The 51,055-nt window shown below is 45.8% G+C and overlaps 3 protein-coding genes and 1 long non-coding RNA gene across 10 annotated transcripts; 1 reads left to right on the top strand and 3 right to left on the bottom strand.

Moving 5' to 3' along the window:
• Positions 1-2,168: 2,168 nt before the first annotated feature.
• ACRBP (acrosin binding protein) lies at positions 2,169-20,851 on the bottom strand. 3 transcript variants are annotated; one of them, XM_083719047.1, is made up of 9 exons: positions 20,739-20,851; positions 17,639-17,851; positions 15,674-15,768; positions 10,180-10,979; positions 6,854-6,986; positions 5,289-5,468; positions 5,021-5,185; positions 4,845-4,931; positions 2,169-2,689 (listed from the first exon to the last, which is right to left on the bottom strand). In XM_083719047.1, exons 1-9 carry the CDS (start codon positions 20,776-20,778, stop codon positions 2,567-2,569), a joined length of 1,836 nt encoding a protein of 611 aa, XP_083575173.1. In that variant the 5' UTR covers positions 20,779-20,851; the 3' UTR covers positions 2,169-2,566. The 3 variants fall into 3 exon arrangements, with proteins under 3 accessions (XP_083575173.1, XP_083575172.1, XP_083575174.1); XM_083719046.1 differs by having other exon boundaries at positions 20,743-20,826; XM_083719048.1 differs by lacking the exon at positions 17,639-17,851 and having other exon boundaries at positions 20,739-20,833.
• Positions 20,852-22,691: 1,840 nt separating this feature from the next.
• Positions 22,692-25,959, top strand: LOC310835312. Its single transcript, XR_014559538.1, has 3 exons — positions 22,692-23,005; positions 23,281-25,107; positions 25,740-25,959. It is a non-coding gene; the product is annotated as an uncharacterized lncRNA (long non-coding RNA).
• On the bottom strand, positions 23,454-34,251 carry ING4 (inhibitor of growth family member 4). 5 transcript variants are annotated; one of them, XM_083719842.1, is made up of 8 exons: positions 34,113-34,251; positions 32,960-33,031; positions 32,639-32,805; positions 32,330-32,444; positions 29,831-29,939; positions 28,978-29,125; positions 25,982-26,043; positions 23,454-24,179 (listed from the first exon to the last, which is right to left on the bottom strand). In XM_083719842.1, exons 1-8 carry the CDS (start codon positions 34,147-34,149, stop codon positions 24,140-24,142), a joined length of 750 nt encoding a protein of 249 aa, XP_083575968.1. In that variant the 5' UTR covers positions 34,150-34,251; the 3' UTR covers positions 23,454-24,139. The 5 variants fall into 5 exon arrangements, with proteins under 5 accessions (XP_083575968.1, XP_083575970.1, XP_083575971.1 ...); XM_083719844.1 differs by having other exon boundaries at positions 29,831-29,936; XM_083719845.1 differs by having other exon boundaries at positions 28,978-29,122; positions 29,831-29,936.
• A 1,786-nt stretch (positions 34,252-36,037) lies between these two features.
• Positions 36,038-45,795, bottom strand: LOC310835149 (transcription factor HES-7.1-like). Its single transcript, XM_083719938.1, has 4 exons — positions 43,013-45,795; positions 41,657-41,758; positions 38,779-38,857; positions 36,038-36,624 (listed from the first exon to the last, which is right to left on the bottom strand). Exons 1-4 carry the CDS (start codon positions 43,124-43,126, stop codon positions 36,326-36,328), a joined length of 594 nt encoding a protein of 197 aa, XP_083576064.1. The 5' UTR covers positions 43,127-45,795; the 3' UTR covers positions 36,038-36,325.
• Between the last annotated feature and the right edge of the window lie 5,260 nt (positions 45,796-51,055).

The raw sequence follows: 51,055 nt of genomic DNA, 5'->3' as shown, positions 1-51,055 counted from the left end.
CGATTCTTCAAACAGCTCTTGTTTATTCACAGGCCAGAACAGAACTGAACTGAAGGGTTCAGCCAGCCTGCTTAAATAGAGCTCCACTAGAACGCAACAGTAGCCATTTTCTGTAACTATCCAATCACTGAACGTCACTTTCAATCCCTTATTTGCATATGTAGACCTGAACTATCTACAGTATCCCCCTGCTGGCCCAGGGTGAGAACTTCAGCACATAACAGCAACCATTCTCTGATCCAGGAGAGGCAGGCTCCCTCATGGTATTATTTCAAATCTGGCAGGGAAAATCCCCCTCTTTCTTTTATATTTATTCATAATTTGTGCTTAATCCTGGGTGTGTCCCCCCCCCCCGCCAAATGAATCTAGAGATGTCTCGTTGCCATTCTTTGAAGCAGCCCAATCCCCCTATCATCAGAATTGATTGGGGGGGGGAAAGCATTTTGGAAGTACATTTATTTTTATGGTGGATATTCTTCCCCAGAATGATCATTTTAACCTACTCCAAATCTCCAGGTTCCTTTTGATTTTTCCCCATGTTTTTATATCGTTATCTTGGAATAGACTGATATTTTTTGCCATTAGCCATATTCCTAGGTATTTTACTTTATTACAGATTGTCAGTTTCGAAGTTCTTTCTAGTTCCTCTCTTTCTTAGACTCCCATATTCTTAACCAATAATATCATTTTGCTCCTGTTTGAAGCCCGTCACCTGATTGTTTCCGACACTTTTAATAAGCTTTCCTTTGGATTTTCTGTCATGATTATAAGGTCATCAGCAAAGGCTTTTAATTTGTATGACTTCTCCCCTACTACAATTCCTCTTATGTTTGTACAGTATATTCTCTTATTTAGCAGTTCCAATACTAGTATAAATAACAATGGAGATAATGGACACTCTTGCCTTGTCCCTTTGCCTTGTCCCTCTTGCCAGGATATGTTGTCAAAGGCTTTCTCTGCATCTACTAGCATTAGTGCTGCTGGTTTATCATTCCTGCTTTCTAAATATTCCAAAATATCAATCACATTTCCAATATTATTTTGCATCTTCCTTACCAGAAGAAAGCCCGCTTGATCTTCATGAATGATCTCTTTCAGCGTCTTTTTAAGTCAAAAGTTCTTTTGAAACTGATTTCCCCCTTTAAAAAGACTTAAAAAGGGAAATCAATTTCAAAAGAACTCTCTTTTTTTTTTTTGATGTTGCAATCACCAGCTGGCTTCTTCTGCAAATTGGTGAAAGTGGTTTTTTCTCTCTGAGATTAATCCTGGAGAGGGAATTGTATGTTTGTGTACAACATGGTGAGCGTATTGCCACAGCAGCTTGATTGCTAAAATACCATATGTCTGTATTCATTCATAAGCATACTAACAGGAGCCATACCATTAATTCACACAGGCAGGGGTGAAACAGAATGCTGTGTACAGCATCGCTGTCAGATAAGGTTGTGTGGAGTCTAAGGTCCACTTATAGCTCAGCCCAGAATTCCTACATCCCAGAACTAGTCATTGTGAAAAAAGGAACAATAAGGTGGTACCTCGGGTCACATACGCTTCAGGTCACATACGCTTCAGGTTACAGACTCCACTAACCCAGAAATAGTACCTCAGGTTAAGAACTTTGCTTCACGATGAGAACAGAAATCGTGCTCTGGCGGCGCGGCGGCAACGGGAGGCCCCATTAGCTAAAGTGGTGCTTCAGGTTAAGAACAGTTTCAGGTTAAGAACGGACCTCCAGAACGAATTAAGTACTTAACCTGAGGTACCACTGTACTTCATTGTTTAGAATTCTGCTTAAATGAAAGAACATGGTACTTGAGGCAGACCCTGGGAGAGTCCATGGAAAAGAGACTATTTTGCTTTAAAACTTAAGGAAGTGAAGGCAGGTTTTGCCAAACTTTTGAAAAACTAAAAGCGATTTGAGTAGGGTTGCCCAAATCTGGTCTGAAACTAGAAAGAAATCAAATTCTGGACAAAGGAAGCGAAGTGACAGATTGGGTAACGCATGTCAAGCCTGTCTAATGCTAAATTCTGAACATAGAATTTACTTTCTGGTCATGAGACTTGGGCTTGTTAAGGGGAAACATCTGCACTCTCACGCAGGCTGTGATCTGATAAAAATAAGTCACCAAAATGTTCACCAGAAATGAAGACACCACACCAAGCAGCCCTACAGAGCTGAAGAGATGGTCTTTTATGTATTAGAATACAAAGCATATGGCCTAGCAATAGTGTTGGGATTTGAATTCACTGATGGAGATATGGGTAAGGATCACTGGGGTTAAATGGCTATGCTGCGCTATCTGCCTTCTTGCGGATTCTGCTCTAGGTTGCAGAGTCCCGGATGAGCCTGAAGGATTTGGGTGAAGATGGTGGTGCTATAGAGACACATTTTAGCTGTACAGTGAGAATATCCACAGTGACATCACAAGCAAAGACAGAAGAGACCAGCAGAGACTGTGCCCTGCCGAATGCCTTGTATCAGATGAGCGTCACACACTGCGCATGCGTTCGTCTCTGTGTGCTGCATCTTCTCTGCCTTACTGCCACGCTATTGGAGCCACTGCTTTCACTCTCTCCCCTCTCCGTTACTGAGAAAGAATTTCTTGTTCCAAAGCACCACTTCCTCTTCCCCTTCCTCCCTACTTAGCACTCGGTAAGTCTGGTGTTTTTGGCAAGGCTTCCGCATCACCTGAGGGGTGAAAGAAGAAGAACAGAATGTTAGAGCTGACTTCTCCGCTTCAGACGAAGGATCAAATCACCTTGCCCCAAACTAACCACAGGGTTAGGGTAAAGCCACCAGTTCGGTCGCACTGGGCGCTGAGCTGCAGGGGGCACAATAACAGTGCTGTAGAATGGAGTGTGTGGGACGCGGGTGGCGCTGTGGGTAAAACCTCAGTGCCTAGGACTTGCCGATCATATGGTCAGCGGTTCGAATCCCTGCGGCGGGGTGAGCTCCCGTCTTTGGTCCCAGCTCCTGCCCACCTAGCAGTCCGAAAGCACCCCTAAGTGCAAGTAGATAAATAGGTACCGCTTTCTAGCTGGAAGGTAAACGGCGTTCCGTGTGCTGCGCTGGCTTGCCAGATGCAGCTTGTCACGCTGGCCATGTGACCCGGAAGTGTCTGTGGACAGCGCTGGCTCCCGGCCTCTAGAGTAAGATGAGCGCACAACCCTAGAGTCTGGCAAGACTGGCCCGTACGGGCAGGGGTACCTTTACCTTTAGAATGGAGAATGAAGAGGCAGGGGAGGGCACCAGGTTTTAGCATCGCACAGGGTGCCGCTGAAATTTGAGAGACCAAAGTTTGCCACTACTAGCCAAGTGGAACTTGGCATCCTTTAGAATCGGTGTGGGGAACCCTTGGTCCTCCAGATGTTGCTAGACTACAGCAACATCTGGAGGGCTAAAGTTGCCCTGCAGATTGGACAGGCCTCTGGAACGGATCCCGTTCGCAACCAGAGATACCACTCTGTACTCTGCAAAGACTGAACCAAGATAGGGAACATTGCTGCTGGCTAGTTGGAAATAACTTGCAAAAGAGCAGCTAAGGGCTCCTCCAGATTTCTTGTTGCACCACACTTTCCAGGCACAGGTCTGAGCTTTAAAGCTCCATGTCCACGTGGTTTTTGTTTTCCCGGGGAAAGCCTGCATTTTACCACTGAATTGGAGCAAGCAGCAATCCATGGGAAATCACATTGATTCAGCAGCAAAAAAAGACTCCCCCCAGGTGCAAGCCTGGGCAGTGTGCATGGAAATCCTGGGCTGTCTGGATGACAAGACGCCATTCTCGGTCTCTCTGGTGTGCTCCAGAGGAAAGCGGAGCAATACGTTTGGCACCAGCTTGGCTATAGGACTTGCCAGAAGGAGACGTACAAGGTGCCATCCAACTGTCTTAGGGATGCCACACCAGATTTGTGTAGGGTTTGTTGTTGTTGTTTAGTCATCTAGTCGTGTCCGACTCTTCATGACCCCCTGGACCAGAGCACGCCAGGCACTCCTGTCTTCCACTGCCTCCCGCAGCATGATGTCAAACTCATGCTGGTAGCTTCGAGAACACTGTCCAACCATCTCGTCCTCCGTCGTCCCCTTCTCCTTGTGCCCTCCATCTTTCCCAACATCAGGGTCTTTTCCAGGGAGTCTTCTCTTCTCATGAGGTGGCCAGAGTATTGGCGCCTCAGCTTCAGGATCTGTCCTTCCAGTGAGCACTCAGGGCTGATTTCCTTCAGAATGGAGAGGTTTGATCTTCTTGCAGTCCATGGGACTCTCAAGAGTCTCCTCCAGCACCATCATTCAAAAGCATCAATTCTTTGGCCATCAGCCTTCTTTATGGTCCAGCTCTCACTTCCATACATCACTACTGGGAAAACGATAGCTTTTATTATATGGACCTTTGTTGGCAAGGTGATGTCTCTGCTTTTTACTCCTGAGTTTTTTCTTCTCCCAAAGATATGCTGCAAGGTTTAGGAGCAGAGATTTCCTTCTCCCAGATGGGCTACCTTCCCAGGCTGACAAGCCCCACCTGCCCCTATCACTGCACCTTTTCTTCTCAGTAAAACGCAGGTGTTCCTGGGGAAATCGCCATGACAAAAACAAGCAAATGCTCGGGCATGGTGCTTGAAAATGCAGACATGTGCCCAGAAACATGGCACAAAAGGAAGTATGGGTGAGCCCTCAATTCATGATCCAACTAAACAAAGACAGCCTTGTTGCTTTCTACCTTTTTTCTTTTTAGTTGAAAGGAACAGAACGAGGATAAGTTTTGCCTTTCCGTAATGAGGGAGCACTCAAGAAACAACTGATTTCTTATACTTAAGCTTCAAGAAGGGAACTTGAAGGTGTCATCTCCCACCTTCTCTCCAGCATAGCTGTCTTTCAGACACTGCTTGCTCTTGAAAGCGCAGTAGGTGGGGTGTTGAACTCCTGTCGAGTCGCAGATCTGGAAAGAAGGAAATGACAAGGTGGCAGGGGCGACAGGAACAAACCAACATGATAGGGGCAAGGGACAGATATTCCATTAATACTCACTTCTTTTGGGAGATCTCCTTTTTGGAAGGAGGAATACTCTGTCTTCAACCACAGAGACACCCGATAATCATCACAGCCATGAGCAGCCAAGCGACCACACCAATAGTCTGCTTTCAAACCTGCATATGTCTCAACCCCAAAATACTCCTCTACCCCTGTGGGGACCTGGTGGTAAAAAATGAGGAGGAGGGAAAGGGGCGGAATCAATGGAACTTGCCCGCAAGTGAAGCTGTCTCTAATATCTGGGCAACCTAAACGTTTGGCTTACCCTGGAATGCATAGCCTGGTGTTGAGCCAAGATCCCCGGGTTGATGTAGGATGTGAATATGCCACCAACACAGTGGGTACGCTTCAGATTGGAGCCCCCTTGGCACTGCTCTGTCTTCAGGGAGCAGAAAGCACACTCAGAGCACATGTCGGCATGGCGTCGGCCAAGGCTATCACACACCTAGGGAGTGATGGAGCAATGAGAAGGACCAAAACATAGCCGCGCCTGCTGGAACTATCTACCTCTTTGTCTTGAAGCATGTGGCAAACCACTGTTGCGGGCGCAGTCCTTCCCAACATGCCGGTCCTTCTGTTCAGAGTGCGGCCCCTTGCCTACCCTGCAACATTCCTCAGATGAAAATAGGGACAAATGTCTGGCGGCTTCTCCTTCTCCTCACCCACTCTCCAGCAGCCACTAGGAGCTGCCCAAGAGAGGAGGCCAGCAGTGGAGCCATAGAGAGCCCATGGGATTCTCCTTCACAGCTGCCACTGCTGTTGCTTGGGACATGCTCTGGCTCATCCTTCTCTCCGAGCTCAGTGGCAGCACCATGGGCAGGGGAAACAGGGACATTTCGGAATCAAGTCAAAAGCCAGGATGGCTTTCGTAATTCCAGGACTGTCCCTGGAAAAAAGGGGTGCTTGGAGGGTATGCCCTTGTAACTGAGGTAAAGGTAAAGGGATCCCTGACCATTAGGTCCAGTCGTGACCGATTCTGGGGTTGCGGCGCTCATGTCACTTTATTGGCCAAGGGAGCCAGCGTACAGCTTCCAGGTCATGTGGCCAGCATGACTAAGCCACTTCTGGTGAACCAGAGCAGCACACGGAAATGCCATTTACCTTCCCGCCGGAGCGGTACCTATTTATCTACTTGCACTTTGACATGCTTTCGAACTGCTAGGTTGGCAGGAGAAGGGACCGAGCAATGGGAGCTCACCCCATCGTGGGGATTCGAACTGCCGACCTTCTGATTGGCAAGTCCTAGGCTCTGTGGTTTAACTGGATCCAAAAATTGATTTGCTGCTAGGCCAGGTTCAAGGTACTTGTGTGAATTCTCAAAGGCCTAAATAACTTGGGCGCCAGTTGTCTGATTCCTGTGTTCCACTTCAGTCACTGAGATCTTCTGATGGGACACTTCTGGTGGTGTCGCAGGCCCCTGAGGCCTGGTTGACCATCACTAGAGACTGATCCTTTAATGTGCTGAGCCCTGCCCTGTGGAACTGTTTATTCTTCCCTCAGAAGTTTTTTTGAAATCTCTGTATAGATAAGCATTTACCATATGAATGTTCTTTTTGTTGTTATGTTTTGTATGGACGGTCTATTTTTTATTTTATTTTTATATGTTGCATTCCGCCTTGCTGCATTCTTTTTAAAACGAAAGTGAGGATTATAAATTCACAAATAAAGTTCTGTTCAACCAAACGGCCTCCCCATCTCCTCTTATCAGGACCTCTTACTGGCTCAGAAGGGGGCACCGAAATTGAAGGTGGGCTTGGAGATCTCCCCATTTATCAACTGCTGGGCTCTGCTGTGAGAAGGTATGAAACTGGCATCCAGCACGGAGCTTACCAAATCCCCAAAGCCAAAGGTTTTTGACTCCATTTGTTTCCAGGCCTTGCTAACAGCTGAGGATATGCAAATGTCTTGCAGCACTGCATAGCAGAGAATCACCAGAGCTTCTTCCTTGTCAAGAGCTAAGAGGCTAAGGCAACAAAGGAGAAACGGAGAGAAGGAAATTGTGAGAAGGAGGGCGGCCATTTTGATCTCCCAACCCCCTCACAATATCTCTTAGAGGCAGCTCCGATACCTGGGTGCTCATCAGCCCGAGAAGAAACCGCTGAAAATGGCAGCCTTCTATGTCAATCCCTGCCCCCTTCTCATTGTAACCAATTAAGGAAACATGGGACTAAGATGACTCATGTGTGGGGAAATGCATGCTGCGCTATCTAAGTAGATAGAGGAAGGGGAAGTTGATATCCAACTGCCATTTTCAGTGGCAAACCTGTATCTACTCTCATGCCTTGTTTGAGCCTCAGAAGAGGTCCTTATTTACCGTATTTTTCACTCTATAAGATGCACCAGACCACAAGACGCACCTAGTTTTTGGAGGAGGAAAACAAGAAAAAAAATATTCTGAATCTCAGAAGCCAGAACAGCAAGAGGGATCGCTGCGCAGTGAAAGCAGCAATCCCTCTTGCTGTTCTGGCTTCTGGGATAGCTGCGCAGCCTGCAATCGCTCCATAAGACGCACACACATTTCCCCTTACTTTTTAGGAGGGAAAAAGTGAGTCTTATAGAGCAAAAAATGAGGTAAATCCACAGGACAAGTGCCCCTATGGCGTAATGCAGAGTCTCACAAAATAGTCTTCCTTGGGTCCCATAAAGGAGGAAACCTATGCTTTGGAGGAACCCATAAATGGTTATCCACAGAGAGTCCTATTACCATACCACCACATTGATGGGCCGTCAGAATATGTGCATGTTTTTTTCAATTACAGACAAGTAATCAAGTGACGCCTTGTTTGAGTGAATGGGCCATCGTGGATGCTGATTGGCAAAAAGAGAGAAATGCCCATGCAATTGGAAAATTAGCAAAAGAAGTTGACAATTTCAAAATGGATCTTACATGTGATTGAATATGCAGTTGTTTAGGTTAATAAATAACTGATGCTAACATATAGGGCTGGATTTTACTAACCCGGACTAAGGATTCCTACTAGCACAATGGGGATTTCCTCCCTTTGCCCCCTCTCTGAAATCCACTCTGAAATCTGTCTGGAGAATGCTGCAGAACAGTGTGCGGGATGTGGAGACGAGAGAACATCCCATTTGGCAAGCAGAAATCTTTGCCCTGATAGAATGATCGTCTTAGTGCAATACTGAATGCCAACCACAGACGTTGCTTTTGAAAAATTCGCAACATGCTCCTTTAAGCTCTACCTACAGCTGCCAGAAAATCTAATTGTGCGCTATGGTTTTGCAATGCATTATCTGAAAGTGTGGAACTGCCAAAGGCTTGGGATACGTTAACACTCTAGCAGGATACACCAGCGAACTCTTGGGTCCCAATAAATGTGCAGATATGAAACCCTGAAAAAGTCTTTGTTTTTTTTGTTTTTTTAAGGAGAAATGTATGACTGGGGGAAAGGAGGAGGAGGGGTTCTGGAGTAAAGACGAGGCAGGTGAGGAGAACATTAGTCCCCTGTCTTAGTTCCAGATCCGGGGTTTGGAGGACCCTTGGGTAACATGTCCCCCATCTTTGTGGGTCTCCCTTCTCCTCACCATGGCACCACAACCTTGTTCTTCTGGGCCCAATCCTTACAACTCCCAGGGTAGCAGGAAGGCAGGAGGGAAGTGGAGACTACTGCTCTTCACTTTGCTCTTCTCATCGCTTGCATTTTTTGAAAAGGTAGCTGAACAGGTGACAATAGTGAACAGGATGTTTGCCCCCTGTAGGGCTGTGAGCATCAACTAGCGCCCGACAACACCTACAAGTACCGATTCCTTTCTCCCCATCGCTCCTTTGCTCAACATCACCTGAGAATGTGCTCCCCCCCCCCCGTTTCTTTATTTGAAACTTCGCTCAACCTATTATTCGTTCATTCAAACCACATTTCTTTCCACATTCATGGCTTCTTGTCTGCGTTTCAACTTTTTGTCGTCGCTGCTGCTGCTTCCCGGGTCGGCGGCAGCAGAGCTGATTTGGGGAAGCTGCCATTATAATTTCCCAGAATGCTCTGAGAATTGCATCATTGTGGGACATTTCAGGGGGGAGGGTAGTGGAAAAGGCAAGTTCCATTCGCACCAACCCCTTCTCTCCAAATGACACGATGTTCAAAGAAGTCTACGAAAAAGAAGTGGAAGTCCCCAAAATGAGCTGCTGCCACTCATAGGGAAAGATAACGTTCCAGCCTTCAAATGGGTATAAATGGGATGACAATGAACCCATTTGTACCTATTAATTGCTCAGGACAAGTAATTCCATTACGTCTAAAATGTCAACCAAAGTTTAATTCTTTGCTCATTATGAAACAGATACGCACCCTTAGAATCCACTCTTTCCTGAAGTAGCTGCTCTTTCTCTCCTTTTAAAAGGGAGTGGATTTGGTCTTCCTTGTTTTTTACTTAGTTTTAGAGTGTGTGGGCTTGTGGCTGTTTGTAACATGGCCGTGACAATGGATAAATAACTGAGGAACTGCTAGACTGGCCCAAACTGGGAGCTGAAGCGTTGCATCATCGATGTCAATAATTTTGTATACCTTTGGGTAAGTTGTTTTTAAAGGAGTAAGGATATGGAGAGCCAACAATTTCCCTCATAAAACAAAGCAATGCAGCTGTCGCTCATCCACACACTGATTTAGCACTCATAGGGTGCTAGGCCCTGTACAACAAAAAGCCTGTATGCAAATCCTGACGGGAAAGCACCTGACAATCAACAATTAAGAGGAACATGGATTGATGATGTAGGAGATCTGGGGAGGAGGCAGCACAGAGTAAAGTGAGAGCAGAGCAATGATGGGGGTGACTCAGTTGCTTTGCAGTGTGCCAGAATATCCAAACCCTGTACGTTGTCTGTTGGGGTGCCTGTGTTGACAGAGTTGAAGAAGCAAGTCTTGAAAATAAACTTTAGGACTTTCCACATTATTTGTCCTCAATGCACTTTTTATTTTCTACTTATAACTTTAGTCCACACAAGCATTTTGGAAATATAGAAACATATATTTAGTCAATATAATGAGGGGAAACGAAAGGGAGGAGCCAGTGGGAGCTGACAACAAAGGTGTCCCATCGCTAGGCATCTTCCTCTAGGCCCTGCCGCCTGTGCTTTGGGGGGGGGGCCTGTTTTCCTCAGCAAATGCTACTACTTTTGGCCTGGGAGCAAGACTTGCCCTTACCTCCCCTTGGAACCGGACCCTTCCTGGCTAGTCAGCATATTCAGGTCTCCTTCTTTGCCTCCTTCTCTTGATCCTTTGTAAGGCTGCGCGTTCTCGGCATTCAGGGACTGCTCCAGGGAGAAGGCCATGCCGATCAGGCGGTGAATGCTCTTGTGGAGCTGCTGGTTCGAGAGCGCCTTGGTGACTGACGGCTCTTCAGTTTCGGAGGCGGCCGTTTCGGTGGTGGACACGGCTTCTGCAGTGGCCGCGACGAGCACGGCGCTCACGTAGTCCGGCGTGCTGGAGGGAGTTGAGAAGGAGCGTTCCCTGGCCACGGGCTCCTGGCCTGAGACGGCAAAGGAATATTTCAAAATGGCGTCGATGTTGGAGCGGAGGCGGGCATCGCGGGAGGGTGTGGCACTATGGTCTATTGGCGCCATGTTACGCAACTGACTTGGGGATGGAGAAACAGCATTGACTTCATCTTGATCCTCGTACTCGTCTTCATGTCTGTGCATGTGTTCGTACTCGTCTTCATGCTCATGCTCAAGTTCATGCCCGTGTTCATGTTTGTGCTCATGCTCAAGTTCATGCCCGTGTTCATGCTCATGCTCATGCTCAAGTTCATGCCCGTGTTCATGTTCGTGCTCATGCTCAAGTTCATGCCCGTGTTCATGTTCGTGCTCATGCTCCTGCCCTTGCTCATGCTCATGTTCGTGCTCATGTTCATGTTCGTGAACCTCATGTTCGTGAACTTCATGTTCGTGAACCTCGTGTTCGTGTTCATCCTCATCCACTTCAAACTCTGGGCACAGTATCCGCTATCCAGGGTGGGGGTGGAGGAAGGAGAAAATTTGGGGAAACGTGACCAAGTTGTCTTGGGTGAAGAATCCTCTCTCCCACTCCCCCATGTAAAAGAGGACTGTCTCCTTTTCTCATCAAACCTAGTTCATTACCTGGTGTTAGTATTAGTACAGTGGTACCTCAGGTTAAGAACTTAATTCATTCTGGAAGTCCATTCTTAACCTGAAACTGTTCTTAACCTGAGGGACCACTTTAGCTAATGGGGCCTCCTGCTGCTGCCACACTGCCACCGCCGCGCGATTTCTGTTCTCATCCTGAAGCAAAGTTCTTAACCCGAGGTACTATTTCTGGGTTAGCAGAGTCTGTGACCTGAAGCGTCTGTAACCCGAGGTACTACCGTATTCGTATTCGTATTCGTATTAGTATTCTAGGCCGCCAGTCTGACTGGGCGGCTTCCAACAAATTAAAACATCAAACACAGTAAAATATCAAACATTAAAAACTTCCCTAAACAAGGCTGCCTTCAGATGTCTTCTAAAAGACAGATAGTTGTTTTTTCCCCCCTTGACATCTGACTGGAGGGTGTTCCACAGGGCAGGAGCCACTACAGAAAAGGCCCTCTGACTGGTTCCTTGTGGATTCATGTTTTGCATGAGGGAACTAGAATCGAGATAGACTTGTAACCATTCAAGCAACAACCATACTAAGGTGCCATGTGCAAAACAAAACCTGGAGATACTGTAAACATGGAGTGGATAAATGTACAACTGTATCTTAACAAGTTACATGTCGAGGAAAAATTATACAGACTGGATAAATGAACCGTTCAACAAGTAGCGTAAGTCCAATCACAGAATGGCAACCCCGTGCCGCCACAATGGCAAGGGTAGCACCCTGGAGAATATGAAAAAGTTTTTCAAAGCTGTTTTTCAAAGATTGAACTGGATGAGATGTTCTTCAATGGGTCTTGAGTTGGAAACACAAAGCCGTATGCATGGATCAATCACAGGAAGGCAATTCAAAGCCACCACCCTGGTGAGAATAGCGCAAGTGGGCAAAAGGAGACCTGTTCTCCGGATATATTACAGGTTTCGCTGCACGCTTCATCAGTCTGAAATGCCGGTCATACAAAAAGGTTTATAACGTTTATTGCACATGTAACTTGTTAAGATGCAGTTGTACATTTATCCACTCCATGTTTACAGTATCGGTGTTATGTAGTGAAGTTTCACCCTGGGCCAGCAGGGGGATACTGTATATAGTTTTCACTCAGGTCTGTAGATAGTTTTCCCTCAGGTCCGCGTCAGTTATTTTAGGCGGGAACTCTGGGCTGTTGTTGTTACAATGTTGACAGCCGGCTGCCTATAAAAGCAGGCCGGCTGAGCTGTTTGCAGTCAGTTCTATTCCAGCTTACGAAATAAAGAGCTATTTGGAGAAATCGCTGGTCGTCGGCTATGTCAACCCACAATTTAACAATCTCCAGGCTTTGTTTTGCACATGGCACCTTAGTATGTTTGTTGCTTCTTGAATGGTTACAAGTCTATCTCTATTCTAGCTATTATTCTAGTAAACTTGGTTTTATAGTTATAAGCCAGTTTGTTGTTTTGTTGCATTATTATTACTGTCACCACATTTGATACTTTGTGCATATACAACACTGGATTGCACAATAGGTTCTCACCCCTCCCCCTCTCCACAGGCACCCCCTGAAATTGGCTGACAGGGTTGTCAGGAGCCCCAGAACAGTGTGCAAGGGGATGTGGGGAAAGCATCACGTCTGATAAGCTGGAATGCTCTGAACCACCAGTTTGGCGTGATGTGGAATTCCTCGTATTATTTTAAAGAGAGGCTTGAAAGAGGCATCGCTTCCCCTGGCATGCAGTCCTATTTGTTTTGTCGCCTCTTCTAAAAGAATTCCAGCAGTGTTATGTACTGAGTTGAATAGGATCCAAAATGCAGCGGTCTGATTGGTCCTAGAACAATAGGATGCAAAATGCAGCAGTCTGATTGGTCTTAGAACAATAGGATTCAGAATGCAGCAGTCTGATTGGTCCTAGAACAATGCAGCAGTATGATTGGTCCACAGGAGCCACCCAATCCAGCTCCAGGTGGAAGTGAATCCACAACCTGATTGGCCTACAGGAGAATCCCAGAATTAGCCAATCACGGGCAGCCCATTGTGTAAATAATGTATATAAAGCAGATATTGTGGGGGAACTTCCATTCCTCCTCACCACTATGAGCTGAATAAAGAGCATGAAATCCACTCTCGATTCTATATTTCAGGCAGGTTTTCCAAATAATATTAAATCTTCAAAACCGGATTACCGGGGGCAAAAGGAAAGGGAGAACATGCACACAAACAGCAATGTTCTGTCTTGAAACAACCCTAGTTTAATACATTATCTGAAAAAAAAAGGTATCACCCATCTCCTGCTTGAAAGCAGATCAACCCCTCCTAAGGAAGATGAGGCAGGGCCAGGAATAAAAAAGCATTGGGAAGCTACATTCCCTGTTGTTTCTCTGGGCACGCAGGTTTTGCAAGTTTTGGAAGCACCACAAAAGAAACTGCAAAACCTGCTGGGCCAAGAGGCCACGGTGAAATGATCCTATCCGCCATAGGCAGTGGAATTAGGGATGTCTGGTTGTGTTAACAGCACAATCCCTTCTCTGCATTTGTTCCTCAGTCCTTCCAGCCTGGAGCCAAGGCAATATTAAAGTCCTGCTTGCTGCAGCAGCAGATATAAAGGACCGGAAAAAGAAAAGGCAGGAAAGTGTAGCGATTGCATAATCCCCCTATAAATTAAAATTTCAGCAGCTGGTAAGAGCATGAGTAGTTCAGGGATTTATTTTTTTTTAATTATAAGTTGTGTGCCCTTGCTTCTCAGTTTGAACCTTCTACATGGCTTTGTATGTTTTGTGGTATTTTATGCATTGTGACTTGCCATTATCTTTACCGATTGCAGTTTAGTGATTCTTTATTGTAATTGTTAAGTGTAATTTTTATTTGCTGATATTTCATTTTACTGTTTACTCTTACATTCTGGTGAATTATTGAATATTGCTTTACAGTTGTACCTTGGAAGTCAAACAGTATCCGTTCCAGAAGTCCGTTTGACTTCCAAAACATTCGCAAACCAAAGCACGACTTCTGATTGGCTGCAGGAAGCTCCTGCAGCCAATCAGAAGCTGCAGAAGCCCCATTGGACACTTGGCTTCCAAAAATAGTTCGCAAACCGGAACAGCCACTTCCGAGTTTGCAATGTTTGGGAGCCAAAACGTTCGACTCACAAGGCGTTCGAAAACCAAGGTACGACTGTATTTGATATAAGTTGTTTATTTTAAAGTTGTGTTTTTATTATGACTTTTTTGTATTGGATCAGATTGTTAATAGGTGTGCGATCTTTGCTGTCTATTTTGTTGTTTCTTTGGGTTGTAAACTCCCTGTAGATCTTAATATAGAAAGGTGGTACAGTATACAAATTAAAAGTGGGGGGGGGGGGGGAATGAGTGAAATATCCCTGCCCATCCAAACATTTGCCCTAAGATCTGAGCAAAGGCAAGGGACTCGTAAGAAAATACACCTTCTATAATGTAACAAACTCCTGACAGCCATGATTTCTGAATAGCGTATGTCAATTTAAGGCAGAAGTTTCTTGGCCTGGGCACTGGGTGCCCCTTGTTGTCAAGGCTGCAAAATGGAGGAAGACTGATACAGTGGTACCTCGGTCCTTGTACTTAATCCGTTCCGGGAATCCGTTCGACTCCCAAAGCGGTTCAAAAACCAAGGCGCAGCGTCTGATTGGCTGCAAGAGCTTCCTGCACTCAATCTGAAGCCGCATTGGGCGTTCGGCTTCTGAAAAACGTTTGCAAACCAGAGCACTCACTTCTGGGTTTGCGGTGTTCGGGAGCGGATTTGTTCGGGAGCCAAGCCATTTGAGTACCAAAGTACAGAGGTTGTTGTTGTTGTTTAGTCATGCCAGCCTCTTCGTGACCCCCTGGACCAGAGCACGCCAGGCACTCCTGTCTTCCACTGCCTCCCGCAGTTTAGTCAGACTCATGCTGGTAGCTTCGAGAACAGTGGTACCTCGGGTTAAGTACTTAATTCGTTCTGGAGGTCTGTTCTTAACCTGAAACTGTTCTTAACCTGAAGCACCACAATGGGGCTCCTGCTGCCGCTGCGCTGCCGAGGCACGATTTCCGTTCTGATCCTGAAGCAAAGTTCTTAACCCGAGGTAATATTTCTGGGTTAGCGGAGTCTGTGACCTGAAGTGTATGTAACCTGAAGCGTATGTAACCCGAGGTACCACTGTACCACTATATAGCATTGTGCTATCAGGTCTCAGTGTATCTCCACCTCTCAAGGGAAGCTGCTGGGTCCTTGCGAAAACATCAGTAAGACTGTGGCCTGGTTTGTGTGGCACCCTGCCTCGCCCCAGCCATCTCGGCTTGTCCGTCCACTCTCAGTCTGCATTTTTGTTCCAGATCTGCTCTGGGCATCTTCCCATGTAGGACCTCTATCTGTGCCTCTGCACTAACCCTCCTGAAATCCTCCAGTTATGTGAGAGGGTGAAGGGTAACTTATTAAGGGACCTTAACAATATCCACATGCCTCAACCTTCTGCTTTTTAGCCAAATCACTCAGAATTTCGTATTCTTCTAAAAACAGGAGCTCTATTGAAGCGGGCAGACATACTTCCCTCCTCCTCACCTTGACGTAGAATCTCCGGTTTGAACACCGAAACTGTGCAAATAGACAAAAAGTCTCAAAACGTATGACGTGAGGAAGATCCGCACAGATGGGACCTGGAAGCAGAAGGCGAAAAGTCTTACCAGGGGAAGGAAGAACGAAAAGTACCATATCCTTCAGCATTGCACAGAAGTAAACAAAGCACCAGTTGTTGAACTGAGCTATACACTTATGTTCTGTATTGACTGAGGGGCCTGTGGAAGTATATTGCCAAACAACGAACTACCATTGGCCAATTTCTTTTCCCCTGATTCCCTTAAAGCCGGGAGGAGAATTTTTACATTGTTTTGCTTCCAGAGCACAAGACGTTAAGAATTGGATCGAATTATCGTTGCAGACTAATGAAAGCCCGTTCCCCTTCCCATGTAAATCCAGATTAATAGTTACAGTTGTGGTTTGGGGAATCAAAGCGGGGAAAGGGCACAATCCACTCTGAGGTACTCCTGGGCAAGCCTTGCACAGCTCTGTTTCCAGGTGAATTGTGTCCTTCCTGAACAGAACGGCAGTAAAGGCGAGCCGATGAAAACGCCTCTTCTGCTTCTCCTCTTAGGCCTTCATCTAGTAGGCTGAGAGTGGATCCACAACTGGGTCTTGGCCCGACCTAAGGGGGGTGGATTCCCTGGCAAAGCCACCATTGTATTTAAATTTCTGAAGAGAAATAGAAAAATAAGAAGAGTATGGAGAGAGAAGGAAAGAGAGATGGGGCATGTCTAGCAATATACCGTATTTTTCGCTCTATAGGACGCACCCGACCATAGGACGCACCTTGTTTTAGAGGGGGAGAACAAGAAAAAAAAAATCTCCCCCTCTCTGCTCAGCGCCCCTTCAGTGAAGCAGCAGGAGAAACGGAGCCCCTTCCATTTCTCCTCCCGCTTGGCTGAAGGGGCGCTGCACAGCTCTCCCTCTCTGCTGAAGCCAGGAGACTCTTGCTCTCCTGGCTACAGCAAAAGGAACCCAAAGCCTTCGGAGCGCAGCGCAAGTTCCCGCTGTGCTCCGGAGGCTTCAGGTGGCTATCCCTGAAGCCTGGAGAGCGAGAGGGGTCGGTGCACAGAGGGAGCGCTCCCTCTGTGCTTCAGAGGCTTTGCGTTGCTATCACTGAAGCCAAGGAGCCTGCATTTGCTGCATAGGACGCACACACATTTCCCCTTAATTTTTGGAGGGGGAAAAGTGCGTCCTATAGAGTGAAAAATACAGTATATCTTTTGCTTGTTCTATATTCGCTGATTGCGATAGCTATGCTCCTTTTGTGAACTGTAGTTTGCTAGATAATAATAATAATAATAATAATAATAATAATAATAATAATAATAATAATAATTTTATTATTTATACCTTGCCCATCTGGCTGGGTTTCCCCAGCCACTCTGGGCAGCTCCCAATAGAATATTAAAAACACAATAAAACATCAAACATTAAAGACTTCCCGAAACAGGACTGCCCTTCAGATATCTTCTAAAAGTCAGATAGTTGTTTATTTCCTTGACATCTGCAGATACTAAAAAGTATTTTTGCTACAGATACTAAAAAGTATTTATTAGCCACCTCTCTGCCCCATCCTGACAGAACTGCAATTCCAAGGGTTCCCCGGGGTTAAGAAATACTGTAAACCCTGCATTTCGCCAGTGTAGATATGCCTTGTGAAAGAAGAAATTTTAAAGTTTTGTTTAAAAAAAACAATTCAAAAGTTGGTTCTATGCTGAAAATTGGTTTTAGAGGTTGGTCTGAAGTCTGAAAAAGTTGAAGATGGTTGCCATAGGACCCGCACAGACATTTACAGGCCATATTTAGAGAGATCTGTAGATTTACAGACTGCAGAAAAGGCTGTTGTTGGCGGGAATCATATATTGAAGAAAATGCAACCAGAGTCTCTCACCACAAAAGGGTTCTGGTGGGAATCTGAAGCCTGAACCAGTGATCTGCACATACCATCTGGGATCTCGCCATGGTTCTCATACTGATCCAGCTGTAGGATTTTAGGATCCTGGCAACCTTTGCTACGTCGGATCTGACACACCACGCTTGCCTTCCACTTGGGCCTCATGGACGCAAAAAAGTCCAGGTACTCGTCAGTCGTGAGGGGGCTGCCTGGCTGGTAGGACAAAGTCCTCGGGATCAACTGTGCCAAGAAGATTAGGAACCCTGAAGGAGAAGTTATCCGTCTGTCAGATTTTTATCGCTTATAGCCAGTGGCTGTTGCACCACATATTACAAAACAAAACGCATGTTAGAAAATGTCCGAGAGGAAATTAATTTACTACAAAGAAAAGGAGTACAAGGAGATGTTTTAAGAATTTTACGGTCTCAAATATAGAATAGATATTCATAAATGCACATATATCTAAATATATGAACCATGTGTCTGAAATAGTACAGGAGAGCAATACTGGAGCCATTTTGACTCTCCTAATGACCTCAAATATTCCTCTGCAGTAAGGGCGACAAATGGGAAAATCCTTCCCATTGTCTTTCTGCTTGCAAATCGTGTCTTTAAGGGCGTATTTGTGCATGAATAGGGTGAGCCTTTGACCTGGATTCAAGAACCCATCACAAAAGAATAGCCAGGCTGCCCAGGTAATGCAATCAGTGACCATTATCAGGTATCCTGGAAGACAGGATTTCTGCTGTAGACCACCTCCTTCTGTGATGTATGTATGGGGGGTGGTCTTGAGCTACAGGGTGGGCAATTTAAAAAGTCTATATAAGGGCTTGAGCACCATTGTTCAGGGTTCTCCTCCCTCTTGTGTGTGGTGAGTGGGGACTCTGTTGCAACAGTTTCTTTAATAAAGATCAGGCTTACTAGCCGCTTTGTTTCTCAATATTCTCTGGTTGGCCACTATTATTTTCTCCTACCGATAGGGAACCCACTTAAGGACTCTCTACGGGCTCTGGAATACCCCATAAGGGAAAGGGAGAAGGTTTTCTTATAAAAAGTCCAAAAGGAAATTAAGTTACTACAAAGATAAGGAGTAAAGGTAAAGGGACCCCTGACCATTAGGTCCAGTCGTGGTCGACTCTGTGGTTGCGGCACTCTTCTCACTTTTCTTGCCGAGGGAGCCGGCGTACAGCTTCCGGGTCATGTGGTCATCATGAATAAGCCGCTTCTGGCGAACCAGAGCAGCGCATGGAAATGCCGTTTACCTTCCCGCCAGAGTGGTACCTATTTATCTACTTGCACTTTGATGTGCTTCTGAACTGCTAGGTTGGCAGGAGCAGGGACCGAGCAACAGGAGCTCACCCCATCGCGGGGATTCGAACCGCCGACCTTCTGATCAGCAAGTCCTAGGCTCTGTGGTTTAACCCACAGCGCCACCCGCGTCCCTTTTAAAAGATAAGGAGTACAAGGAGACAAAAACAACACATGATCAGGCTATTCTGTGACCCCCTCAACTGCACTCAGATCAATGGGTTCTTTGTAAAGCATTAACTGCCAATACCACAGCAAAAATGACAGCCTCTAAAATACTTCCACACAATAAAAAAACAAAACAAAACAAAGCCACCCTTCTGCTGTTGAAAGGCCAAGCGAGAAGCACAATAAGTCATCCGTCTGACTTTCAGGCTAAATCTTATGCACATTTTCACTGTTGAACACAGTGAAACGTACACCTGAGTAAAAATACATAAGATTACACTGTCATGCACTTGTTATAAAAGATGGTGTTCCTTCACCCAATATTGAATACAGACACTTCTACGTAGATTCCCTCACAATAGCACAGGCCGCAGTAGTTCATTACTGAGCAACCAGAAAGTAGAAGAGGGCCACCTATTGTCCAAAACAGATATGCAAAATTTCCTGAACTTTTCTCTGCCACCAGAGCTTGTGCAGGCAATAAAGAAAATCTGTTTCTGTAATCGTTGATGGTCTCCAATTTTTTTTACATTGCTTTTATTGCCTATGGATGCTGTTGTTGCAAGCTTTTTTTCTGGTGTTTTTTAAACATGTAGATGCATATAAATATTTTTTGTAAATAAAATTACTGAATGTTACTGAACCACTGCACCTAAAGCTTGTTAAATACAGCGGAATCTCGGTTTTCGAACAGAATCCGTTCCGGAAGACTGTTCGACCTCCGAAATGTTCAAAAACCGAGGATCAATGGGCTGGCTGCAAAGTTACTGGGAAACAATGAAAAACACACCTTGGAAGCCATACAACTCCTGAGGCGGATTCAAAAACGGAAGCAATTACTTCCGGGTTTTCGGTGTTCAGATTCTGAATTGTTCTGCTTCCGAGACACTCGAAAACTGAGGTTCTACTGACTGACTTATCAAACCTAAACTTTTTATTTACCAATGAATATCTCTTAGGAAGGAGGGATGCGGGTGGCGCTGTGGGTTAAACCACAGAGCCTAGGACTTGCCGATCAGAAGGTCGGTGGTTTGAATCCCCACAACGGAATGAGCTCCCATTTCTCGGTCCCTGCTCCTGCCAACCTAGCAGTTCAAAAGCACCTCAAAGTGAAAGTAGATAAATAGGTACCGCTCTGGCAGGAAGGTAAACCGCATTTCCGTGCTCTGCTCTGGTTCGCCGGAAGCGGCTTAGTCATGCTGGCCACATGACCCGGAAGCTGTACGCCGGCTCCCTCGGCCAGTAAAGTGAGATGAGCGCCGCAACCCCCGAGTCATCCGTGACTGGACCTAATGGTCAGGGGTCCCTTTACCTTTACCTCTTAAGAAACAACCACAGCAACACCCAGTTTCACAATTCATTGCAAAGGAATAGTTCCTAAGAGACTTCTTAACTCACCCACCCACCCCAAATGTCCATTTTCTTCGAATCCAGACCAGGCAGAATAAGTTAAAATCACAGTGGGATCAGATCGATGGACTAAGGCCCATGTTGACTTTTATGTCTGACTTCCACATGTTAATAGGAACTGTCAGAAAAAGAGCACCGGCCAGAATATACAACCATGCCAGTCAGGAGCAATGGCAGTTATAGGCCATAAGGAGCCAAAGATGACCACAAGCCAGAAATCCAGCCAGACTTCCTCTTGGATAAACGGAGAGGTCGCTCACTCACCCACCAGACAGGCCCATCGTAGCAACTTGAGCCTCAACATTGCCGTTCTGCATCAGGCTCACCCCATTTCAAAGGCCAACAAGGCCAGAAGCTGTTGGAATGAGAACACAATGACCTCACAGTTGAAGCCATTGCAGGATAAAGAATCTAGGTGGACTAAGGAGGGTTGGGCAGGGGATGGGGAAGACAGGAAAGTGATTTTACATGTGGCGGCCCAGATATGAGGCAAGATAACACACCAGGTTCCATCTGTCATTGAAAGCAGTCGAGTGGGAAGCAAACATCTGAATGTTCTTGCTGTTTAGTCATGTCTGACTCTTCGTGACCCCCTGGACCAGAGCACGCCAGGCACTCCTGTCTTCCACTGCCTCCCGCAGTTTGGTCAAACTCATGCTGGTAGCTTCAAGAACACTGTCCCACCATCTCGTCCTCTGTCGTCCCCTTCTCCTTGCGCCCTCCATCTTTCCCAACATCAGGGTCTTTTCCAGGGAGCCTTCTCTTCTCATGAGGTGGCCAAAGTCTTGGAGCCTCAGCTTCACGATCTGTCCTTCCAGTGAGCACTCAGGGCTGATTTCCTTCAAAATGGAGAGGTTTGATCTTCTTGCCGTCCATGGGACTCTCAAGAGTCTCCTCCAGCACCAAAACATCTGAATAATGGGCCACAATTCGATAGAAAAATGAATGGGAGCAGATGATGAACATAGAGATGTTCTTCAAGTCTGGTTCATTCAAGTGGGGTTTACGCAGGAGATGCTTGTGGACGTTAATTAATTTGAGATAGCGCCACTTGTGCATTTTTCTCCTCGGATACCGACATTTCTGTGTCGCCAGCAAGAGAAACTGAGAAAGCTGGAGAAAAAGGACATTGTGGGACGGTGTGGGTGGTTGAGCAGGGACAGGTTTTATCACTGCAGGATTTTTGTTTCCAAGATAGCGCAGTCCAACCACACTGAGTTTCTTGCAGCGATGCTCTTTCCTTCACTAGGGCTCAACATGAACATAGCTCTCTCACGGTGACATGCAAAATGATTCCGGGTGCCTCGCACTGGCCAACTCCCATGTATACATTAAAAATGAAAATAAGTAGGTGGGCACCAAAATGAAGCAGCACCAGTCCAGATTAAAATGATAATTTAAAGATGGTAGTGAAATGGATGTAAGTATCTATACAAATAGCACTCTCTCTCTCTGGCTTTTTGGGTACTCATTGAGACAGTTACCGTATTTGTTTGTGTATAAGACTAATTCCCCTCCCCCAATAAATAATGTCACAAATTAGGGGGCATCTTATACACGGCTACATCTCCCATTTTCTAAAATCTGAGTCCCCCAAAATGGGGGCATCTTATATATAGAAAAATACGGTATATTGTAATATGCCTATGTTCATTCTTGCCTCCATTTACTTTGTCCCAACTACAGTAAACCTGAAATGACTTTATTTGGTTATGGCAGCGTTAAGCAGAATAGCTAGAAAACACAAAATGGCAATAAATAAATAAACTCCCCCCCCCAAAAAAGAGCACATGAAGCAGAACATGGGCTTTAATAAATTTGTGGGAGTTAACTGGACCATCAACATAAATGAAAGTAGCAACCAGGAGAACAAGATGGTAGAAAGGCGGCCAGGACAGGAAGTGGAGGAAAAGGCCAATTCAAAGTCACAGTGTTAACCTATAAGGCCCTACATGGTTGGGAGATCCAGACCTTGGGGGGTAGCCTGTTGGGGGCTGCATTGTGGAGCCAGTCAAAAGTGGGCAGGACCAAAGCCAAAATCAGGTGGCGCCACTGCGGACGTTTGCCTTATGCATCAGGCTCATCCTTATAATCACGAAATGCACTTTTTCGGCCACGACACCCCATTGTAAAAATCCCTCTCCTGGGATGTTTGTCTGGTGCCCAATTTATCTTTTAGGTATCTACCAAATACTTAAAAAAACAAAAAAAAAACAGGTTTTTAAAAGCACTTTTGTGAACTCTGTCTCCTGTTGCTATAACCAGTTGAATTCCCCATCGTTAATTACAGTATTAGCTTTTTGCATTGTTAAAATGCAACTTTTAGAAGACATCAGCAGGCAGCAAAGTTGTACACACAAGTTTTTAATTTTTGATATTTTATTATGCTTTTATATTTGCTGGAAGCCACCCAGAGTGGTTGGGGAAACTAAGATAGGTGAGGTACTAATAAAATAATAACAGCAGCAGCAACCGTGCTCCGCCCTTATTTCAGACATTGTGCTATATCAGCATATCACGATGTTTAGCTGGTGATAATAATAATTTATTATTTGTACCCCGCCCATCTGGCTGGGTTTCCCCAGCCACTCTGGGCGGCTTCCACAAAGACCAAAAATATACTAAAATGTCACACATTAAAAACTTCCCTGAACAGGACTGCCTTAAGATGTCTTCTGAATGTCAGGCAGTTGTTTATCGCTTTGACATCTGTTGGGAGGGCGTTCCACAGGGCAGGCGCCACTACCGAGAAGGCCCTCTGCCTGGTTCCCTGTAGCTTTGCTTCTCGCAATGAGGGAACCGCCAGAAGGTATATCACAATATTGAAAACCAGTTATCAGAAACAACCACTGCAGGTAAGACGGGCAAGTTAGAGCTCTTAAGTGCAGAAGCTGCCTCTTCTTCCATCAATGACTTGCCTGCTGACCATCAGCTCTGTGAATCCCACCCCTCTACTCACAACCGAGAATCACTACAAAGTTTGTTGAATTGACTTTATTTAATGCCATATTTTACAACAGGGGTTTCCCCCAATACAAGCACCACCGAGAGAGGAGTGAATTCTGGATGGCCTCCGTTTAAAAATCCACAAAACACTTCATTCAGCAGGCAGGGGGGCGCTCCTCCTCATGAAGAAAACGAGACCCATTCCAGTTGGCTCTAAATGGTTCCACTCCCTTTGAGAAATGGAATGTCGTGGGGGGGAAGGGGAGGCATGAGAGGCCCATCTTCTTACCCAGCTTACTGAACAAGGGGCTTGACTTGGTTGCCCCTCTTCTGGGACACAAATGAGAAATTTTTGGAGGAAATGTTTCATTTCTTCTGTTATTCAGGTGTCACTCCTTCTTCCACCAACAAGTCTGGGTTCCTCCGAGCTAATGCAAGCTTTGGAACCTATTCAGGGTAAAAGGTTGTAAGAAGGAAGAAGGCTTACGCCATCTTCCCCCTCAAGGGTTGCCGCCACAGAGGAACTGGGAAGCAGTGAATGTTTCAGTACACGCAGGAACCATCATATGGATACAAACCATTCACAGGTGGCTCTGCTCACCCAGGATGAGTCCCACCCCCTAACTATGAAACCCCAGGAACTGGGAGAAGGGTGCTGAAGCCCAGGAGCAGGGGTGGGTGTTCTGGTAACCACATCTGGACCTCAGAACACGCAGGTTTTATTTCTTCTTCCTCTCCTGGGAGCAGCGAGGGCAGAACCTGTAGCAGGGAGACAAGGCAAAAGCAGCAATCACAAAACAAATGGTGTCTGAGAATGAAAAGGCATCTAGAATTGCATATTAAGAAATTCCCAATTCTGCAAGCAGAAAAGAAAACAAAATAATAGGTGCTGTGCAAACTGAGTAAATTGGTATACAAAAATTGCATTATCAGGAGGCAGGGTAGGAAAACCATTTGGATTCTGTGTGCCACTAAAAGTAGGAGACAGTATTGTCTGACCTACAGGGTACAATCCACCATGCATTTATTCAGATGCTCCTGTTCCTTTAAGGCAGTGCTTCCCAAACTTGGGTCTCCAGCTGTTTTGGACTACAATTCCCATCACCCATTTGACTACAATTCCCATTACCAGTGGTAAGGGATGATGGGAATTGTAGTAAGTTGGGGGAAAACATTGTTTTAAGGAAAGCCAGTGAAAGAAAACTTTCCAGTAGAGCATAATTTATGTTAATTAGTGATGTCACCTGGATTTTTCATCTCAGATTTTCCATCTTGTCATAGGATGGCCCTATTCATACATTTCCTTCAATGCTGTGCCTAGGTTTCAAAAATATGTAAAGGTGTTTTTTAGAATTTGGATTTCAGCAGACTGCCAGCACTTCATGGAGCATTTGGAAGAAAATGGTTTTTCCACAAAAGATAAGTACAACTAAAGGTTGGATACGGTGCCTCTTTTCAACAAAAACAACCCTCTCTCTGGTTCTGAGCTTTTGCAAGTCACTGCGAATAACCCTTAAAGTATTTGTGTGTGTTTTTTTCTTGGGGGGGGGAGAATGAATTCCTATGCCCCACAAATAACCCAGAGATGCATTTTAAATAAAAGCAAACATTCTACTCATGTAAAAACACGCTGATTGGGCCGGATCTGGCCACCGGGCCTTAGTTTGCCTACCCATTGAAGGAATAGGTTTCCCAAACCCCAAAACTGACTGTGCAGGCAGTTTTTAAACTGCACCAAAATCCCCATTTCTCCTTAGCTAAAATGCATAAACTTTAGCCGTTGAGCAAATGCAAAACAAGAACACAGCTCTCTCCCTTATCAGTTTGATGGCAAGACTGGCCTTGACTTTACCAGTAGAACAGACACAGACATATGTCCTGACCACAAGTGACGCAGAGACCCTAGTCTGGGACTAACGCCAGAGCATGTTCTCGGAAGTAGTGACCTCTTGCTCCAAGATAGGAGTAGGAACAGGAATATCCTTTTATGGTCAGAAGTACAGGAAGGAAGATCCTTTTGTGGTTGAGAGTACCAGAGCAGGAACATATGTGATGTCAACCTGTGTACGTACGCCGACGTGCTTGGGCTCCTAGGGGAGGAGTGAGAGGGTGCCTGGAGGATATATAAACTGCATGAAACCTGTCATTTCTTTGTACTTGCTGTGGACTCACCACGCAGGTTCCTTCTGCTATCCGGAGAGCAGAATAAACTCTTTCTTTGAAACAACCTCGGTGTCATTTTGACTTCCTTCCTCCTGTCCTGGAGCAACGCAGACCCAATCGGTGAACTCCAATAAGGCTACACCATGAACTATACAGTGGAACCTTGAGTTGTGGACACAATCCGTCCTGGACGCACATCCGCAACTCGAAGAGTTCGCATCCAGAAGTGTCGTGTTTGTGTGCGGCGGGATTTAGCACTTCTGCACATGCGCGAGCGGTGAAACCCAGAAGTAACCCGTTCCGGTACTTCCGGGTTGTTGTGCGACGTCACACGAAAAGGCGCAACGTGAAGCAGACGCAACACGAGGTACGACTGTAGAAAGCAAATAGCCACTCACCATTTCCCTCTTGGCTTTGTTGTTAAGCCCACACAAGCGAAATGGAACCATTCAATGGAGCACTGGGGAAAGGTATAAAGAGCACAAAAGCTTAAAGTTAGTGACCCCCCGTCTCTTCTCCATGTTATAACTGTTTGGGGTTTCTCAGAGCCTCACTTTCAAGCCCTTTCCCTCCCTCTTATGGTTTGCCATCACTGTCTTTGTAAAGGGTCAGTACGTAATTCTACTCCATAATGAACAATCCCTTCTCCCTTGCTCCTGGCTCTCCCAAAGCTTCTTAACCATCCATCTATCTATCTCTATGGGGCTCATCTGCCCCTGTACTCTGAAGCTATGTTACACACACACCCCATTAGAAATATACACACAAGTGGAATGGTCACTGCTGAAGAATCCGTCAACCAGTTCAGCGAGTGCAGCTTCTATGTCCTAACAAAGAATTGACACTGTCTCAGCGAGGCCATTTAGCCAATTGCAACCAACCATCTTTGCTGCAAGTCCTGCAAAGCACTCTTGGGGTGGAGTATTATTTAGGTGTTGTTGTTTTTGTTGGGGGTCAAGATTTTATTTTGGTGATACATAAATTTTGCTGTTATTGGGGGTGGGTTTGTATCTTTATTGTTAAACCTTATGATTTATTTGGGGATTGTTTATTTTTCTGTATGCTTACAGAGATACTTTTATTTATGCTCATGACTACTTTTGTTATATTGCTGTAATTATGTACACAGCTTTCATGTTGCAAGCTTTCTTCAGCATAGTTAACTTTGGAAAGGCAGAATACAAACGATGATGATTGAAATAAGGCCACAACAACGTCCTGAGTTTTAAACTGTATAGTTGTGTAATTTTAAAATTTGAATTGAATTTTAATATTTTATCTGTTAAGGGGTGTTGTATGTATTCTGTACATTTGCACGCAAATAACTGGTGTTTTAATTCAGTTTAATAATTTTCTCTGACACACTACACAAATTGCAAAGGCCAGTAGCTAACACAACTAAGTACATATCTACCTGAAGAACTGATGAGTCCTGTGCAGACACAACTTGCCGGGAATGAAGACTGAAGAATTAAAGCTATACATTGATCCTGCTCACTTACCCTTCACGGCCTAGGACCCTCGTACCTACGGGACCGCCTCTCCTGGTATGCCCCACGGAGGACCTTAAGGTCCATAAATAGCAACACCCTAGAGGTCCTGGGCCCTAAGGAAGTTAAATTAGCCTCAACCAGAGCCAGGGCCTTTTCAACACTGGCCCCGGCTTGGTGGAATGCTCTCTCTAATGAGACCAGGGCCCTGCGGGATCTGATTTTTTTCTGCAGGGCCTGTAAGACAGAGTTGTTCCGCCTGGCCTTTGGCTTAGAATCAGTTTGATTCCCTCCCCCTTTATTTTTCCTTTCTCCTCCTGTGAAGAGGCTGCATCCTAATGTTTTAATGTTGTATCTTAATCTTTTAAATTGTATTTTAATCAACTTGTTTTTATTATTGATTGTTCGCTGCCCTGAGCCCGGTCTTGGCTGGGGAGGGCGGGGTATAAATAAATTACTACTACTACTACTACTACTACTACTACACAAAAGCCTTAACACACATGCTCATTTGGACTTATTTTTTAAAACTGATTAATAGATGAAGACCCAGGAAATGTGTGGAAATAAATGAATATTAAAACAGGAAAACATTTAGAAGGCTGGAAGTAGGTCTGTTATCACCAAATGGCCTGTCTGTGATAAATTAAGACAAAAAACTCAAATGGAGACAGGGCAGGGCTCCAATCCAGTATCCTCTTCCCAGATTCTTCTCCTACCACTTGTTACACATATGCAATCTTTCACTGAGCAGATGGAACCTGTGAACCCAGAGCTTCTCAATTTGGGGGCGTGAGTGCTGCAAAGTTTGGGAAGTATAACACAGACAACACTGCTGGGGATGGCTCAGAGAGCAAGTGCCTTGGTGTTTTAAGGGACACTGCAGCTGCAAAGCCTAAAGGAACACTGTCGGGTTGGGCAGTGACTGCAGGTGCCAGGTCACTAGAAGCCATTTCCATTTAGTGCTCCCTCCATGTGCAGCTCCTTTAGGGAGGGAAGGAGGGGAGCTGAAGGACTGGCTGAAGAAGTGCTAAAGAATGCAGAGATAATGTGGCAACAGTCCAGGAAAACTTTTTTATAGGAAGAGGCAAGTGAGGCACATTGTGCTGCTCAGACATCATGCACTCCTTATCCACCATGCAGTGGCAAGAGAGAACTTCAGCTAAAACTGCACTATTGCATGAGGCCTGGCAAGAGTCCTGAGGGAAAGAATACATAAGGTAAAGGTAAAGGGACCCCTGACCATTAGGTCTAGTCGTGACCAACTCTGGGGTTGCGCGCTCATCTCGCTCGATAGGCCGAGGGAGCAGGCGTTTGTCCGCAGACAGCTTCCGGGTCATGTGGCCAGCATGACTAAGGCGCTTCTAGCAAACCAGAGCAGCACACGGAAACGCCGTTTCCCTTCCCGCCGGAGCGGTACCTATTTATCTACTTGCACTTTGACGTGCTTTCGAACTGCTAGGTTGGCAGGAGCAGGGACCGAACAACGGGAGCTCACCCCGTCACAGGGATTCGAACCGCCGACCTTCTGATCGGCAAGTCCTAGGCTCTGTGGTTTAACCCACAGCGCCACCCGCGTCCCTCAAAGAATACATAAACACACAGTAAACAACTGTCCCATATCCATAGCTTTTTCATAGGCATTCACTTCTTAAAAAAGAAGAAACAAGGCAAGGTGAACAGCAAGCCAAAGGGTGGTTTGCTAATTCAGGAACATTTTATGTTTTAAACAATGTTACCAATCTGTACTACGGTCATAAACAAAAATATTCTAGTTTCAGAATCCTGACTTCCACAATGATGTCATGAGGCCCTTCAGATTCCCCGCATCTGCAGCTGTTCACATTGCCCCAGATCTGAGCCCCCCTCACCCCGCACCCTCAACTCCCAAGAGAGTCTCTTACATCAGGGTTGTCACAACCAATCATCTCCCCATAGGAGACTTGGTGGCAGAGGCAGTAGGTGGGCTCATTGGGGTCCACAGGCATGTCCAGCACATCGGAGGGGTGAACATTTCCAAAGGTAACCGAAGGCATCCCGTACTCTGTGCTGCTTCAGGGCGGAAAACAGAGTTAGTAAGCCATCAGTGGAGACTTCTCTCAGACCCCTGCAATCAGAAAACGTTCCCTTCACCCCCACCTCACTCTGGAATAAACTAGGTAAAAGGTAAAGGACCCCTGGACGGTGAACTCCAGTCAAAGGTGACTATGGGATTGCGGCGCTCGTCTCGCTTTCAGGCCGAGGGAGACGGTGTTTGTCCACAGACAGCTTTCTGGGTCATGTGGCAATAATGACTAAACCGCTTCTGGCGCAATGAAATACCATGATGGAAGCCAGAGCGCACGGAAGCACCATTTACCTTCCCACCACAGCGGTACCTATTTATCTACTTGCACTGGTGTACTTTCGTACTGCTAGGTTGGCAGGAGCTGGAACAGAGCAACAGGAGCTCACTCCATGGCGGGGATTCAAACCGTCGACCTTCTGATCAGCAAGCCTAAGAGGCTCAGTGGTTTAGACCACAGCTCCACCCATGTCCCTTGGAATCAACTACCTTAAGGAATAAATAACTTGCCAGCTTGGCACTTCTCACAATCCTCACCAGTAGGAAAATTGACCACCTAGTCTGCCAGAGTTTCTGGGCACAACGACAACCATGGATGGTACTAGAGTGGAGTAGAGCTGACATTGGGCGAGACTGGTAACATCTCTGTAACACAGATCCCTGCCTTCTGCCTGTCCCCTCTTCCCACTCACGTGCGGACTAGTTTCAGCTTCTTTTGGGCTGTTTTTGGCACTTCCTCGTCAGAATTCTTCCCCTTGGAGCGAGCACGGGCTGCTTTCTTCTCTTTCTGGACCCGGCCTTCTGTGTGCACAAGACGGACAAAGGGGGGCAAATCAAGTACCTCTCTTTGGGACAAACAGTTTATTTGGCCTACTAGCATGCTTTCAAATCTCTGTAGAAAAAAACCATTTGGAGCTCTATAATCTCTCCCCCTCCCCGCATTGGAACACAGCATTAGCAATCTGAATAAATTAAGGCAAATGTGAATCTCACTGCACACAAAAAAGCCTGCCGGATCAGCTTACAGAGCCACCTAACCCGGCATCCTGCTTCTCCTGGTAGCTGCCCAGATGCCTTAAGGGAATCCACAGGCAGAGCCTGGCATGAAAAGAACAGCCATTTCCCACTGCTGCTTAGTAGCTGGTTTTAAATGGTACCTAGTCACCCCCCACAAAAACTCCTAATGTGGAAATTGGTGTTTTCACTGCCACTAAACTGAGCCCATGTTTTCATTGCACTATCCACCATGGTCTTAAGAGCCGTTTTCAGATTAGTCACAACTAGTTATGACTTCATTAGTGTATGTGGCTAAGATTTTCTGCCCCAATGGCCATCATTTTGTGCTAACTTGCAATGAATCTCAAATGGCATTTGTTGTTGCCCAATCTGGAGAGATCCTTTTGGTTTTTAAGTTCTTTAGAACCCATCATTTGGGGTCATCTGTTAGCTTCACCCTCATGTTCACAAAGGATTTCAGATAATTTATGAACAAGTCAAACAGTGCAGGTCTCAAAGCAGACCTGTAGAATGCCTCACTGCTTCCCTTCTATTCAGAAAACTCTCATTTTACATCTACTCTATTTTATGTTCTATACCCAGACACTGTTCCATTAGAGGATAATTCTAAAAGGTTGCTACGGCAGGACTTCTGTTTGCGGAAGCTGTGTGGATTTTCCCTCAGCATCTCTAGTTTTCCTAATGCTATTTTTGCCAATCTGTTTGCGGCAGAATCTACTTTATTTATTTCAGATATTTATATGCCACTTAATATTCAGAATTTTGCCTGTAATTTACATAAAACATGCATGCAAGATTTTTTTAAAAGGAAGCCTTCCTGCCTGTTATAGCTTCCTTGACTTGAGTAAATCACAATTACATTCTCTCAGGTTCATTTGTGCATTTTTTCCTAATCTGTGGGATACATTTAATTAGAGTTTCTATTACAATGCTTTTTAAATTACCTCCTGGCAGTACTTGCTACTTCCTATGATGGGATAGAGCAGGTCAAGGTGGGAGCAAGGTCAATACAGGCCCAGTATACCTGAAGGAGCGTCTCCACCCCCATTGTTCAGCCCGGACACTGAGGTCCAGCTCCGAGGGCCTTTTGACGGTTCTCTCATTGCGAGAAGTGGGGTTACAGGGAAGCAGGCAGAGGGCCTTCTCGGTAGTTGCTCCTGCCCTAAGGAATGCCCTCCCATCAAATGTCCAGGAAATAAACAACTATCTGACTTTTAAAAGACTTCTGAAGGCACCCCGGAACAGGGAAGTTTTTAATGTGCGATGTTGTACTGTGTCTGATGCTTTAATTTGTTGGAAGCCGCACAGATGATCAGCATATAAATAATAAATTGGTGTCAACATCTTTTCCTTAACCTTGTTTTAACCAATCCTCTTTTTTTCTTCTTTTTTAGAAGTGTCTTCTTTATCATCAAATTCTACGTTGACACAACTTTTCGCTTACAAATATGTTCAATTTGATAGCAACAGGTAGGCTTCCCTCCTGGTTGGCTCGTTGACTTCACTGTTCTTAAGCACAGTCACTTACTGTATGAAAATGTCTCTTTGCTGCAGCCCAGATGTACATTTACCCTGCCAATGCAAGTGTACTTCAAGTCACCCATTATGAAATATTTCCCCCCTTGTCTACCTACAGTGGTACCTCGGGTTAAGTTCTTAATTCGTTCTGGAGGTCCGTTCTCAACCTGAAACTGTTCTTAACCTGAAGCACCACTTTAGCTAATGGGGCCTCCTGCTGCTGCCGCACAGCCGAAGCACGATTTCTATTCTCATCCTGAAGCAAAGTTCTTAACCCGAGGTACTATTTCTGGGTTAGCGGAGTCTGTAACCTGAAGCGTATGAAACCTGAAGCGTATGTAACCCAAGGTACCACTGTATTAGCATTTCCCCCCTTGGGTGGAGTCAGGCAGCAAATGTGTGGATGGTACCCAATGCATTCCATCTGCTGATGGAATCAGTCAGCAGAATGGAAGGAAACACTCAGTAATTTTCCCTCTTCCGTACCTCTCTAGAGTTGTTATAAATTCAAAACAGATTTAGGGGGATGCAGTCTTTCTTTCATAGTAACTTGCTCTGAAGACTGAAATTCTACTATCACCATTTCTGGACATCTTTCATTTGCCCCTGTCCCCCCCCCCCTCACGTCAGCCACTTCTACAGAAACCAGAACTCACTCTTTTTGCCTTTACTAGATGAGCTGTCATAGTCACTTGACTCTATCTGCTTCTCTTTCAAGTCAGCTTCAAACCGGGCGAGATCTGTGTCCAGTCGCCGGATGTGCTTATCTACCTGCAGACGCGGTAAGAGGGGGAGAGCGTTATTTTTGAGGTAATATGTCCCAACCACCAAGAGAGCGAAGACTTATACAAAGGCAAAGGGAATGGCAGCAGAAAGGAACTGCCCAAAGAGATACAATTCTGCTTGGATGAAGGCTCTTCACAAAGACTGTCCAAAAAGCCCCAGCCAATCAGGCCCCCTCGTACCATCTCATATGTCTGCATTGCAAGCTGCACTTTGTCATCGCCGAACTCCTTGCACTTCCCATAGGCCTCTTGGATCTGCTTGAGGAGCCCCAGCTTCTCCTCTGAAGACAACGTCCGTGCATTACTGATATATTCTGTGGCCAGTTTATCAATCTCTGATTTGAGATCTGGAAGCAAAAGTAGGGTGCAGCATTATAGCAGAGCACTCTGGCATGACACCAAACAGAAAGGGATACCAACACCAGGTTTATTTGTTCTTCAATGTGTGACAAGGAAGACTTACATAGTCAATCTCAATCAGCAGGGGTTTTGCAGACTTACCTTCTGTTCGTTGGTCCAGATCTCTCATGAGCTGGAAGTTTCTCTGCAGCTCAAAGGGCAAATTCTCAATGCCTAGAGAAAGAGGGCAAGTGTGAGATGGAGAAGAAGATCAGCTTGGTGGGGACCTGCCTGTGTTACTTCTTTCCTACACCTTTATTGATACTTTCTTTTACTGTACACTCAACATTAACTCCATGTTAACTGAATTGTTTTCTAACCAAACATATACTTGAAAAGAAGCTGCAGCCAATTTCGGCTCTTTGACTAGCATACTCATATGATACCCACATTTACCTCAATCATATTTTACATTTGTAGGTGCACACCTTAAAACACATTTTGTTTATTTACTTCACGAGACTTGACCGCAATAAAACACCAAAGCATTTTAAAAAATAACAGAACAATAACATTATCAGTAAAATGATCTTAAACATTCAAAAATGCTTAAAATAAATTATAAGCTAAAAAACAGATTAAAACACAAGTCAATACAGTGGTACCTCAGGATGCGAACGGGATCCGTTCCAGAGTCCTGTTCGCATCCTGAAATGAACGCAACCCACAACTGCGCGTGTTGCGATTCGCCGCTTGCGCACATGCTTGCACACACATATTAACCAACAAAGCACAATACAATGGTTGTTGTGTGTGTGTGTGTGTTTTGTAAAGCGGGTGTTTGTGTCCAGCAGTATCTGAGTGCACTGCCATATTTTAACCAGGGCAGAGCCAAACTGTGGATGTGGGAAGAAGAGGGAGGGGGTGTGGAATTTGCAAACATTATTACATTTAAATTTCACCAATGCCAATATCAAGCAGTTCCTTTCTTCCACCCTTCCTTTTTTTTTGGGGGGGGGGGGGATGAAAAATAGAATGAGGGTTAAAGTCAAACAGACAAGGCACCCGAAGGGAAGGAACTGGAACCACTGAGCACACTGAAGGATTAAGCCGCAGCGCCCTGTTAAAAAGGAACCAGGGCGAATCCGGGTCGGCTGCTGCCGTAACGTGTGAACTGACCCACACCTAGGAACATGAGGTGCCTCGACCCCCCCTCCCCGGACTGCGGCCTTTCGGGGCCTCTGCCGCCTCCTGGGAGCCGCCTGCGCCGCCTGCCTCGAGCCGCGTCCCGCCCGAGCCCCGAGCCCGCTCTTACTGTCTAGGTAGTGCTCCAGGTACATCCCCGCCGCCATCTTGGGTTCCAGCCAAGCGCACGGGCTCTTTCCCCTCCCGCCGGCTCCGCCCACCTTGGCTTCGCTTCCGCCCTTAACAGGAGCAGCTTCCTGTTTTCGGAAGAGGCACTTCCGGCCCCTCTAGGCCAGGTGGCTTCCGCTCGCTTCCCAGCTCGCCTCCCCTTAGTCCTCCGCTGCAAAGGGAGCTGGACTGGGAGGCAGCCATTGTGTTCTAATAGATCCAGACCACCAGTCCACTTCTTCAAGCCTGTTGCTTGGGGGAAATACATGTCTGGCTGGTGAGCCAGGATCTTGGAGGGTCTCCTTCCCCTCAGTGTATCTGTTGTAAACAAAAATTGCCCTTTTCCCTTATGGGGTACCCAAGAGCCCATATAGAGTCCTTACCTAGGTTCCCTATTGGTAGGAGAGAATAACAGAGGCCAACCAGAGAATATTGGGAAGCAAAGCAGCTAGTAAGCTTGATCTTTATTGATCTGTTGCAACAGGGTGCTCTCCTCACCCACAGGAAAGGAGGAGGAACCCAGAACAACCGCATGCAAGACCTTATACAGACTTTTGAAATTCCCACCCTGTAGATCAAGACCCCCCCCAGAAACATCATACATACATCATAGAAGGGGTGTAACCTAAGACCACCCCTCAGATACATCACACCTACATCACAGAAAAGGCGGTCTAAAACAGAAATTTGAATGTTGTTTTTCTCCTGTTGTCGTTTATCTCTTGTCTGGCAGGTTGCTTGATTGGATTGCCTGGGAGCCTGGCCATTCTTTTGTAGTGATAAATACTTAGTTCCTGGGCCAGGTCACAGGCTCACACCCTGTTCATATCTTAAATGTGCCCTTAAGACAGGATTTGTGAGGAAAGAGACAATGGGGAGGCTTTTCCACTTTGACCTTGCAGAGAAAACATTGGCTCAGTTTACGAATCAAAATGGCTTCAGGTCGGTCTTCCTGTGCTGATCTATGTACGTGCAGTTATGAATATTATCATATATCTAAGACCTCAAAATTCCTATCACACAGTTTAACAGGGTGTGGTGTCCCCCCCGAGAATCCTGGGAGTCGTAGTGTTTTCTTTTTTGGGGGGGGGGGGGTAAAATATACTTGGAGTAGAGAGTGGATTTCATGCTCTTTATTCCGCTCATAGTGGTGAGGAGGAATGGAAGTTCCCCCACAATATCTGCTTTATATAAATTATTTACACAGTGGGCCCCATGTGATTGGCTAATTCCGGGATTCTCCTGTAGGCCAATCAGGTTGTGGATTCACTTCCACCTGGAGCTGGATTAGGTGGCTCCTGCGGACCAATCATACTGCTGTATTGTTCTAGGACCAATCAGACTGCTGCATTCTGAATCCTATTGTTCTAGGACCAATCAGACTGCTGCATTTTGGATCCTATTCAACTCAGTACATAACGGGTGGGGCGGGGGGGGCCTGATAATTTTTCGCAAAACTGCAGTTTCAATGGTTCCTAGCAGGAGAAGGAATGGCAGTTAACTGGGGTAGATACTGCCTTAAAAATAGCACTGGGTGTAACATGGATTCAGACAAAACAGGAAGCACAAGTGCTTCATATCTGCTGTTATTCTGCCCTCTGCAATCACTGGCTTGTCCAAACTTTTGTATCCCTCTGTGTGGAAGATACATATTGGGAACTTGAACGTTTTCTGGGCTCGATGGTGGAAAGCAAACACTATATTCCAGTTGCAAATGAAGTGCAGACGATTGGTAAGGCATTGGTGTTCTTCCATATCAATGCCACACCACAAAGCTCCTCCCCAAAAAGATGACATTCTTGCAGTTTCAGTTATTTAGGGCACATTTGACCCACTTAGGAGAAGGCCAAACTATATAGTTAATGAAAATCCGTACATCATTCTGTATTTTTGAAGCATTTATTTACGAATAATTCTTCAAGCTTTTATATTTAATACACGTGAACAACACCAAGGACAGTGCAATGTAGAACCATAGAAAGCAGCACGGGAAAAAACTTATGTACACAGCAGGAAATGGATCATAAGACAAGGGCACAAATACTTTCCTCCATGGAGCTTCACAGGCACACAAAAATTCCTGAAAGTATTTTCCCAAAGCCGAATAAATTAGAGGCTCCAGTACTCACAGGATTCTTTCTGCCCTCCTTTCCTTATATATAGGTTAAAAGAGGTTCAAGTAGACCAGGGTCTCCAGAATACCTGGGACCCTGTTCTGTTCAGGATCCCAGAAGGGACAGACCTTTCAAAACGTCTAAAGCCAGGGGAAGGCAGGCACTTTTCACTCCAGCTGGAGACCTTTCCCAGCTTAGATGCTGGTGGAAAAATTGCCAGTGAAGTCCCAGAGGGGCGTCTGGATGAAGAGCTTGACTGACTGGAAGCATTCAAATACCGCTGTGTCTCTGAAATGAGGAAGTCTTGGACAAGAGAGGCACAGTAGGAGTATCCTGTATGAAAGCCCTTGTCCTCTGCCACTGTGGGGAGAAAAAGAAGATACAAAGGAGAGATGAAAGGAGAGAAGCAACTCAAGCATCCATCAAATGTATGCATCTGCATGTCATGAGGAGAAAGGGGCCTGGGGTATAAGCTGTGTGATTTCTTCTAACATAAAAGAGCCTTGTTGGATCAGACGCATAGCCCTTCTCTGTTCAGGGGGGCTCAAGGGTGGTTGCCCTAGGCGCAAAATTGTTAGGGGGCGCAAAATTTCAACACCTAGTGCTGCTTCAACGCAGCTGTACCCTTCCATCACTAGGCTCCATTAAAAACGTATTCTCTATGCGAACCAGGAACTGACCTTTCCAGACAATGGAACATCTCGTTTTTTCTTATCTCTGTGGCTGCGACCTCCTGGGTGACGCGGATAGCATTAGGCAGTTGGATGTGCATTGTGTACTCCGTCCGTTTCCCTGCCTTCCACCCAGCCTACTCCACACAGCCCCAGCGGTGCTGGCAACCCATGCTACACCACTGGTCTGTTTTCACACTCTTGCTCACGGCCCCCAGCAGCTGGTATTCAGAGGCAGGTGCCTCTGGTTCAGGAGGTAGTGCATACAGAGCCATCGTGACTAGTCGTTGACAGCCTTATCCTCCATGCTTTTGCCTAACCCCCAATTCAATTTCAAATGGATACAAGTGACACCTTAAACAATGAAAACAGCAGCCAGCCTGCCTAAGGTATGGAGATGGGGCAAAACTGATCATTAAATCAGCAATCAGTTGGGAGGTGAGTATGTCAGTGATTCACAGTGTAAAAGTGAAGGAGAAAAAGCCCTTCTGTCAGGCATCAGGGAATCTGATCCCCCTACGGTAGGCTGCCAGGAATAGACAGAGAAGGAGAGTTCTTACCAATGTATTTTATTCAACATTCACAGAGAGCGGCTTAGAAATGCAACCTCTTGGAGTAATGGTGTTACTCCAAGTAATCTCCACCCCCTTCTCTCCTCAGTTGTCAACAGCACCACCCACCTGATGGTGGCCGCTTAGAGTCATTTGCCTCTGAGCCCTTTGCTCTTCTACTTTCAATGCTCACCGGGTTCTGGGAGAAGGGGGTTCTGGAATGCTTTCTAGTGATAACATGTCAGCCAGCTGCTTTGGCTCTGCCTTCTCCTCTTCTCCCATTGTTTCCCAGCTTCTCCCCTCTTCTGCCTCTGAGCTATGACCTCCCGCAAACCACTGTTGTAAATCTATACTGCCTTCCTCTTCTCTGAAAGGTTCAGGCTGGGGAGGCAGTCTCCGCCATTCCTCCTCTGTCCAGTCCCTTCTGATCTTCTAATCTTGCCTTTGGGTACGTACCCTTGGGTCTTGGTTTGCAGCGACTTCCTGACCTTACGGATGAAAGGCTGAATGAAAGTATGTGGGCAATGCCAGCGGAAGTATCAGAAACCAGAGAGGATGACTGAAGATTTCCCTTGGTCTTGCATAGCTTAACAGAGCCGAATGAGAGAAATTATGCAGATTTGCCCATTCACGTCATTTATACAGGCTGCAGAATTCAGCTTGCTTGGCTGCAGACTTTTAATTCTTTTAAGCGAAATTCACACAATTTTGATTATAGGCTGTAATGATCTAGGAGCTGAATCCTGCTCCATTTACCTCCTGGCAGGCCCACCTGCAATCCAGATAACATTTTGTAATATGTGCCTAGTGAACTCAGTCCATTCTGTGCAAGTGACTTAAGCGACTCTCTGAGGCACTTCATTTGTTTTTATTGTTATAATTATAATTACGGCATTTCTATTCCACCTTTCTTCCAATGAACTCAAAGTGGCATTCATGACTCTCCCTCAATTCTATGAGGCAGGTTAGGCTGAGAGATGGTGACTGGCCCAAGGTGACCCAGTGAGCTGCATATCTGAGTGGGGATTTGAACACTGGGACTCAGCTACATTAGTCAAAAAAAGTGTGTTGAATGTGTTACAAACATGCAACACCAGATGGCGCTGGGGAGCCAAAAAATATCTTTTTTCCCTTTTGTTATCACGATTTAATTTCTTACTTATTTATAGCGTTTTTTCCCCTATGTGTAGATCCACTCCTGGTCTCCACCCTAACCATCACACCCAACCCGCTCCATGTTATCCATCTTCACTATGGTACATTGCAATAAGCCATTCCCACCCACAACTCACCTGCTAGCTGCAATGTTTGAATCCGCTGCACAGTCATTTCTAGAAGAGCTGCCTTGTCCATGCGAGAATTAGGAAGAGGCTTTTGGGAAGGGAAAAAAAGAGGATAACTGGAGACCGGTTTAGAACCGGGCAGAAGCGGGCATCGCAAGAGGAGAAAGAAGAGGATTTGGCATGGGCAGGAACTACTCTCAATTGGACAAAGAGAGCTGGTAATTCGAATAAACTATTATTCTCTGAACTTGGAGGGACATCTGCGTCTCAGATTGAAATCACTTTAAATTTCACAGTCCCCTACAGAAGCATCATGGGAATGGTAATTCCTAATAAGAAGGCAGGGATATCTGATTTAAAACATTCTCAGCACACCCCATGAAACTACAGTTCTGAAGGTTTTTTGAAGGTAGTTCAATGTAAGTTTTCTAGTGTGGTGTCTCAAAAGTGAATGAAACAAGACTATTTTCTTGCAACTCATATTGCATTTTTTTTTACTGGAACATTTCTCCCAAACTGTCATTTGAACGCTGGTAGAGTGTGTCCTATAGTCCAAGCTTCAAATTGTGAGCCTTTGGGTTTTGCATTTCGCTGCACTGATATCCAGCATGTTACCCAGTGGGATTGATTGTCTTCAGAATACAAAAAGGAAAGAAAGATCCTTTTGTCTAGGTGCTGCTGGCAGGAAGAAATAGGAGGAACCTATATCTGCACCACAAACCTCTTTCAGTGTCATACCAATTTAACTCTCCTGGCTTCCCTAAAAGAATACTTTGCAGTTTGATGAGAGTGCTAAGAATTCTCCCTTATATCTTTAAGCTCGGCTTACACAACTATACTTCTCAAGGATCCTGAGAGAAAGAGGGAGAGAATACAGTGGTACCTCGCAAGACGAAAAATGCGCAAGACGAAAGAGTTTTCCGTTTTTTGAGTCGTTCCGCAAGACGAATTTCCCTATGGGCTTGCTTCGCAAGACAAAACGTCTTGCGAGTTCTTGCGAATTTGTTTCCTTTTTCTTAAAGCCGCTAAGCCGTTAATAGCCGCTAAGCCGCTAATAGCCGTGCTTTGCAAGACGAAAAAACCGCAAGACGAAGAGACTTGCGGAACGGATTAATTTCGTCTTGCGAGGCACCACTGTATGAAGAAACAAGTTTATTCCGCCACTGAAGACTGTTCGGAAACTTCAGCTAGTGCAGAATTCAGCGGCCAGGTTGCTCACCGGAGCAAGATGGTTTGAGCATATTACACCGATCCTGGTCCGACTGCACTGGCTACCAATTAGTTTCTGGGCCCAATTTAAAGTACAGTGGTTCCTTGGTTCTCAAATGCCTTGGTTCTCAAACGCCTTGGTTCCCAAACACCGAAAACCCAGAAGTAAGTCTTCTGGTTTCCAAACGTTTTTCGGAAGCCGAAAGTCCGATGTGGCTGTCAGCTATTGTTTCTGGGGCGCCTGCACCAATCAGAAGCTGCGCCTTGGTTTTCAAACATTCCGGAAGTCCGTTTGACAGATTAAGTTTGGCACTTTTGTTTTTGCTATTTATTTTGCGTTTTTGTTTTTTTTTGAGGCTTTCTCGGTTAATTTGTTTTTGGGACTGTGTGGAACCCAGTTCAGCTGCTGATTGATTGTGTGACGGCAGAAATGGTTAAAAGCCCCCATCCAGACAATGACAGTGCAGGTAAGAAAAACAATTACTTTAAATTTTTATCATCTACAATACTGGCTTATTTTATAGTACAACACATTGATTATTGCTTTCATTTTATGGATCAATGGCCTCGTTAGTAAAATTCATGTTAAGTTGCTATTTTAGGGGTTGTTTTTAAAAGTCTGGAATGGATTAATCCGCTTTGCATTACTTTGTATGAGGAAGCACGCCTTGGTTTTGGAACGCTTTGGTTTTGGAACGGACTTCCGGAAAAGATTAAGTTTGAGAACCAAGGTACCACTGTACTGGTTTTGACCTATAAAGCCTTAAACAGCTCAGGACTGCAACACTTCAAGGACTGCCTCTTCCCATATGAACCTACCCAGACCCTGAGATCGCCTTCTGAGGCCATAATAATAATAATAATAATAATAATAATAATAATAATAATAATTTATTTATACCTCGCCCATCTGGCTGAGTTTCCCCAGCCACTCTGGGCAGTTCCCAATCAAGTGTTAAAAACAGTACAGTATTAGATATTAAAAACTTCCCTGAACAGGGCTGCCTTCGGATGTCTTTTAAAGATAGGATAGCTGCTTATTTCCTTCACATCTGAAGGGAGGGCGTTCCACAGGGTGGGCGCCACTACCGAGAAGGCCCTCTGTCTGGTTCCCTGTAACCTCACTTCTCGCAATGAGGGAACCGCCAGAAGGCCCTCAGCGCTGGACCTCAGTGTTGGGGCTGAACGATGGGGGTGGAGACACCTTCAATGCCTGTCTCTGCCTTCAATGTGTGCCTCCTCCATGAGAGGTCCAGAGGGTGGCAGCACGAGAACGGGGCCTTTTCTGCAGTGGCTCCCTGTTTGTGAAATGCTCTCCCCAGGGAGGTTTGCCAGGTACCTTCATTATACACCTTTAGGCTCCAGGCAAAAACGTTCCTCTTTAGCCAGACCTTTGGCTGATTGACATCCGATGCCCTTTTTAAATGTGTTGGGGAGGAGGGTTATTGTGTTGTTTGTTTTATTATGAATTTTGTGTTTTTATCTTCTAATTTTATGTTGCAATAGCCCTGAGACATGCGGGTATAGAGCGGCATACAAATTCAACAAATAATAATAAAGTAAAAAGTTGAAGCTTATCACGTTAGATACATACAGAAGCTTGATGGTGAATGCCCTCTCATCCCCAGTGGGATGTGTTATTATGGGTTATGGGGAGACACCAAACGTGGCTCCTTACCTTGTTACCTGGGCTGGTGCCACCTAGTAAGAGAGCCTTCAGTTGGTTGAGAGACTGGGCAATTCGATTCCTTCGCTTCTTCTCCATTAGCGGTTTGATGATCTGCAGATGAAGAATTCCTGCATCACTAGAGGAATTGACTAGGAAGCTGTTTGTCGCGCTGGGCAAGGACAAAAGGCGAAAGAGAAGAACTGGGGAACAGGGGGAGCAGTTGACCAAAGCTGGCCCAAAACACTGAAGGGCCTGAATCAGAAAATCCAAATAATATCCCCTCTCACTAATTTTTTATTACTTTTTTATTGATTTTCAAAAACAAAACAAAATTAAAGTTAAACTTTAACATTCAACCTTTTTTATCTTCTTATTCACCCTGCGCAATTTCGTGCCCAGACTTCCCTCCTTCCCTGCTTCGGTTTTCCCAATTTACATCCATTCCTGCAGATTCTTAATTACATTCTATACACATCAGAAGATTTATGTTAGCCCTGCTACAGTTTTTAAACTTCTACAGTTATTTCGTATATACACAACAAATTTACTCCACTCCTCTTCAAACTTTGCCACTTTTTGGTCTCAAGTTTTATAACTCATTTTTGCCAATTCAGTATACTCGAATAATTTCGTCTGCCACTCCATTAGGGCTGGTAACTCTTGGGATTTCCACTTTTGGGCCACAAGAATCCTTGCGGCAGTCGTGGCATACAAGAATAATTTGCAGTCTTATTTTCTCAATTCATCTCCTATTATCCCTAATAAAAAAGCCTCTCATTTCTTTGGGAATGTATATTTGAATTCTTTTTTCATTTCACTGTATATCACATCCCAAATCCCCTCTCACTAATTAACATGGGTACGCAGTTGGGTGGGAAGAAGAAGAAGAAGAGTTTGGATTTGATATCCCGCCTTTCACTCCCTTTAAGGAGTCTCAAAGCGGCTAACATTCTCCTTTCCCTTCCTCCCCCACAACGAACACTCTGTGAGGTGAGTGGGGCTGAGAGACTTCAAGGAAGTGTGACTGGCCCAAGGTCACCCAGCAGCTGCATGTGGAGGAGCAGAGACGCAAACCCGGTTCCCCAGGATTACGAGACTACCGCTCTTAACCACTACACCACACTTGGCTTCCCCAAGTAACCCCCCCTGAAGTAAATGGGAGATGCACAAGATCACAGCCTCGCTCTTTCTCAACTGTTCATTTCAGTGGGGATTGCAGTGAATATCCTGCAGAACTGCACCTGTTGCTCAGTTCTGTCTGTCTCCGTCTCTGCCTTCCTTACAACCACGTCGGCCCATACTTAACCCACCTCCAGACCTTTGCCAACACAGCTTCTCTCTCACTCTCTTTCCTTTTGCATGTACCTTTTTGTAGACCAGACGTTTTGGCTGTTCCAGGTGTGGTTTCTTCCAGCTGCATCCCCTGGGTGCCCCTGTCGTCGTCCATGAAGCTTTGCTATCTGCCGCCTCCAGGCTCATCTTGTCTCTCTGAGAATATTTTCAAATTTCCCTCCTTCTGCCCTCCCTTTAATTTATAGGACATCCGCAGCACAGCTGTCACATTGTCTGCAAATCCTATTTACTCGCTCCTCTTTGCCCTCAGCAGAGGCAGCCAATGAACAGCTACAGAAGCCTATTTGTCTTTCTGAAGGGAGGAGTGTGATGGTCTCTAGGAGGCCAGCCTGCACTCCAATGAACTGCCCAGAAGAGAGCTGGGAGGGAATTTTAAAAGGGGATTTCATTTCAGGCCGGCCAGCTGCTCCTTTCGGGACAGGGTGGGGGAATAAGAAGCATGAAGAGGGTGAATAGAGACTGGGCCAGAGGAGAGGAAGCTATTGAGATGGAAATGAGGGCAACAGAAGGTAGATGTGTGTTTTGCTGGGTGGTGTGTGTGTTGGCAGCTGCACTTGGGGTGAGAGGGAGACTTTGAAATACCAACACAACTCTGCTCAGGCAGAACAATCAGACCCTCCACTTAGCTTTGCAGGGTTGCCGGGGCAATGTGAGGCAGCCTCCACCTCTCAAACCGGGTTCTTTGTGAAAGGAATAGGCAGCAGAAGAATGTGTCATCACCCCATTCTTTTCCTAAGTAGCCGGCGGTACAGACAGAACTAGGCCAAGACAAGCAAAACATAAGTTATATGTTTTCTAGAATGATCCAGGATGCCATTGCATGCACAGATCTCTCACCAGCCACAGGCTTGCAGGGTTTGTTGGCTGAGAACTTAAAAGAGCTGCTGACTTTGAGAAAAGAGCATTCTGGGCCGGATCAGCCTTTGGTCCGGTTTCAGTACAAGGAGCTATCATCGAATGCTCAGGATAATGTTGAAGACAAAGGATCAGCTAGACATAAAATGGAGGCAGAGAGATAGCGGGAGCAATCAAATTCTTCTCTTTCATGATTCATGGCTATGGTGTTATTCAACATCCCTATAAAGCTCTAATATGCAAAATTCAAAAAGATTTGAGCTTCACATTTAATCTGTAATGCGTGTTCTGGGCATGTGTGTGTTTGCACTGTGCATGTGAAATCTTTGGTAAAACAGTGAGGTTCTGAGCTGTTTCCAGAGGAAGAACTGTGAGGGGAGAGAGTCCACTGTTGGTCAGCAGATAGGTAATGGCTTTCCTCACTTGCCTTGCCCCATCCTCCAGCCCTAGCAGCCTTCAGAAGGGAGCTGTTTCCAGAGGAAGAACTGTGAGGGGAGAAGGAGACACTGTTTGCCACCAGGGAGTGGTTGGTTTCACCAGGGCTGCCAAACCTTCAGCCCGAGGAACCTTCAGAAGGCAGTTGCTGCCACAGGCATTGTGTGTATGTGTATTTCAATGAGCTGAATAGAGTGAAAGATTGTTGTTTTGTTGTTGTTGTTTAGTCGTTTAGTCATGTCCGACTCTTCATGGCCCCCTGGACCAGAGCATGCCAGGCATTCCTGTCTTCCACTGCGTCCCGCAGTTTGGTCAAACTCATACTGGTAGCTTCGAGAACACTGTCCAACCATCTCATCCTCTGTCATCCCCTTCTCCTTCTGCCCTCCATCTTTCCCAACATCAGGGTCTTTTCCAGGGAGTCTTCTCTTCTCATGAGGTGGCCCAAGTCTTGGAGCCTCAGCTTCAGGATCTGTCCTTCCAGTGAGCACTCAGGGCTGATTTCCTTCAGAATGGAGAGGTTTGCTCTTCTTGCAGTCCATGGGACTCTCAAAAGTCTCTTCCAGCACCATAATTCAAAAGCATCCATTCTTCGGTGATCAGCCTTCTTTATGGTCCAGCTCTCACTTCCATACATCACTACCGGGAAAACCATGGCTTTAACTATACAGACTTTTGTTGGCAAGGTGATGTCTCTGCTTTTTAAGATGCTGTCTAGGTTTGTCATTGCTTTTCTCCTAAGAAGCAGGTGTCTTTTAATTTTGTGACTGCTGTCACTATCTGCAGTGATTATGGAGCCCAAGAAAGTAAAATCTCTCACTGCCTCCATTTCTTCCCCTTCTATTTGCCAGGAGGTGATGGGACCAGTGGCCATGATCTTCAATTTTTTGATGTTGAGCTTCAGACCATATTTTGCGCTCTCCTCTTTCACCCTCATTAAAAGATTTCCCACATAGAGATTTCTCAGGAGACAGATGAGGTGATCAGGCACTCCCATTTCTTTAAGAACTTGCCATAGTTTGCTGTGGTTGACAGTCAAAGGCTTTTGCATAGTCAATGAAGTAGAATGAAGTAGAATGTCTTTCTGGAACTCTGGAGTGAAAGATAGGTTAGGCTAAGAGATTGTGACTAGCCCAAGGTCACCAAGTGAGCTTCATGGCTGAGGGGATTCGAACTCTGGTCTCCCAGGTCCTAGTCCCACACCTTAACCATTACGCCACACTGGCTCCCTGGTTGCAAAGGTGCCACCAGCAAGCGTTGTTCTGGTTGTTGTTTGTTGTTGTTGTTGTTTAGCTGTTTCGTCGTGTCCGACTCTTTGTGACCCCCTGGACCAGAGCACGCCAGGCACTCCTGTCTTCCACTGCCTCCCGCAGTTTGGTCAAACTCATGTTCGTAGCATTCTGGTTGTTAGGTAGTATTTAATCTCACCGTGGATGTGCTTATGTTGATAAGAGTTGAAAAGAACATATTGTCAGGAACTGGGTTGGAATGCCTGCTTCGTATTCCTTAAAAAAATAAGTTACAGATAGTGTTGGTTTGCCATAGTCAAAACAAAAAAAATTCCTTCCAGTAGCACCTTAAAGACCAACTAAGTTAGTTCTTGGTATGAGCTTCTTCGTGTATCTGAAGAAGTGTGCATGCACACGAAAGCTCATACCAAGAACTAACTTAGTTGGTCTTTAAGGTGCTACTGGAAGGAATTTTTTTTGTTTTTTCTTAAAAAAATAAAATACTGCTTTTACTGAGGTCTAGACATTCATGCTGGGGGGAAAATAATAATATCGCCAGAGTAAGCTCCGTACGCTCCAACATTTCATAGATGAAAACAGGGACGTTCTTGTATACTCTCAGTTTTCATACCAAGAATTTCCGTTTCCCATAGGACCCGTTGCTGAAAGCTGTTCTCCACCTGCTGCACAAAGCATTCATTCAAGATGTAATTTGCTTTTCTATATTGGCTTCTCTGTTAGTAACCTGACCACAACAGATTCCCTCTTTTGTCTCCTGCCACAGGAGGTCTTGCTATTCTTTAGACGCAACTGATTAGAGGTAGTTAATGTGAGCAGAACAGAAGGGAGACTCTTGTACCTATGAACACAATGTTTTAAAAAGCACCCTCAAGAGGCAAAGGAAGAATGGTGGTTAGCAGGAATGAATGTCTTCTCCATTATACCCAGCAGATGATGCTCTACAACCGTTTCAGTGGCACTTGGATACTCACCAAAATCTGTTTGTGGCTCAATTATGTTCTTGGAGTGGTGATCACAGGATAATGATAATAACAGAGCATTTGGTGCTCCTGGGATTACGTTTTAGGTATGAAAATACACACCGACACACACACAGCACAATCCAGTCAAAGCTAAACTCCATTGTTATACCCTCCAACATTTCTTAGGTTAAAAAAAAGGGACGTTCTATCTAATAAACAATAATCATAATAATATATTTATACTCCACCCATCTGACTGGGTTACCCCATCCAGTCTGGGTGGGTTCCAGTACATATAACAAAACAAAATAAATCATTAAATATTTGAAAACTTCCCTGTACAGGGCTCTCGTCAGATGTCTTCTAAAGCTTGTATAGTTACTTACCTCCTTGGCTCAGGGGTCACAAAACACCATACCCTCTGATGAAAATAGGGGTGTCCTATCCTACCCTCCAGCATTTCTCTGATGAAAATAGGCATACCTTAAGGAAAAGTGGGACGTTCTGAGATCAAATCAGAAACGAGGATGGCTTCTGTAAATCTGGGACTATCCCTGAAAAATAGGGACACATGGAGGGTCTGCACTGTGCTAACACTTCCATGAAAGCAGATGGACATTAAAAAATGGAAATGGAGGCAGATGGATTGACAACTACAACACCTGTTTTGGGGTCTAGCTGCAGGTGCTCTTGGAGGAAACTGACCAAGCTGTCCCATTTTAGTCTAATTTTGGGCCATTTTGGGACAGAATTGGCATTTGTTGCCCTGAATGGTCTTCTTCAGGAGAGTGCCATGGGGAATGCAACCCTGCTGCTGATTGCTTGATTTCTCAGCAGCTTTCAACCCTGTGCCACAGTGGCGTAGCGTGGGGGGTGCAGGGGGGCTGGCTGCACTGGGCGCAACATCTGGGGGTTAGGGTGAGGGGGCGCAAATCCACGGGTTAGGGGGCGCAAATTACTTGCCTTGCCCCGGGTGCTGACAACCCACGCTACGTCACTGCTGTGCCATCCCCAAATCTTCTCCAGAGCATTGGAGGAACCCCCAAAACAGATTTAGTGGGTGGAGAATGCTTTGCTGTGCACAGAAAGAGAAATGTTTTGCTTTGTGCTACATTGAATGAAACCCAGTGGGATGAAGCTGGTTTTTAAAAGATAGCCTTAGAAGGGGGGAAAGCTATCTACTTTGGTCCTCTTCATTTTCTCCTCCTGAATTGCTTTGTGCTCTTCTTCAACTCCTCTGCAGTCATATTTTCGCCGCGCTGCCAACAAACCTCCCCTCCCTTTTGCCAACCCATGTTTCTGACCCCATCTCCTGAACTCCCCCTGCTGCCTTCGGATGGTTGCCATGACAACATCCTGGGGGCTATAATTCGGCTGTGATAAATATGAGAAGAAGCTGCCCTGTTATTTTCTAATGGGGGGGGGGGGAGAGAACCAATTTTAGGTGGAACAATTCTATTCCTTCTCGAACATCCTGTAAAGCAGGCAACAGGTGAGTGGCCCAAATTCTGAGAAACCTTTGGCCAGCAGTTTGAGGACATGCAAATCGGTAGTGTTTCTTCGTCTCTTAACCGAAAGATACACTTCCTAGATTCATGGGCTTTTAATTCAATTTTAAGATACTGCTCTAGGCATGACGATCAAGTTCTGACTTGTGCTAGAGAGGGAGCTCCGAGTGACCGCTGGCTTTCATCTCTCCAAGGGGAGAGGGGTGCCTTGCTTTATTGTCCTAGCTGCCTCCATGCAAACAGAAAAACCTTTTCCCTGGCAATAAACTACTTTCGGTTCTCGCCGAACCACCATCTTAAAGCTGTCAGGATTGCAAACATCCCTTTAGCAGCAATATCTTTGCACCACCATTCAGTGGCGTAGCGTGGGGGTGCAGGGGGGGCTGGCCGCACCGGGCGCAACGTCTGTGGGTTAGGGTTAGGGGGCGCAAATCCACGGGTTAGGGGGCGCAAATTACTTGCCTTGCCCCGGGTGCTGACAACCCACGCTACGCCACTGTGCAGCATTTCTGTTTAACATCCAGCCTGAGGTCTCTGCGAAACTCAAGAACTAGCACACTGCATTGTGTCTTTCGTCCGAGGAGCTCAAGGTGGTTCTCCACCTCCTCACTGAATGCTCACAACAACCCTGTGAGGTAGGGATTTGAAACCCTGGTCCTAGTCTGACACTGGGATCTCCCCTTTGCTCAGAAGCTGAAGCTGAAGCAAGACTTTCATTTATTTTTGAAGTTGTATTCGAAAGCTGAGGAACTGATGAATTCAGATTTTTCTTTAGTTAAAAGCCAGTGGGTGCACTACAGTGGCTGCATTATATTATTTATTAAATTTGTACACCGCCATATACCCACAGGTCTCATTAGATTAAAACTCCCTTGTTTTAATCAAAAGAGGCAGTGTACAAGGACGTAAACAAATTTAACAATAATACTGCTGCTAAAGAAAGCCTTCCTGAACGCCAAGGATTGTATTATTGGCCAGGCGATAATATTCCCTTTAGAGGCATGATGCTTGAGTGCAACATTGCAGTACCTCTGGGACAACTGAACATACGGATCCATTTCAACCTGGCTACAGGCCTGGGTCTGATCCCAAGACTGCCTTGGCCTAGCCGTCAATGACAGGAAGACAGTAAAGAGGGTGCAACTCTGCTAATTCTCCTTGACCTCTTGGTGGCTTTCAGTATCCATCAGATACACAGCCCAAGGTGGGGATTTTGGACATTTGTGTTGCTGTGGTTCTGCTCCTGCCTGAATGGCCATTTTCAGGTGGTGCCAGAAGACGCCTCCTCCTCCGTCCCATAGTTTAACACTATGTGGTCTCACAAGGGTCTACCTTGCCTCCTATGCATTCTAGAACTACCTTCATGGAACTGCAGATTTGGAGTGAGGTGCCATCAATAAACTGGTGATAGCCACCTCCATTCAAACGCAGCAAGTGTCCCTATTTTTTCCAGGACAGTCTCAGATTTACAGGAGCCATCCCGGTTTCTGATTTCACCCAGGAATTTCCCACTTTTCCTTATGACATCCCTATTTTCATCAGAGAAATGATGGAGGGTATGGAGTTATCCAGCCCACAAGCCATGTGAAGGCAGTCCTGTATAGGAAAGCTTTTAAATGTTTAATTTTATATATATATATGTTGGAAGCTGCTCATAGTGACTCGGAGAACCCAGTCAGATGGGCGGGGTATAAATAGTAAAATTATTATTGAATAAAGGGAAAGGGAAAGCAACCCCTGACCATTAGGTCCAGTTGTGGCTGACTCTGGGGTTGCGGCGCTCATCTCACTTTATTAGCTGAGGGATCCGGCGTACAGCTTCCGGGTCATGTGGCCAGCACGACTAAGCCGCTTCTGGCGAACCAGAGCAGCGCACGGAAACGCCGTTTACCTTCTCACCGGAGTGGTACCTATTTATCTACTTGCACTTGGATGTGCTTTCGAACTGCTAGGTTGGCAGGAGCTGGGACCGAGCAACGGGAGCTCACCCCATCGTGCGGATTCGAACCGCCGACCTTCTGATCAGCAAGTCCTAGGCTCTGTGGTTTAACCCACAGCGCCACCCGCGTCCCTTTATTATTATGGAATAGGGCATCCCTATTTCCATTAGGAAAATGTTGGGAGGGCATGTCCATTTCTCTTTTTCGTTCAAGCGAGGGAACAGTGTTGAGCTGACTGGATGAGGACCACTAAAAGGAAGCTGCATCTTGACAAGATGGAGGTAGTGCCATGAGGTGGGCCTGAGTGCAATGGCGTCCAACCTGTTCTAGATGCCAATGCACATCCTCTGAGAGATCAGAGTTCATCGTTTGAGAGCACTGATCAGCCTCAAGAACCAAAGCCAGATTCAACTGCCCTGGGGCACGAAGCACATTCCATCAGGTACACAAAAAATGGAGAATTTCTTAAGTACATATGAAAAGCCCATGAATCAGTGCTCCTCTGTTGGGTGGGCAAAAGACAAAAGTTACATGAGAAAGAATGACCACACAGCACCAGCAACTGGTTTGATCATTTAAGGCCAGGGGCTGTCAACCTTTTTGGACTGGTTTGAATACTGGGGGCACCAGAAACAGAATAGTTGCAATGGATTGGGCGTGACAAAATGGCTAATAATAATAATACATTTTTATTTATATCCCGCCCTCCCCAGCCGAAGCCGGGCTCAGGGCGGCTAACAATAAAATAAAATAATACAACACCCTAAAATCATTTCATTATAGAATTAATTCAAATCAAATTGATGGCAGCCATTGGGCTAGAGTTCTGTGAAGATTGCCAAAGGAGGGAGTCAGGCTGTGCCCTGGCCAAAGGCCTGGTGGAACAGCTCTGTCTTGCAGGCCCTGCGGAAAGATGTCAAGTCCTGCAGGGCCCTAGTCTCTTGGGACAGAGCGTTCCACCAGATCGGAGCCACAGCCGAAAAAGCCCTGGCTCTGGTTGAGGCCAGCCTAACCTCTCTGTGGCCCGGGACCTCCAAGATGTTTTTGTTTGAAGATCGTAAGTTCCTCTGTGGGACATACCAGGAGAGGCGGCCCCGTAGGTACG

Source organism: Podarcis gaigeae (assembly GCF_964106915.1).
Source record: "Podarcis gaigeae genome assembly, chromosome: 17".
NCBI lineage: Eukaryota > Metazoa > Chordata > Lepidosauria > Squamata > Lacertidae > Podarcis > Podarcis gaigeae.
This window is presented reverse-complemented; position numbering and strand designations above follow the sequence as displayed.

Bases quoted from the DNA above. Each gene is read 5' to 3' on its own strand.
- LOC310835149 (XM_083719938.1), bottom strand. From the start codon at position 43,126: ATGAGCCTGGAGGCGGCAGATAGCAAAGCTTCATGGACGACGACAGGG. The intron at 41,759-43,012 runs GTACATGCAAAA...CTTCATCTGCAG, and splicing joins AACGTCTGGTCTACAAAAAG to ATCATCAAACCGCTAATGGA. The intron at 38,858-41,656 runs GTAAGGAGCCAC...CCTTCCCAAAAG, and splicing joins GCACCAGCCCAGGTAACAAG to CCTCTTCCTAATTCTCGCAT.
- ING4 (XM_083719846.1), bottom strand. From the start codon at position 34,149: ATGGCGGCGGGGATGTACCTGGAGCACTACCTAGACA. The intron at 29,940-32,329 runs GTGAGTTCTGGT...TTGTGCACACAG, and splicing joins ATCTAGTAAAGGCAAAAAGA to AAGGCCGGGTCCAGAAAGAG. The intron at 24,180-28,977 runs GTAAGAGACTCT...TCCCTGCTACAG, and splicing joins TTGGTTGTGACAACCCTGAT to GTTCTGCCCTCGCTGCTCCC.
- ACRBP (XM_083719046.1), bottom strand. From the start codon at position 20,791: ATGCAGAACGGCAATGTTGAGGCTCAAGTTGCTACGATGGGCCTGTCT. The intron at 15,769-17,638 runs GTATGTGCAGAT...TTCTGCTTCCAG, and splicing joins CCATGGCGAGATCCCAGATG to GTCCCATCTGTGCGGATCTT. The intron at 2,690-4,844 runs GTGGGAGATGAC...TTCACCCCTCAG, and splicing joins ACAGCTATGCTGGAGAGAAG to GTGATGCGGAAGCCTTGCCA.